We start from the raw sequence: 50,749 nt of genomic DNA on the forward strand, positions 1-50,749 counted from the left end.
GTCTAAATTTGGCGCAGCTGCGTTAAATTTATCATTCTTGCGCAGCTACTTTCTTGAATTGCGTTTAAATTTAGAATTCTCCTCAGAGCATAAATTTACACCGCAGCTCTATTTAGTAGGAGCTTTGTCTGCAGCGTATCTGCACCTAAACAGTAAGTGTGTCCTCGTTATTAGTTTTAGAATTTTTTTTCTTCATTATGTAGAGTTTTAATCTCACAATAATACCACTTTTTGCACCCAATTATAACACATCAATTATACCAATGTCCTTATTCTTCATTTAACATCTGTGACACCCCTGTGCAAATCACCTCAAATGTACATGGTGCACTCTACCTTATGGGCCTTGTTGTGCGCCCACAGAGCACTTTGCGCCCACATATGTGGTATCTCCGTACTCTGGCTAAATTGTGTCCCAAAAAATGGGGATCTTTTTTCCCATTTACCTCTTGTGAAAATGTAAAGTATGCGGCAACACCAGCATGTCAGTGTAAATAATTTAATTTTTATACACTAGCATACTGGTGTAGACTCCAACTGTTCCTTTTCATAATGGGTAAAAGGAGAAAAAGCCCCCCAAAATCTGTAAGGCAATTTCTCCCGAGTACGGCGATAACCCATATGTGACCCTAAACTGTTGCCTTGAAATACGACAGGGCTCCAAAGTGAGAGCGCCATGCGCATTTGAGGCCTAAATTAGGGTTTTGCATAGGGGTGGACATAGGGGTATTCTATGCCAGTGTTTCCCAAACAGGGTGCCTCCAGCTGTTGCAAAACTCCCAACATGCCTGGACAGTCAATGGCTGTCCGGCAATACTGGGAGTTGTTGTTTTGCAACAGCTGGAGGCTCCATTTTGGAAACAGTAGGCACACGGGTTGGGAAAAAGAGTTAGGAAACGAACAATGTTTCCCAACTAGTGTGCCTCCAGCTGTTGCAAAACTATCATTCCCAGCATGGCCAGACATGCTGAAAGTTGTATTTCGGCAATATCTGAAGGGTCAGATGTTGACGAACTACAACTCCCAGCATGCTTGGGCAGTCTGGGCATGCTGGGAGTTGTAGTTTTGCAACAGCTTGAGGTCCACAGTTTGTAGACCACTGTATAATGGTCTCCAATCTATGGTCTTCCAGATGTTACAGAACTGGGCATGCAGAGTGGGCATGCTGAGATTTGTAATTTTGGAACATCTGGAAGAGCACAGATTGGAGACCATTATACAGTGGTCTCCAAACTGTGGCCCTCCAGATGTTGCAAAACTACAACTCCCAGCATGCCCAGAAAGCCAAAGGCTGTCTGGGCATGCTGGGAGTTGCAATTTTGAAACTCCCAGAGGCAGCAGTGAGATCGCTTTAAGGCGATCTCACTGCTGCCAATAAAGATGCCGCCCTGCTGCAAACTCACCGCGGGGAAGCACCACCCCCGGGACCGGCTGGAGGACGCCGCTCGCACCGGGACCGCTCATGACACCGCATGGCCGGGTAAGTGACGCTGGGGGACGGGTAAGGGACACTTAGCAGAGCGGTGTGTGTCCCGATCCCTGTGATCCGGACTCACACACCGCGCTGCTAAGTATTCTCATAGCGAAACGCTGCTATCAGCTAGTCAGATTTGACTAGCTGATAGCAGCGATCGCTGGGGGGGGGGGGGGGGGGGGGGAGGATGAAACCCCCCGTGGTCTTACCGGGCGCTGGGGAAAAGTATAACGTAAAGCAGTAAATTGTAAAAATAAAAGGAGAATGATCTACAGTGTTAAGTGGATTACAAAGCTATTTTAATGTGACGGATCTTGTTCAATGATAAGTTATCAAACATTTCCTAAGTAAATGTATTAAATTGTTGGATCATAAAATAACAATATCAATATACAAGTGATCTAATGAATAACTGAACTGGAAACAAATTCTATATGCAAATTATTTTAAAAGTGCTTTGGAATAACCAAGGAGTAAAAAGCAATATAAAGCAAACCAAATGAGGAATTGAGATAGAAAAGTAAAAACATTCTGGTGGTTCCTTAGTAGTTTCCTTCAGAAATAGAAAGGATTGCTACGTGCAGTTAAAGTTGGCTTATATTTGCTGGGAAAAAGACGCACTTGCGTCAAAATTTTTGGTGCAAAGGAAAAGAACGCAGGTAATAAATCCATGTGTACTATAGATGTCACTCCAAGGTACCCTGATTCAGCCACATCTGGAGGACATGCTCTACCAAAACGTGCGCAAAAAAATGCGCAAAAAAGAGGGCTTGCGCAAAATTTTGCGCAAAAAAATACACACAAAACAGGGGTAAAATCTTTGATACATGTCCCCTATTGGGTATTTCCATACTCAGAAGAGATGGGGGTCATTTTCTCTTATTACCCCTTCTAAAAATGTAAAATTTGGGGGAAAACCATCATTTTAGTGAAATTTTCTTCCCCCCTCATTTACACATCCGACTTTAACAAAAAGTCGTCAAACACCTGTGAGGTGTTAAGGCTCACTGTACCCCTTGTTAGGTTCCTTGAGGGGTGTAGTTTCCAAAATAGTAAGCCATGTGTTTTTTTTTTGCTGTCCTGGCACCATAGGGGCTTCGTAAATGCGACATGCCCCCCAAAAACCATTTTAGCAAAATTTGCTTTTCAAAAGCCAAATGTGACTCCTTCTCTTCTGAGCATTGTAGTGCGCCAGCAGAGCACTTGACGTCCACATATGGGGTATTTCCATACTCAGAAGAGATGGGGTTACAAATTTTGGGGGGCATTTTGTCCTATTATCCCTTGTAAAAATTAAAAATTTGGAGGAAAACTAACATTTTAGTGAAAAATAAACCAACATTTACACATCCAACTTTAAAGAAAAGTTGTCAAACACCTGTGGGGTGTTAAGGCTCACTGTACTCCTTGTTACGTTCCTTGAGGGGCTTAGTTTCCAAAATAGTATGCCATGTGGGTTTTTTTTTTTTGCTGTTCTGGCACCATAGGGGCTTCCTAAATGTGACATGCCCCCCAAAAACCATTTCAGAAAAACTCACTCTCCAAAATCCCACTGTTGCTCCTTCCCTTCTGAGCCCTCTACTGCGCCCGCCGAACACTTGACATACACATATGAGGAATTTTCTTGAGAGAAATTGGGTTACACATTTTAGGAAGATTTCTCTCCTCTTACCCCTTGTAAAAATTCAAAAACTGGGTCTACAAGAACATGCGAGTGTAAAAAAATGAAGATTTTGAATTTTCCCTTTCAATTTGCTACTATTCCTGTGAAACACCTAAAAGGTTAACAAACCTTTTTGAATGTCATTTTGAATTCTTTGAGGGGTGCAGTTTTTATAATGGGGTCATTTATGGGGTATTTCTAATAAGAAGTCCCTTCAAATCCACTTCAAAACAGAACTGGTCCCTGAAAAATCTCGATTTTGAAATTTTTTTGAAAAATTTGTAAATTGCTGCTATACTTTGAAGCCCTCTGATGTCTTCCAAAAGTAAAAACATATCAACTTTATGATGCAAATATAAAGTAGACATATTGGGGGAGATTTATCAAAGGATTTAGACTGGTTTTTCTTGTCTAAATTTGTCGAACAGAAAGTCGCAGTCTAAATATGTGCGACTTTTCTGCGACTTTTGCTGTAGAGGATTTTTAGAACATGATGCATGCAATTCTATTTTAGACTGAAATGCATTGAAAAATGCATTGGTGCTGAATTTATCAAAAGCGACTTTTCAGCGACAAATCGCATCGGCTGAAAGTACGCCGAAATGTCAGACCATGTTGGAGCAGGTTTAAATACAGACTAAACCATAGATCATGCAGTCTGTGCACAGAATTTATCAAGAGCTGTGCGCCATTTGATAAATTAGGCGCGCAATAGACACACTAACCCTCTGTAGTTTGGTCTATATTGATGAGGGACATAGACAACTTTGATAAATATCCCCCATTGTATGTGTGAATCAATATATAATTTATTTGGTATGTCTATTTTCCTTATAAGCAGAGAGCTTCAAAGTAAAAAAAAAAAATTGCAAAATTTTCTATTTTTTCATCAAATTTTGGAATTTTTCACCAAGATAAGATGCAAGTATCGACAGAATTTTACCACTAACAAAGTAGAATATGTCACGAAAAAACTCTCTCGGAATCAGAATGAAAGGTAAAAGCATCCCAGAGTTATTAATGCTTAAAGTGACAGTGGTCAGATGTGCAAAAAATGGCCGGGTCCTACAGTGAAAATTGGCTGGGTCCTTAAGGGGTTAAAAAAATAGCAAACATAGCAGAACAGGCGTAAATTTACGGGGGCAGACGGCTGTGTGAATAGATTTCTGCCTTGTATTTGCAGCAACTTCACACTGTGTTTGGTGACATACACAAGTATACTGTGTACCCTATACAGCAGTGTTTCCCAATCAGAGTGCCTCCAGCTGTTGCAAAACTACAACTCCCAGCATGCCCGGACAGCCAACGGCTGTCCGGGCATGCTAGGAGTTGTAGTTTTGCAACAGCTGGAGGCACCCTGGTTGGGAAACACCGCTATACAGTAAGAAAAGCCATGCCAATGCATACCACCCCATCAAAGGCCAAAAAACACAACAGGCGCGGTTAGAAGGTAAAATACGCGGCAGTCACCATTTCCTCATGGTAATGCCCGTACAGATTCGTTATCCTGGAATTCTGTACAGAACCAAGCGGCTCCGCATTCCCCACAGGCCGAGGTGTGAGAGCCGACCACCTCCCGTGCGGTAATGTCGGTACACCCCGTTATCACCGCTGGAGCCAGGATGGGGGCGCTTGGCGGGCTAGGTGTGGAGGGCGGAGATCTCGCGAGTGTTGGAGCGGAGGACGCGGAAGCGGCTACTAAGGGAGGAGGGGTGCAGGGTGCGCCCAAATAGAGTGGTCGCTCCGGGTAAGGAGCCAGGAAGGCTGGGCGCTAGGGACAAAGTGACCGGTGCATGGACCGGGAAAGAAACGGCGCTACGCGGTGCAGGAGGGTGAGTACCGGCAGCTTTAGTCACTTGTACTCCAGCCTCGCCTCTGTTAGGATAGCGCTGCCCTTAAAGGGGACTCTCATCTGAAATCCACTAGCGCCCAGAATACAGCTGTTGGGAGCTGTACGAGTCTCCACAGCGACTGGAGGTTCGGGGTGTACAGCAGGTGGGGACAGTGGGTAAAATCCCTGTGTATGTATATGTTCAGGAAATAGTCCTATTCATCACCAGCAAAACATGAGGCCAAAAGGGCGATAGTAGGGTAACCCCAAGATTAAAATGGATCACCTCTGCACAGGATTGGTTACATGTATCCAGTCTAGGGTGGTCACCTGGCTGGTATTTTAGCGATCCTGTCGTTATTCTTATATTAAAATGACCGGCAATGCAATGACCGGTATTTATCCAACCAATCCTCCAACTCCCGGAATGTTGCACCAGTGTTTCCCAACCAGAGTACATTCAGCTGTTGCAAAACTACAACTCCCAGCATGCCTGGACTGCCAACGTCTTCAGCTGTTGCAAAACTACAACTCCCAGCATGCCCGGACAGCCGTTGGTGCTGGCATCATAAAATGGACATATTTTTACTTTTGGAAAAAATTAGAGGGCTTCAAAGTAGAGCAGCAATTTTCAAAAATGTCACAAAAATTGCAAAATATGAAGGGACAGATGTTACAGAACTACAACTCCCAGCCTGGGCAGTCTAGGCATGCTGAGTTGTAGTTTGGCAACATCTGGAGGGCTACCGTTTTGGCACCACTGTAACAGTGGTCTCCAAACTGTGACCCTCCAGATGTTGCAAAACTACAACTCCCAGCATGCCCAGACAGCCTTTGGCTGTCTGGGCATGCTGGGAGTTGCAGTTTGGCACTCACTAGGAAGGACAGCAGTAAATATAGCTTACTGCCCCCTTCCTTCCCATTCCCCCCCCCCCCCCCCGCCACCGCCGTCGATTCCCTACCTGCGCCTGTCTCCAGTGACGATCTGCGGTCCCCACGCATCTTCTCCTCCAGGTACCGGCCTCCATCTTCTCCACACGTTCCCCACGACATCCAGGGGTGGGCAGGACGGGGTTGCCATAGCAACCCACTGTCCTGCGCTGCCATTGGTCAGAATCAGTTCTGACCAATGGCAGGGGATAGGAGGAGATCGCAGCACTGCAACATCCCTCAGGATGATCGGGGTGTCACTGACAGCTCCGATCATCCCTATTTTCCGGGTGATTAGGTCACCAGAAACCCGATCAGCACGGAATAGCAGAAAATCGCATGTCTGAATTGACATGCGATTTTCTGCGATCGCCGACATGGGGGGGGGGGGGGGGGTCTCAGGACAGGACAGAATGATTTCAGCAGGCATCCCGGTCCCCAACCAGCTAACGGCGGGGACCAGAATTCCCACGGGCGTATGCATACGCCCCACGTCCTTAAGGACTCGGGATGCAGGGTGTATGCATACGCCCGGCTTCCTGAAGAAGTTAAAGAGGTTTTCTTAACTCTGACCATGTTCATACGGTGTAAAATGTGCAGTAAGAATGTCTGCACGGAAAACAGACTTTCCACCGTATGAACATACCCTTTAACATTGATAGCACATTGGTAGGGTAGACCATCAGTGTTTATTGTAAGGGACTAACTTGTAGGACCCCTCACTGAACAGCATAATGGAAGGTCACTATGGTTTCTTCACTGAAGTGCCTGACACAGAAAGGGCCCTAAAACCCAGGGCGATTATTGGAATTGTATCTGAAGAGGCCGATAACGCCCTCTGAAATGGGATCATGGATCAGCCAGAAAATGAGCAAATGCTTGTTCTTCAGCTGATCGGGTCTTTGGTGCATGTCCCTCTGTAATAGGGGACATGCAGGGGATGAGATACGACAGCAAAGGGCTGCACAAACCATCTAGGGATTGTTTATGTCCCTCCCCTCCAGTCTGCAAGATCAATTCTTATTTACAGCTCAGGCAATCTAATAGGGCCAGAATAAACCTGACCAAGCAGTCCTATGACCTGTGTCTGTTAAGTGGGGACCCGTATGGTTGGATTGCTTTAAGCATGGGACATCGATATGAAAACCTATAATTGCATATCTCAGACATATATGGATTTGTTGAAACAGCCTTCTTTTTAAAAGTGATACATTCTAGAAATAAAGCCAAGCGGCTGCGGGGAATATGTGTTTTCTTTACAGCTTTTGTCATCTTAGCTGCTGCTGCGTAGAAGGGAAAAAAGGCTCCCGGGAAGAAAAATAAAACATACTCTTCTATAGGCATGGGCTTGTTTATTGCTATAGGTTTAGATTCTCCTATGTGTACTATAAACCTGGAGAAGGTGGGAAACACAAAAAAGTGCACCTCTTTGCAGAAGTTTTTCTCCAGCTCTCTACCACTCCTGATTTTGACCAAAATGAAAGCAACAATTATGTGTATGTAGCCTTCAGGTATTTCCTCCTGGAATACAAAATCCATGTTACAGCCACCATACTCAGAAATCCTGTGGTGCCAGTAGGCTGGATACACACTGCATTTGTGTTCTCGATTTAACATATTAGTTAATAATATGACTAAAATAATAAATGGCGGAGGGGCAGTAGACATCGCATATCTAGATTTTAGTAAGGCTTTTGACACTGTCCCACATAGACTTATCAATAAACTACAGTCATTGAGCTTGGACTCCCATATTGTTGAGTGGATTAGGCAGTGGCTGAGTAACAGACAACAGAGGATTGTAGTCAATGGAGAATATTCAGAGCAAGGTCTTGTTACCAGTGGGGTACCTCAGGGATCTCTACTGGGACCAATATTGTTTTAATATCTTCATTAGCGATATTACAGAAGGTCTCGATGGTAAGGTGTGTCTTTTTGCTGATGACACAAAGATATGTAACAGGGTTGATGTTCCTGGAGAGATCCGCCAAATGGAAAAGGATTTAGGCAAACTAGAAGAATGGTCAGAACTCTGGCAACTGAAATTTAATGTGAATAAGTGCAAGATAATACACCTGGGGCGTAAAAACCCTCAGGCAGAATATAGATTATTTGACACAGCCCTGACCTCAGTATCTGAGGAGAGGGATTTAGGAGTAATCATTACAGAAGACTTAAAGGTAGGAAGACAATGTAATAGAGCATCAGGAAACGCTAGAAGAATGCTTGTATAGGGGGAGGTATAAGCAGTAGAAAGAGAGAAGTGCTCATGCCGCTGTACAGAACACTGATGAGACCTCACTTGGAGTATTGTGCGCAGTACTGGAGGCCGTATCTCCAAAAGGATATAGATTCTCTAGAGAGAATTCAGAGAAGAGCTACTAAACTAGTACATTGATTGCAGGATAAAACTTACCAGGAAAGGTTAAAGGACCTTAACATGTATAGCTTGGAAGAAAGAAGAGACAGAGGTGATACAATAGAAACCTTTAAATACATAAAGGGAATCAACACGGTAAAGGAGGAGAGCATATTTAAAAGAAACAAAACTACCGCAAGAGGACATAGTTTTAAATTAGAGGGGCAAAGGTTTAAAAGTAATATCAGGAAGTATTATTTTACTGAGAGAGTAGTGGATGCATGGAATAGCCTTCCTGCAGAAGTGGTCGCTGCAAATACAGTGAAGGAGTTTAAACATGCATGGGATAAGCATAAGGCTATCCTCCATATAAGATAGAGATATGCATAAGGCTATCCTTCACATAAGATAGGGCCAGGGACTATTCATAGTATTCATATTATTGGGCAGACTAGATGGGCCAAATGGTTCTTATCTGCCGACACATTCTATGTTTCTTTGTTATACATGAAATGTATACGGTAATAAATGCTAAAAATGGTTCCTGTACTCAATTGTGCCTGCCAAAGCTTGCCTCAGGCCAATTTGACGGTTCACTGTTGCGCAAATGATTGTGTGGGAAACTAAAAAGTTTTTTATAAAATTATAATTATATGACCCCCTATTACCATTTTTAAAATAAGAACGTAAACCAAAGAAAATAAACATGTTTAGTGCTGAGCAAGTGGAAGTGTCCAAGTTATTAAAGGGGTTGTCCTGTGAAAATGATCTAATCTCCTATTACAGTGTCCGTATTATGACATCATCGGGCGTCAGCCAAATAGCCATCATTCCTCCTCCATAATCCTCAAAATCTGTCCTCCATCAGAGTAATCTCTCCTCCTTCAGACTTAAACAAAATCCTCCCACATTCTTACACCCTCAGCTTAACCTCTGTCACACCCCAGACAAACCTCGGTAACACCCCAGACGAACAGCCATTGATGTAAAGTTTTCCTCGATTTGTAGAAAACTGAGAGCGCATACATAGCACTCCGCTGACAGCGTAGGGTTAAAAGAGGCAGCATTAGGAGTGTAGCCCTGCGCATGTGCATTTATCCGTACCGCTCAGAGTGCATGCGCTGCTTTCCTCCGCTACGCAGTTAGTGTTGGGAGGCTGGAAAACTTTAACGGCTGATGTCTGAGGCATGACGGAGGTTTTTCTGAGGTTTGAAGGATGAGGGAGGTTAAGCTGAGGGTGTAAGAATGTAGGAGGATTTGGTTTATGTCTGAAGGAGGAGAGAGATTTGGGATGACAAGGTTAAAGGGGTTATCCACCATAAGGTGATTTTAGTATGTACCTGGCAGACAGTAATGGACATGCTTAGGAGGATCTGCGCTTGTCTTGGGGCTAAATGGCTATGTTGTGAGATTACTATAATACTGTGGCTAGCTTTTTGTGAACTGGTATTTCCTGTTTTTTTTTTTTTTTTTTTTTGTTTGCCTATGAATTCCATTTTCCTCACTCCCACAAATCAGCCACCCCACCCATTGAAACATAAATGAGCTGCATCCATTCAAAAGACCTGTGGATTTCAATCAGGGTGCCTACAGCTGTTGCATTAGTTACAGATTAATCTCTCTCCCACCAAGCAATCCCTCCACCCATTGAAGCAGACAGGCTCCCTGTCATCAGCTGACTAGTGAGTCAGGTCTTGGCCGCATTGCAACCTGGGAAAAATCTGAGACAATTCATTTTGTATGCTGCTTATAATAAATATTGGGGTGGAAGTCGCATAAGAATTGTGAGAAAACCGTCACACACAGGTACGGACTCTATATTATGAACTACACTAACTTTACAGCCCCTGTAGCATAGTCAAATAAAAAAAAATTCCTGGAATACCCCTTTAACATGATGTATGACGGAGGAGGCGAGATTACTCTGATGGAGGACGGATTTTTAGGATGAGGGAGGCAGAATGATGGCTATTTGGCTGACGCCTGATTATGTCCTAATATGGACACCGTACCCTATCTATAGGATAGGGGATAGGCTTTAGATTGCGGGGAGTCTCAGCAGTAAGACCCCTCGCGATCAGATACTTATCCCCTATCCTGTGTAATAACAAAATATAAAAATATTGATTGTGCACAGCAAATGACATAAACTAGAATAAGTAATAGAAATACTAATTTTTGTTCATATCATAGCTGAGAAATATGTAATAAAAAGTAATCATAGAAAAATCCCATAGACCCCAAAATGGTTCAGGTAAAAAAAAAATACAAATCAGTGCCAAAAATGAGCCATCGTACTGCTCTATAGACAAAATAAATGTATTTAAAAAAAAAAAAGTAGTAAAACATAACAAATTATAAAATTTGGGTGTCACTGTAATCATACTGACCTGCAGAGGTTAATGGGAAATTTAGTATTTTTCCTATTTATACCTAGGCTGCCTGAATAAAAATATTTAACTTTGACTTACCTTTTTCCGACCTCTGGGCCCAGTCTTCTTGCTTTTGGTACCCAACCCGACACACAGGTCAGCTAATCACAGGCTAAAGTGATGTCCCGCTTTGGCAGTGGGATATAATGGACCCAGGCCCCACCTTCTTCCTGATACACTGGCCTGTTACATCACTTTAGCCTGACTCCTCGTGCTATTTTTTTAAATTTTTTATTGCAAAGCATTTTTTTTGTTTTTCTGTAGAAAAACCTATAAGAAAATGTCATACTCAGAATATGCTACATATTAATAAAAATTCCACTAAAACACCCCAGTGCATTGTTTTATTCCACAAATTAATGGGAAACTGTCAGGTCCCTGGAGCCTCATGCCCCAGCAACTGACAGGTGAGGAGAACAGCATGCTAATGCTTTTCTCCGCAGTTCTGCCGTAGTTCTTACAGAATCTATGCAACACGTGCAGATTTGGTGGAAATGTAGACTTTGCCACAGATTTCAGTTTTTGCCTTAGACTGGCTAAAACATGAATATGTGTAATGATGTTAAGGGTAAAGTTACACACAACGTATACGTAGCATATTTCACACTGTCCAAATTTTGATGTGCAGCGGGAAATACGCTGTGTATGCTTCTGTTAGCCAACTCGCGCGGCTACCCGGCGGCAGCCCTGTGTGTTCAGTGAGGTTTGAAGGCACGGCCGCATGTCACAGTAACGTTGCCACTAGGCCCCGTCTCAAGACTTCACTGAACACACAGAGCTGCCACCAGGTAACCGCGTGTGTCAGCTAACAGAAGCATACACAGCGTTTTTCCCACTGCACAGTAGATTTTGCGCAGCGTAAAAGATGCTGTTTATACATTGTGTGTAACCCTACCCTAAAGGCGTCATAGAATGCTGATGTCATCACTCTGCGGAGAATAGGCCCTTCCCAGAAAAGTCATGCTTGAGGGCAGAGTTAAAGAAGCTCTCTGTTGTTACTTGGACTCAGCAGGGAGGATGAGTAACGACAAGTAAATGTACAGGGAGGTTGTCATATGAGATCCTGGAAGAAACTGTAGTCTGATCCCTGCACTTACCAGCCTAATGCTGCAGTTGTCACACAGAAATGATTTATTGCTCTGTTTTGTGAAGGTATAGATATAAGTAAAGAAGCTTGGTGGATGTCAGCAGTAACGGTAAAACCTCTCCAAAAAAGGACCAATAAGAAAGAGTCCAGAAGAGATTGCACTCACCATCCACAGACTTTATTCACTGGAGTACAGGCATATAAAGGCGGAGGCAGGAGCACATCGGTGTGCCCCTGCCTCCGCCTTTATATGTCTTTACTACAGTGAATAAAGTCAGTGGATGGTGAGTGCAATCTCTTTATGACTCTTTCTTATTGGATGTGACGTTACTAACATTGAGGTGCACCACCGATGTCCACACCTGTGCCTTACCTGCAGCGACACCAGTCCGCACTCCTACACAATACCCTTGTCCTGCATGTGCCGGATCCACACAGCTCTTTGAAAATCTTTATAGGGGGTGGTCTTCTCAGTCCACTATACAATATGCAGAGTGGAACTTTTCAATGTAATTTTGGGTGACATATATATATGTGTGTGTGTGTGTGTGTGTGTTTGCAGTAGGGATCGACCGATTATCGGTATAGCCGATGTTATCGGCCGATAATCACTATTTTGGGCATTATCGGTATCGGCAATTATCTTGCCGATAATGCCCCCACCGCACCGCGACCGCCACCCCCTCGACCCGCCGCACGGCACCTCCGACCCACCGCATCACGTCGCACCCCCCACCGTGATGCTAGGCGGTATACCGGTATGGATTTTTTCCCATACCGCTATACCGGTCAGGCCCCTCCCCCACCCTCCGAGTGAATAAAAAAATTTAACTTACCCGTAATGGGGGTGGTCCAGGCCATCCTTCCTTCATGTAGTGTCCGGGGGCGTTCCGGGTGGAGGGTGGTCCGGTCCGGGCTGTCCTTCTTCTCCCACGGTCTTCTTCTCCACTCCGGGCAGGCTCCGGCCTAGTACGCTGCATAGACGCCGCTACACGGTGACGTCAGGTGCGTCGCTGCGCACGGGCGTCACTGCGCAGCGACGTCTATGCAGCGTACTAGGCCGGAGCCTGCCCGGAGTGGAGAAGAGGCCCGCCGGAGAAGGACAGCCCGGACCGGACCACCCTCCACCCGGAACGCCCCCGGACACTACAGGAACGATGAATGGATGGCCCGGAGCACCCTGGCAGGTAGGGGAGAGAAGCGGGTGGTGGCAGCGGCGGCCTATGGCCCCGCAAAAGCCACTGCAGATCATTGATTTAAAGCGCCCACTTTAAATCAATGATCTGCAGCGGTGTCGCAGGGGGTTAAATAGCCGATAACTTATACCGGAATATCGGTATAAGTTATCGGCTATCGGCCCTAACCTGCACCGATTATCTGTATCGGCCCTAAAAAACCGATATCGGTCGATCCCTAGTTTGCAGTAGGTTTGTGCATAATCATAAAGCCTAACTGAATAGAGACAGCTGTACTGTTTAAATGGGCACTGTCATTTCAAACTACTTCCCTCCATGTGATAGTGTATATTCCTAACATATTAGTAGATAACTTAATTTACAAAAAAAAATTTCTTACTACAGAAAAAAGCCCTCAAATCTTGGCCAGTAGGAAGTGGAAGGGAGTGGGGCTAGGCAGTGTACTGGTTCATACCGAATACCGAAATTTTTGTGCTGCACGATATGAATTTTAACCCATGCCGCAATACCGGTTTGGCCCCTCCCCCTCGGGAATGAATGAATCAGCCTAGTGCTGGGCTGTCCCCATCGGGGAACTAATCCTATGTGACCTGCGAGCGCTGTCCCCATCAGGGTACTACTCAAATGTCCCCTGCATGTGCTGCCCTCCTCGTCCTGTTTGTTGCGGCCGCCGGCGCTAACACTCTATACCAGTGGTCTCCAACCTGCGTCAGACGTCGGCCTATAACCGGCCGCAGCGATGTTCCGCCTTGGCCAGTGATAGGCTGAGCCCACTGTCATGTAAGAAGCCGGCTTCTTACATGACAGTGGGCTCGGCCTATCACCGGCCGAGGCAGAACATCGCTGCGGCTGGTGATAGGCTGACAGATGTCTGACTTTCCCGTCCCCAGCTTAAGGCCGACGTAGGTGCGTTAAAGTTTATTTTGTTTACCTTTTGCAGCCCAGGCATAGGGATACCGCACTGTATAGAGTGCCAGCTACGGCGGCCAAAACAAACAGGATGAGGAGGGCAGCGCTTGCGGGTGATATGTGAGTATTTACCCCGATGGGGATGTGGGCTGATTAATATGGGGGGGGGGGGGGGGGTCTAGGAAATATAGTTATATACAGTGGAACCGCCAAAAGTAAAAAAAATACGGTGATACACACATTTGGTCATACTGCCCAGCCCTAGCAGGGAGGTTTGGCTAGCTTTATGTAGGGGAGAGTGCCTAGTAGGGATCGACCGATTATCGGTATGGCCGATATTATCGGCCGATAATCACGATTTTGGGCATTATCAGTATCGGCAATTACCTTGCCGATAAGCAGATAATGCACCGCCCGCACCGCGACTGCACTTTAAAAGGCAAATGCATCAATAATTCCCTTCTCCTATGCCATTTATACTGCTGTACTGTAAATCACTTCCCAGCACAGTGATAGCCTGTGCTTTTCAGTACACTTTCACCAGCACAAAGGCATAGCATAGCAGCAAGGAATAGGTGCTGTCCTTTGTCTGGCTAGACAAGTAGGGGAAGGATGTTCAAGTGTGAATACTGCTGGCAAGCAGCACAGCTCTGGCCCCACCCCCTTTAAAAAGAGAGAATGAGCAATACAGTAACCCCCCGACCTACGATGGTCCCAACATATGATAAAATTGACATACGATGGCCTCTCAGAGGCCATCGCATGTCGATGTCAGCATCGACATACGATGCCTTTATATGTTGGGGCCATCGCATTAACTGCTATCCGACAGCGCAAAATGCTAAAGCTGCTGTCGGATAGCAGTTTAAGCATCCCTGGCAGGTTCGCTTACCTATTCCCGCTGCTCCGGGTCCACTTCGCGATCCTCCGGTGTCTTGCGCATCTTCTCCAGGGTCCGGGCCTCGCTTTCTGGCGTTGTTATTACGTCACTACGCACGCCACCCCAGCGGAGCAGTGTAATAACGTCACCAGAAAGCGAGGCCCGGACCCTGCAGAAGATGCGGAAGAAGCCGGAGGATCGTGAAGAAGACACCGGAGCAGCGGGACAGCATCGGGAGCGGTGAGGACCTGGTCCGGAGCGACGGGGACAGGTGAGTACAGCTTCCTATACTTTACATTGCACGGATCCCTCAACATACGATGGATTCGACAAACGATGGGTCGTTTGGAACGAATTACCATCGTATGTTGAGGGACCACTGTAGTTTTAAACCATGGAGAGAACTTCCTGGCTCAATAAGGGTATGTTCCCATGTATTTCACTCTGTGCAAAATCTGCTTCTGCAACTGGAAATACGATGCGTAATCTCTGATCACCATACACACAGGGCTTTCTGGTGGCAGCCCTGTGTGTGCAGTGAGTTTTGGAGGCGGGGACGCACACCGGCGTAACTGTGACACACAGCCCCACCTCCAGATCTCACTGCACACGTAAGGCTGCTGCCGAATAGCCCTGTGTGGATGGTAATCCAGGATTATGCAGCATATTTCCCGCTGCAGCAGCAGATTTAGTGGTACATGGGATTGTACCCTTAACCCCTTAAGGACCTAGACATTTTGGCCTTAAGGACTCAGACTATTTTATTTTTACGTTTTTGTTTTTTTTTCCTCCTCGCCTTCAAAAAATCATAACTCTTCTACATTTTCATCCACACACTAGTATGAGGGCTTGTTTTTTGTGCAACCAGTTGTCCATTGTAAAGCCATCACTCACTCTACCCAAAAAATACTATTTGTGTGAGGAAATTAAAAAGAGATCTGCAATTTTGCTAATCTTGGAAATTTTCGTATTCACGCCGTACAATTTACGGTAAAAATGACTTGTTCTTTATTCTTTGGGTCAATATGATTAAAATGATACCCATGATTACATTTCTATTACTGTTGCGCTTTTTTTAAATTATAAAATGTTATAAAATTTTGGACTTTATAAAAAAAATGTTCACGTTCACGCCGTTCACCATACGGTATCATTGACATTACATTTTAATAGTTCAGATATTTACGCATGCGGCGATAACACATATGTTCTAGGGATTGACCGATTATCGGCACGGCCGATATTCACGTTTTTTGCCGTTATCGGTATCTGCTTCTAACCTGCCGATAATGCACAAAACAAGGCGTGCGTACGAATCGTGGGACTTCAGTCCCAGCCCTGAACTTCAGGCCGAATTTGTGCGCACGCTCTGTTTTGCCGTGCGGAGCAATCTAGTTTAGATTAACCCTTTGCAAATACGACACCCAACGGGGCAATTGCCTGACAGCTGACAGCATGGTGGAGCGGGAGCGGTCAGCTGTCCCGCTCCTCCACTCCCTCACCTTTCTCACGCTGCTTCATTCTTGCAGTGGGAGTGAGAGCCGCGGGGACGCCATCCACGGCAGGCCGGCGTGAGGACATCACATCATCACACCGGCTCTCACTCACAGTACAAGAACGTAGCAGCGTGTGGGAAAGGTGAGCGCTGTATGGATGGACGGGCAAATTATAAGTGACGGGGGGCAAATATAAGTGAGGGTGCACAACTAATGCACTTCCAGCCTCAGTTGTAGCAATTTTCACCCAGTTTCACCGGAGCTGGATATATGTAACTCTAGCCTTAGACAATAAGCTGTAATATGTAGGGAAACCTGGTCGTAAATTGCTTAAAGGGACTCAAGACCATGCTTTTAAGGTCTGCAAAAGAGCAGTATATGCTAACAAAAGTAGTCACTTAAACACGAAGTACGAAATCAATGGATCCAGCAGAGGCATGCACAAAATTTGCTTCATATTGAGTTGAACAGTATGACATGGAGATTTGGTCACACTAGAATTAAATTTTTTGGCTTGAGTTCCCATTCCCTTTTTACTTCTATTTAAATATCGTATTCCTTCCAGTACTTATCAGCTGCTGTATGATATAGAGGAAGTTCTTTTCTTTTTGAATTTCTTTTCTGCCTGACCACCATGCTCTCTGCTGACACCTCTGTCCATGTCAGGAACTGTCCAGAGCAGGAGAAAAGCCCCATAGCAAACCTATCCTGCTCTGGACAGTTCCTGACATGGACAGAGGTGTCAGCAGAGAGCACTGTGGTCAGACAGAAAAGAAATTCAAAAAGAAAAGAACTTTCTCTGTAGCGTACAGCAGCTGATAAGTACTCGAAGGATTAAAATTTTTAAATAGAAGTAATTTAAACATCTGTTTAAGTTTCTGACACCAGTTGATTAAAAAAAAAGTTTTCCACCGGAGTACCCCTTTTAAATGTTACATAATGAGGCGCAGAGGTAGCAGTCTCATTGGGTCTCTGGTGCCTAAGGGGGCCAAAAGGCACCTCTGCCCCATAAGACAACACCAGTATTATAAATGGTGCACAGTAGACACAGGGCCCTGAAACTACAAATTACATCTCTGGTTACATATCAATATACATGATGGTTGGTGAGTAGGATACTGAGCATAAATTTTGAATGAGATGTTCAGTTTCCTGTTTTTTTTTTTTTTTTGCTATTGGAATCACTTTTGGGATGCCTTTTATGTAAAATTGGACAAGTTCTTAGATAGGAAATGTTACAAGGGTGTGCCCCACTGCAGTGACATCAGTACAATACAATGATGGATAGAATATTGTGCCTGGCTTCTGTAAAACTACTTACAGCTATATAAGTAAGCACTTCTGTCTCCACATTGGATACAAGTACAGTGATCTGTCGGTCCTTTGATTCTTTTTTCATACAGTGAATTCTATAGAAACATATTCTATACAGTTGAAGAAGTCATCATAATCCGGCCCTCATAAGGTCTTCAAAGCTTTATTGTGGACAGGCACAGTATAACAACTGTGCAATATTCACATAAAAAACAGTAGCTGGAAAAAACATGATGTAGTTTACGAGTTCCAGACCAACTGATCCTTTAACGAAACCTAAGGTTTTGTTAAGGGATCAGCTGATCTGAAACACGTTAACTACATTGTTTTTCCAGCTACTGGTTTTTATGTGAATTTTACACAGTTATGTTTTACCTGTCAGTAATAAAGCTATGAAGATCTTATGAGTGCCAGCTTATCATGACTTATGAGTTCTGAAAGAGCACCAGTGCACCGCGCCCAGTGGGAGCTGACTCTACCTGCATTCCATCTTCACAGCGGGTGTCAGGAGTGACATCCACTGTAATCTTTCCTTCGCTGCAGGTACTACTACTCCCAACATGGAGCACACTCTGCTCTATGCTGGGAGCTGTAGTACCTGCATTAATAGACAGATCTTAAAGGAGAACTCCAGAATACAAAAATTGTCCCCCATACTGCCGGCAGTAAAAAAAAAAATAGATACATACCTTCCTTCGCTCCCCCGGTGCCTCCGGTGACCCGCTCCAGTCTCCGCTGCAATCCTCTTCCTGGTTGTCAGTGGTCGGCGAGTCATACCTAACTCAGCCAATCACTGGCTGCAGTAAAGTCCCTATTCGGCCGGTGATGGGCTGAGCTGCAGTGTGACGTTTTCGGCCCCGGCAGCAGGTGACGGTGTAGTGAAGAATTGTGTGTCTTGAAGCGTTCTCACACTGCCGCTCAGCCTATCGCCGGCTGAGTCGGGACTTCACTGCAGCCGTCACCTCAATTTTAACTTTTTACATTTATTATTTTTTTTTTTTAATTATTTTTATTTATTTATTTTATTTTTTACTCCTTGGCCTATAATAACTAACTACTATAATGATACCTTTTTAATTTTTCAAAACATATGCTCCGAAACAAAAACAAAAATTGGTGAAATTGAAATAGTAAAAGATAATTTAGCAAATTTGGTGGTTTTCTTTTCTACACCTTTTGCCTTGTGGCTGAGCTAACAGGTTATTTTCATACTTTAGGCCGGCCTGGTTACAGCATTACCAGATTTGTATAGTTTCCGTCATGTTTCACTAATTTAAACAAAAAATTCAGAACTTTTATTGCCATTTTCTGACCCCTGTAGATAGAGCTATATATTATACATATAATTTTTTCTTTCTTTTTTTCTTTCGCACCATAATCTGTTTTCTGTATCGGTACCATTTTGGTATTGATCTGACTTTTTAATCACTTTTAACTTCTTTTTTTTTTCTGGGATCTAAAAGAAAAATAGCAATTCAGTTTTTTTTTTTGTTTTTTTTTTACATTTACATCATTTACCGTACGGGATACATAATGTTATATTTTAATAGTTTAATAGTTCATACAATTACGCAGGCAGCGATACCAAATATGTTTATTTTTTATTATGTTTACATGTACTTGTACGCCCTTTTTACATTACCTGTATGCCCTGCGCCCGATCCCGGTATATAACGTGGGGTCACACCGTTGACAGTCAGGATTCTAGGCTAATAGCTTTCGGCATCGATCATTTTGCCACGTGCTATTAACCCATTAGATGTGGCGTTCAAAGTTGATCGCTGCATTTTAAAATGAAAGTACGGTAAAAGCTTCCCAACAGCTCAGTCGGGCTGATTGGGACCATCGCGGTGAAATCGCAATTTCCCGATCAGCTAGAACGCGAGCGGAGGTCCCCTTACCTGCCTCCGTCGTGTCCGATCGGCGATTGATTGCTTCAAGCCTGAAATCCAGACTTGAGCAATCAACCGCCGATAACACTGATCTTTGCCGTGTCAATGCACAGCAATGATCTGTGTATGAGATCGGTATGTGCAGTGTAATAGCCACTAGGGGGGCTATTACACTGCAAAAAAAAAGTGTAAAAAAAAAAATAATAATAAATAAATAAAAGTTAATAAAGATCATTTAACCCCTTTCCCCATAAAAAAAAAAACTGTGTAAATAAACATATGGTATCGCCATGTGCAGAAATGTTCGACCTATAAAAATATATTATTCATTAAACCACACGGTCAATGGCGTACGCGCAAAAAAATTCCAAAGTCCAAAATAGCTTATTTTTGGGTCACTTTTTACATCATGAAAAAATGAATAAAAAGCGATCAAAAAGTCTGATCAATATAAATATGATACAGATGAAAACTTCAGATCACGGTGCAAAAAATGAGCCCTCATACCGGCCGGTACGCGGAAAAATAAGAGTTATAGGGGTCAGAAGATGACAATTTTAAACGTATACATTTTCCTGCATGTAGTGTTTTTTTTTTTATTTTTTTTTTTCAGAAGTAATACAAAATCAAACCCATATAAGTAGGGTATCATTTTAACCGTATGGACCTACAGTATAAAGATAAGATGTCATTTTTACCGATAAATGCACTGCGTAGAAACGGGAGCCCCCAAAAGTTACAAAATTGCATTTTGTCTTCAATTCTGTTGCACAATTAAATTTTTTTTTTTTACGCTTCGCCGTGAATTTTGATAAAATGACTGTCACTGCAAAGTAGAATTGGTGTCGCAAAAAATAAGCCATAATATGGAATTTTAGGTGCAGAATTTAAAGCGCTATGATTTTTAGAAGGTGATGAGGAAAAAATGAAAATGCTGAGAAAGTTAATATGGAAGGGGTTAATGTGTGTCTTTCAAACTTTTACTAAACCTTTTTATTTTTTTTTTTACACTTTATTAGTCCCTTAGGGGACTTTTAGGAGGAATCATTAGATTCATCATACAGATCAATAGACTTCTATTGAACTCCATTGATCTGTGTGCTCTGCGTTCCATTGATAGAGCCTGGTTGGACTAGGCTCTATCAATGACAGAGCCACGGACACCAGGGAAGCAGAGGTAAGCCCTCCGGCCATCTCTATATTGGATCCCCCACTAGCCCACCAGGGAGCATTCACATGTCCCTTTAGACGTCGTTGTCAGCTTTGACAGCAGCTATCTAAAGGGTTAATAGCCACCCGCGGCGATCTCCACATGCTGGCTATTAGCGGCGGCCCCCAGCTACAGGAATCAGCTGGGGGCTGCAGAGCATGGTGCGGGCACAAGTCCAGAGCCCACTCCTTACATCCCTGTGAGCACCAACGTGCTTGTTGGGGGCTTTCAGGTCTAGCCCTGCTTGCCCGAAGCAGGGCTAAGAGCCTGAAAAATTCACCTGCCCGGTGCCTGGAACTGCATGTCCCGGGCATCGGGCGATACGAATTCCACATCCTTGAGTCCTATTGTTGGACTAAAAATGCTGCATTGTACACTGATGGGTGAATAAACAGCGTTTTTTGAATCGCAGAACGGAGTGCCATATCTCTACTTATCTGGATATTGTTGACCCATTTAATGGCTAATTCCTGCGCTTCAGTTTATGTTGATGCTTGTACTTCATCTTGTTACAGGGGTTACCGGCAGATTATAACTTGTAATTTTTCCAGAGGATAGGTCATAAGTATCTTATTAGTTGGGGTCCATCATGAGAATGGAGTGGCAGCATGCATACTTGACTGCCACTCCATTAGCTCGATGTGGGACGGCTGAAGATTGCCGAGTACGATGCTGTCCTGTGAAATGGTAATAAGTGATAATTTTGGGATTAGCCCTTTTAAATAAGCTTGCAATTTGCAGTAAATGCTCTATAGTCAGGCAACATTATGACTTATGTACAGTATAGTAATAAGTTCTTATCCTGGTGTTACTATTTCACTGACCTAGATGTACTTCATGAAAAAGTTGGTATGTTGACTTGCAGAAGGTTGTACTTGGTGAATATTAGCCAGACAAAAATGTTTCTTTGTTCCTCAGCACATCCCTTTGAACCTCTGTTCCCTCCATGCTGCTTCCTTCCTTTAGTTCAGGTGCTTTCCCAGGCCCCCAGTTAACTGTTGCTCCTATTTTTATGGAGAAGGTCCTTAAGCCGCTCCAGTAATCTCCCTTTTATGTGTGACTTGAGGAGTTCATGTTCATGTCAAACGGAAAAGGAAGCCTGCAGACTTAATCATTTCTGTGGTTTCATTTTACTGGTTGTTACATTTTCTCCATGACTACAATTGTGTTTTCATAAACAGATGGATGGACAAATAATGGGAACTATTTGGCACTGGTTGTATTTTGCTGTGCTATGAAACCACTAGGCATGTACATTCTCTATTAGGCTGCGTTCACATCACGTTTTAGGCAATACGGACCGCATACGGCTGGGGGAGCTAAAATCGGGCGCTCCCATAGGCGGCCCGTATGTAATATATTTCTATGAGTAGACTGGAGTGAAACACTGACTACGGTCGGCTCATTTTTGCCCCGTATGCGGTTTTCCCACCGGACTTAAAATCGTGGTAGACCACGGTTTTAGGTCCGGTGGGAAAACCGCATACGGGGCAAAAATGAGCCGACAGGAGTCAGGGTTTCACTCCAGTTGACTCATAGAAATACATTATATACCGGCCGCATATGGCAGGGATACGGGAGCGCAAGGTTTTAGCTCCCCCCAGCTGTATGTGGTCCGTATTGCCTAAAACGTCATGTGAACCCAGCCTCACACTGATTTCTTTTGGTATCTCTCATAGGAAAAATGAGTTGCAGAGGGTCAAGGGGGTAAATTATTGCCCTTGCTAACAAAAATGTTTTACATGTACTGTTTCCCCAAAAATAAGACATACTCTTTTATATATATATTTTTCCTCAAGAAGACACACTATGGCTTATTTTCAGGGGATGTCTTATTTTTAATAAGTATGGTACAACAATCTACATTTATTCAAATACAGTTAAGTCATTTTCTTCTGGAAACATTTATTCAATGATTTCTCTGGGCTCTCTAGCAGACTGCTTGCTGAAGCCTTTCCCCTATCCCCTGGTATTTGTGTGGGGTGAGAGAGACCCACAGACTGTTGCTGGTTGGTGCTGGGTGAGAGAGACCCACAGCGCGGAGTAAAATGGCAGCCACAGCTTTATTCTTCCCCCTGAGAACCCACAAAGCAAAACTTTCTGTTCCACTGAGGAAACTTTTTTTACTTTCACTTTCTGTCATCCTCTGTGCTGCGGGAGCCGACCTTGTTGAAGGGGGTGCCGACACCTCTCTGGTCACCTCCGAGATAGCAGCTGTCCCGATGGGGCAGATGAGAAGGGCTGTCCGTCTTTACCGCTCCCCGCCGTTACACTTAGCCATGCCTACCACTGTCTTATTTTAGGGTTATGGCTTATATTACGGCAATGCTTAGAAATTCTGCTACGGCTTATTTTATGGGTGTGTCTTATTTTCGGGGGAAACAGGTTATGGTAACTTTCCAGAGCCCATGAAAGTGCCTTCATCATGTAGACTTGTGACAGTGTGTCACTGTATTAAAGGGGTTATCCACCATAAGGTGATTTTAGTACGTACCTGCCAGACAGTAATGGATTTGCTTAGAAAGGATCTGTGCTTGTCTTGGGGCTAAATGGCTATGCTATGAGATTACAAAAAAAGATAACCTCAGCTTTATAGTAAACTGGGTATTTCTTGTTGGAGTTTGTTCACTTTAAACTACAAATCCCATAATTCCTTGCTTGCAAGTGTGAGGTCATTTTTCTCCCTCCCACACATCAGCCACCCCACCCATTGAAACACACTTGTGATCTCTTCAATGCAATAGACCAGTGTTTTCTGACCAGGGTGCCTCCAGCTGTTGCAAAAACAGAATGATCTTCCTACCACCCAGCAGTTGCTCCACCCATTGAAGCAAAGATAGGCTCCTTCTGAACACCTGACTTCTGATGGAATGCTGTTGAAGATAAACAACTGGGCAAAAATCATTATATTATGAACTACACTAACTTTACAGCCCGTGTAGCATAGTCAAATTATCACCTTAAGGACTCAGGGTTTTTCCATTTTGCTAAATTATTTGTAGGACAAAATAAAAAAAGTAATTTTTAGCAGTTTCTGTTTCAACGCAGTGCACTTTTCGGTAAAAATGACACCTTTTATCTTCTGTAGGTCCATATGGTTACAAGGATACACAATTTATGTAGGTATGCACGGGCCCCCTGCTCTCCCCAGGAACAGGGCGTGTTGCCAACCCATGCACGAAGTGGCGGCAAACATGCCCCCTCCACATATCTCTAATGGAGAGCCAGAGACATATGACTAAGGACTGACTAGTCCGAGCGGTGTCGGGGGGGGGTTTAAATCAATGATCTGCAGCGGTGTCGCGGGGGGATAAATAGCCGATAACTTATACTGGAATATCGGCTATCGGCCCCAACCTCCACCGATTATCGGTATCGGCCCTAAAAAAACGATATCGGTCGATCCCTAGTAGCAACAGTGTCAGACAGCTGCTGCCAAGGCGAATAAAATCATGGGGTGCGTCTAAGGGGCCATAGATGCCCACAACAAAGAAATAGTTTTATAACTGTGCAAATCACCAGTCAGACCACACATGGAATACTGTGTACAGTCCTTGGCACCAATGTACAAAAAAAAAAAAAAAAATTATATATATATATATATATATATATAGTTAGTGGAGCTGGAGAGGGTTCAGAGATGGACAGCCAGCATAATAAGGGGAAGTTAGAGTTGCTCTGTGGGGGGAACTATGTATAAATATATCAGGGGGCAGTCCAAAGATCTCTCCCATGATCTATTTATACTCAGTACTGTATCTATTACAAGGGAGCATCCTCTACAACTAGATAAAAAAAAGCACAGGATACCCGGCATTGTCCTTCTAGTATTATCTCTGCGCTGCCCCTCTCTCCCCACCCCCCCACCCCCATTTCCCATCCGTTTTTTTTCTTTTTTACCCCCCTGTTGATAGTTATGATGCATTTGTAGAGTTGACTATTGATGGCATTTCCAATCCAATCGCAGAAGATGTCATAGTGCCTAAACATTGTTTACATTTTTCCCTCTCAGTATGACTTATTTCATTTTACTGGACACTTCCGTTCTACTGACACTGTCACTGTATGCCTAATGGTTGTGGAAGATGATCCTTTGCTGTATTATTGTGCTTTAATAAAAGCCTGAGTTTGAATATGAAAAAAAAATAAAATAAAAAAAAGCACAGGAGGGGGTTCTTTACCATAAAACAGTGAGACTATGGAACTCTAATAGAGGAATGGAGAACTCAATAAGACTTTAAAAGGGGTCTGGAGGCATTTTTAGAGAGCAATAATATGACCGTTTGTAGTCAGTAGATTCTGGACTAGGATTGTTAATCTAGGGCAGTGGTCTTCAACCTGCGGACCTCCAGATGTTGCAAAACTACAACTCCTAGCATGCCCGGACAGCCAACGGCTGTCCGGGCATGCTGGGAGTTGTAGGTTTGCAACATCTGGAGGTCCGCAGGTTGGAGACCACTGATCTAGGGATTTGTTCTGATTGTAGAGACCAGAATAAAATTTTTCCCCTAAAATTGTTCTCCACCTTATGGGATGGCGTGCCTTCCTCTGGCTTAAATATATATTGTAATATGTGAACTGGAAGGACATATGTATTTTCTCAGCCTTATAAACTGTAACTCTGAAGCTGCATTTCCTTGCAATACAGAGAGATTCTGTGGTACGAATTAGGGGTCAAAAATTCTATGTTATTGATCTATCCCTTCTATGTTATTGATCATCATTAGATATGAGCGAACTTACAGTAAATTCGATTAGTCACGAACTTCTCGGCTCGGCAGTTGATGACTTTTCCTGCATAAATTAGTTCAGCCTTCAGGTGCTCCGGTGGGCTGGAAAAGGTGGATACATTCCTAGGAAAGAGTCTTCTAGGACTGTATCCACCTTTTCCAGCCCACCGGAGCACCTGAAGGCTGAACTAATTTATGCAGGAAAAGTCATCAACTGCCGAGCCGAGAAGTTCGCGACGAATCAAATTTACTGTAAGTTCGCTCATCTCTAATCATCATGGGAAATGTAGGTTGTATTAGGAGAGCCGGAAGGAAGGAAGGGAGGAATGAAGATGGCAGACAATCCATAAACTCGTACTCCTACGACTAAATATTATTCTCTGCCACTTTTTTTTTATTGCATTGCACTTATGTGCTAGAAAATGGTTTTTCTCATATGTCCAATTTTTTTCAGTTTCTATTTTGCAGCCTGCATGTTTTCACATATGATGCCAGCTGCTCTGTCTGGATCTTCTAAAATGATTTATGACCAAGTCAAAGTTAGCCTTCATCTTTTCATAGAGCAGCATAAAAGATCCCTTAGTAAAGCAGAGAGGTTAGAGGCCAAGCTTTCGGGCAGCTTTTCTGAAGGACTTTGCTTTTATATTATTTTAATATTCATTTTACACTAATTCTTCTGAATGACTTTTTTTATATACATTTTTGTAACGTGTTACTTTCTGCCATATAGTTTTCACTTCACACGAACTGTTGTTTTTTATTTCTCTCCAGGGAGCCACTCTACAGAAATGACTGAATACAAACTGGTTGTGGTGGGAGCTGGAGGTGTCGGAAAAAGTGCCTTAACTATACAACTTATACAGAACCATTTTGTAGATGAATATGATCCTACAATTGAGGTATAGTCTACATCCAGCCTAGTTCACTACATTACACTATAGTGCTGCTAATACTTTTATCATACGTTTCAGCCAATTGTTGTCTTGGCTGGGCTTAGGACATGAAGTGATATTTATACAAGCGTGGCCACTACTTTTACTCTCAACTGGAACTATGCTAAACAAGTTAAAATGAGTTCTCTTTGCACTTGGCAAAGAATCTGTCAGCTGTAAATGTGATAATATAAAGGGGGGGAAAAAAGCCAAAACTCACTGTTGGTCTTTGTCTATTTGCTAAAGAGATAGAGTGCCGGCCATTCTTGGGCCACAGCAATCATGTGATGTACAGCCTGACATAACCGTGGTTGCACATCATTGCTTCAGGTTAGGGAAGTCACTGGCTTATTTTTTTTTTTCTTATCACATTTCTTCCTGTCAAATTATGTGACTTCGAAGGTTATAAAAACAGCTTTATCCCCCTTTTAAAGGGGTTTTCCGGTAAAAAAAAAAAAAATTTTTCCCTTTTGTCCCCAGCCTGCTTAAAAAAAAATTAACAAACTCTTTAACTCCCCTTCCTCCACTCACCTGTTGCTCCGGTATCAGGGCGCCTCTTCTCCGGACAGTCTTCACGTCTACGGCTCCGGTGAAGCAGACTGTCAGTGATGTCACGGCGTCTCTCAGCCAAACACTAGCCGCAGCAGTGTCCTGCCTTGGCCAGTGATTGGAGAGCTGTCGGTTCCCTACTGGATGTAGACACTATGCTCTGCAGCTTGGCGAAAAGCAGAGGAATGTGAGCTAAAGTTTTTATTTTATTAGTCAAGCTGGGGAAATTTTACACATTTTACCGGACAACCCCTTTAATAACCCAGCCAAATCGATTTCGTTTTTAATTCTTACTTTTCAAGAGCTGTAACTTATAGTTTCTTCCCCCTGTGGTATAATTGTATGTAAGATCTATTTCTTCAAATAGAAATTCTTTGGTTCTTTGTAGGATTCTTACCGTAAGCAGGTGGTAATAGATGGGGAGACATGTTTGCTTGATATCTTGGACACTGCAGGCCAAGAAGAATACAGTGCAATGCGCGACCAGTATATGCGCACAGGGGAAGGCTTCCTTTGCGTGTTTGCAATCAACAATAGCAAATCGTTTGCAGATATAAATTCTTATAGGTAAGTTTTTGCATTAATTACTAATAAAATATAGTCAGATTGTTATCCAAGTCACATCTATAGATAAGCTAGATGTATCAATCGGCCTGAAAGCCTAAATGTCTGGCTTTTCCTATAACTACCAATCACAGCTCAACTTTCACTTTACCAGAGCTAGTTAAGATATAAAAGGTGAGCTGTGATTAGTTGCTGTGGGAAAAACCATACAATTTGGGTTTCAGGCTGATTGATAAATCTCCCCATATGTAATTGAAGGGGAATTCCAGGCAAAAACTTTTTTTATATTTATCAACTGGCTCCAGAAAGTTAAACAGATTTGTAAATTACTTCTATTAAAAAATCTTAATCCTTTCAGTACTTATGAGCTTCTGAAGTTAAGGTTGTTCTTTTCTGTCTAAATCCTCTCTGATGACACCTGTCTCGGGAATCGGCCAGTTTAGAAGAGGTTTGCTATGGGGATTTGCTTCTAAACTGGGCGTTTCCCGAGACAGGTGTCATCAGAGAGGAATTAGACAGAAAAGAACAACCTTAACTTCAGAAGCTCATAAGTACTGAAAGGATTAAGATTTTTTAATAGAAGTAATTTACAAATCTGTTTAACTTTATGGAGCCAGTTGAGATATATATATATATATATATATATATATATATATATTATATATTATATATTATATATTATATATTATATATTATATATTATATATTATATATTATATATTATATATTATATAATATATATATATATATATATATATATATATATATATATATATATAAAAAAGTTTTTGCCTGGAATACCCCTTTAATAATACACAGACAGCTGTACTATGGAAGGAAACATCCACAGTGCACAGAGAAAAAAAGTTAATTTTAAGGGTTATTCTGGCACAACAATTTTTTTAAATAGACTTGTGGTTTACTAAACATACTAATGATATCAAAATCAATCCCCTACTGCTGTCGTTTTGACTGCTTTTGACCCCCCCACTGCTCTCTGCTTTTTCGTGTTTCCTGTGATGTTTTTTTTTTTTCCAGGAACAACCCGCTTAGCCAATCATTGGCCACAGTGGTGACCCACCTCAGCCAGTGATTGGCTGAGCATGCAAAACCCCTGTAAAAGCCACACCTTCAGTCTTTTTAACATACTTTTTGTCAGTTTTCGGTCATTAACATGAAAGTTCACTTAGGGCATGTTCACAGAAGATGTCTGTGCGGACATTCCGCAAACTACAGGTGTCTGTTTATATCGGCGCTAGGTACCGCTCAGGAATGCACCGTCTCATAGATGATAATGCTTTCCTCACGGAGTCCACAGATAAAATTAATGTGTTCACATTTTCTGCGGACACGGAAAACTGAATTTCTGTGTTGGAAACATCTGGCACAGAAATTCCGCTGTGTACACAGCGCAGCAGAATCCAGTTGCATTCAAAGTGACTCTGCTTCAGAGGAATCTCCATGCTGAATTCCAATGCGGAATTCAGCACGGAAATGCCGACATGTGAACATGGCCTTACTCTTTCTTCCAAAGTCGTGGATATGTACTTAGTGTGCTGTACAACTGTTAGTTATTAGTTTAGTTATATTGTGTTGGTCTCTAATTGTATAACCTGCAACCAGTTGTCTTCCTCATTGCTGTGGCAGAATTTTGGCCTCTTCTTCTTTGTAAAATTGCTGTAACCCTTTAACAACTCCATAACATAAATGTCATGGGGAGTTAAAGAGCTTCGGAAAGGGCTCGGGATTGAAACCTCTTCATTCTTGGTGGCTCCCCGGGCTAATAGCAGACCCAGAGCAATCTCCTGTGGATAGGGGATAAGTTGTATTTCCCTGGTGTACCCCTTTAAACCTTACCATTGTAAGGAGCCAATGTGTTGTCATGGCAGCCTCAGGCCTGTACTGTGTTTGTGTAAAGTGTTTGTGTCTGCCATTTCAGCAGTCTGATTGTAGCAGAGTATGCTTAGGATCAGGGTCAAAACATGCAGTTATTGGACATGAAATATCCTGCCCTTCAACCATATGTTACAGATGCTTTTTGACTCATTTTTAGAGAGCAGATAAAAAGAGTAAAAGACTCAGATGACGTTCCTATGGTACTCGTTGGTAACAAATGTGATCTGCCGACAAGGACTGTGGACACCAAGCAAGCCCAAGAATTAGCCAGGAGTTATGGAATCCCATTTGTTGAGACATCAGCAAAAACAAGACAAGTATGAGCGTAACCTTGTGTATCCTGCATGTCCAGTGTGGGAACTCCTGTGCTTGACATTTCTGTAATCTAGTTCTTTTGGACTTTGATTTAACAGTTTTCTATTTAATCTTTCCCTTCAGGGTGTTGAAGATGCATTTTATACTTTGGTTCGTGAAATCCATCAGTACAGGATGAAAAAACTAGATAGCAATGAAGATAGTAGCCAGGGCTGCATCAGAATGCATTGTTCCCTGATGTAATCCAGTAAGTGATAATGCGGAATTATGTTTGGTAAACAATGACTTGTACCATGATCTTGTATTAAAAGTTTTTCATGGTTCATACATCTTTTTGTCAATTCTATTTATAGCCTTTCTGGCCGAAGCACTGGAGGTCTTCTCCGCAACTCGCATTCCACCTGCACAAAACTGTTGTAACAGAAAATCCACTAAGTCCGCTCATTTACCTCGTTCATGGATGGTCTTCTCACTGTGTGTGCACTTTCCACACATCTGCAGCCGTGTGGGCCAACATGTACACTGCACAGATTGTGAAGCTCTAATCCCAAAGGAAATCAATCACCTTGATGTTTGTACTTCAAGTGGTTATACAAAGAGTATGATGTGAAGATGTTTGCTTTTTTTTATTGCTGCACTTCATCTCAAGGATTTATGTTCTGTAGTGACCACATGCTGTGCTGTGTGAATAACCTTGGGTCTATACCACTATAATTCAGTATAGTATGTATAATTAACAGGGGAGAGATGTCCCTTTTTCTTTGAACTGACAATGATGTCCAATGCGCTGTTTTCAGCTACTTGTTCTATTTGACTGTGTAATTTCTTTAGAATACTTACCTTCTTCAGAAAATAACTCCCAGGTTCAAGAAGGACATGTTGGCCTTTGCAACACTTGATGGCTTGGTCACATGACTTTCTGACCTGTTGTTTTTGTTTGCTTGAGTTCTCGTCAAATGCACAAAATGGTTATAGGACCAAATGTTCATGTCTGTGCAAGCTGTTGTAAATAAAGACTATTGCCCAGATTTTTATTCTTTCTGAGACGTGTAAGGTTTTTGTTTCGGACACATCCTGATCAATCACAGCTCAGCTTTCATTTCTCAAAATGAGCTGTAATTGGCTGCTATCTGTCTGGGACAAAAACAGATAAAAAAAAAAAAAAATTCTCAGCCCCAGATATATAAATGTGTCTGTTTTGTAGTTGTTCACCACCTGCCTTACTCTGTATCAGCACTGAAGTGTCATTATTAATAGTAGCACATTACAGAATGTTAGGGCCTGCAAGGAAGCCTTCACATCCTGGCTTATGGTAAACTAAGCATTTTTTTTTAACAGTATTTTACAACAATGAAATTTACAATGTATTATCCTTGTGTATTTGTACATACTTTATCTGGTTATTTTCCTGTGAAAAAAAAATAACATTAAATTCAAATATTAGATTATGTAAGTCAAGCAACACAGAGTGACGCTTTTTGTGATTATATTAAAGGAATTCAGATCCTTAGCTTTGATAGTGAAATAAAAATGTACCTTTTTCACGTTTGTTTATTTATTTATTTTTTTCCTTTTTACCATGAAATGTACAACTTTGGCTGAAGAAACAATCAAAAAATTATTTTATTATTGTAAAGATATTTAAATATTATGTCTACATTAAGTTATTGTCTTTTTCAAATTTTTTTCATGTAAGGCATACATCCTATTTAGTTTAAGTTTCCTTCAGGAATACTGCAATGCTCCCTGCTAGAGACTGATTGGCTTCTAAAAGCCATTTGAACTCAGTGAACCTAGGACCCTTACAGGAAACTCTGAAAAGTGTTGGAACGTAGTCTAAGTATGTAAACATTTTCATAATTGCTTCAGTCCTTGACAGGGTATTAGAGTATGAAGTGAGAGGCCTGATGCAGCCCGCTTCTCTGTTCCCTCTTAAAAACATGTCTGTCATGTATTCTGGCATTTAAAGAGTACCTGTCATCAAACCATAATTTCTAAACTAACTCAGGAGTAGTTAAGGAATATAATCTAACACCCCTCCTGCCCTTAAACATTTTTTCCAAGCTTTAAAAATCTCGGTTATCATACATTTCCCCTTGCTCACATTGTGTGAGCTCCCGGCAGGAGAAAGTGGGCGTTCCCTAGCAGGCACAAAGTCACTGAAGCCTGCGAGAACTGTGCCTCGCCATGCCCCACATGCACTTCCTGAGTTTGGTCTCCTGCCAGGCCCAGGAGGAGATCAAACTAATTGTTTGACTTGTGCAGGGAACAGAACAGAGGCACCTAGTGGCTGTTTTTTCAATCACTTACAAAAACATATAAAGGTTGACAGCAAGACTTTTAACAGCAAGTAAATAGCAAAGTGTCATATAATTACATAAGGAACGATTATATATATATATATATATATATATATATATATATATATATATATATAATATTATATATATATATATAATATTATATATATAAAAAGTTTTTCGTTTGGTGACAGGTACTCTTTAAAGGGAATCTGTCAGCTCTAGAGCATGCCCTAGATCAGGCATAGGCAACCTTCGGCACCGTAGATGTTTTGAACTACATCTTCCATGATGCTTTTGCAGCATTTTGGCTGTAAGAGCATCATGGGCGATGTAGTCCAAAACATCTGCAGTGCCAAAGGTTGCCTATGCCTGCCCTAGATCATGTGTACAGCTCAGTGCTGGAACCTGTGGCTCAGCGCAGCCTCTTTGACTCTAGAGCTCTGGGCATGATCTAGAGCTGACAGATTCCTTTAGTTGTTGACATTGTGATGCACATTTTAATAAAGTTAATATTGTATCTAGGTACAACATTCTTTGCTGATTTAATTTTATAATATAAACAAGATATAAAGACTTTGAATGACATAATGTTGGGGTAGTCTTGAGGAGGGTGGTTGAAGCTGACAGTGGCGGCATCTGGAACACGGAAGCTTGGAGCATCTGCGTTCGTGATTCCACGCCCCCTCCATTCATACCTATGGGAGGGGGCATGAGCCGCCACTCATCCGACACGGAGCAGAGTTAGCTCGGTAGCAAGAATGACTGGGGTGCTGCACCAGAGATTGCAGGGGTCCCCAGCGGCCAGACCCCCTGCGATCAAACTTTTTTTTTTCCAACTATTCTTTGGATAAAGGATAGGATGTTTTTGGGTGGTGTACCCCTTTTGAGTCCTCTGTGTGGGCTTTCTTAAAAAAAAAAAAAATAAATAAAAAAAAAAAAATTATAATAATTATTCACTGTTTGCTTGTCAGAAACCTGGTAAGAGAAGACAATGTTTTGCCCACAGTGGCTCTATGGAAACAGATGTTAGTTCATATCAGATGGTAGTCCTACAGCAAAAGACTGATAGATGAGGCATACAAAATAATTTTACAGTCTGCAGTATGCTTTCCAAAGAACCTGTGTCTCAAACTCATTTTACTTTGATTTATATTTATATCAACCCTTGTAGGCCCCAAATAGTTTGCAGCAGAGACCATTGTTTTGGGTGAAGGCTTCTTTCAAATGTAAAAAGGCAATGGGGGAAATTTCTCAAAAATTGTGTAAAGGAAAAGTGGTGGTGCAGTTGTCCATAGCAACCAATCAGATTCCTTGTTTTTTTTAAAGAGGCCTGTGAAAAATGAAAGAAGCGTTCTGATTGGTTGCTATGGGCAACTGCACCACTCTTCCATTACACATGTTTTGATAAATCTCCCCCAATGTTCCGTGTAAGGAGATTACATGAGGAGTGGGTTTGTTACAGTGTGTCACCCCAGGACTAAGGTAATTAAATACAGAGGAGGTTTGTTACAGTTTGTCACCTCAGTAGTAAGGTGGACATAATGCACCTCATCCAAATAGTAAGGCATCTCACAGGCGTTTGAGACCAAGGTTCCAAATCTCTCACTACACCTGTAGGTAGGTTTAAGAGGGAGTTTCGGGGAAATCCTTGTCTTAGGAGAAATCTGGTGGCATTTGTCAAATCTTGTATGGTAATAGAGATGAGCAAATCAAATCTGACGAATCCGAATTCGTTACGAGTTTCATGAATAATTTGATTCGTAACTAATGCAAATATCGCTACGATTCTATAGCACGAATCACTTAAACTTCATTTAGTGTGTTACAGGCTCCAGGGCATCTAAAATGGCGGCTCCACATGTGAGGAGGGCAAGGAAGTGGGATGACCCTGAATCGCATGCAGGATGCAGCCTATCAGCAGCCAGTCACCCCTGTGATGTCACAGCCCTATATAATCGACAGCCATATTGCGGCCAGTCACTTCATCCTTACACTGTAGAAAGATAGATACAGATAGGGACAGACAGCCCTCTGTGTTACACAGAATAGCTTTTTCCAGCAGAGAATTACCTCCTAGTCAAGTCAGCATTCTGTTGGACAGAGAGCAGTTTGTTTGTCACAGAAAAGCATGCTTACTGCTGCGGTCTACCTCCCAGTCACTATCTACAGTGTTCTATTATAGAGAGGATCAGAGAGTAGTGTGTTGCACAGAAGAACAGTAGCATTTCAGCTCAAGCACAAATCCTGCCTAGAAGCACTGCTAAGGAATGGAGTGAGATTGAGAGTGCAATTTTGGCTGTAATACACAGCGACTGTGTGCTGCAGCACTGGTGTCTACCGCTGGTGTTGTGCACAAAAACTTTTTTAAGCGTACTGTAGCACATTTTTCTGCTCTCATGAGTGCATGCCACATACATACATCTGTGTGGTACAATTTTTTTCCTGATAAAGTCTCAAGGGCCTAGATACTGTGAAAGTACAGCAAAAAGTACTCATCGGCTGATGTTATACACAATTTTTTTTTTTAAATGTACTGTAGCGCATTTTTCTGCCCTCATAAGTGCATACCACATACGTACATCTAAGTATTGTACCATTTTGTTCCTGATAAAGTCTCAAGGGCCTAGATACTGTGAAAGGACAGCCAAAAGTACACACCTGCTGCTGTTCTAGACAAATTCTGTTTTAAGTGTAGTGAAGCGTATCGTACTCCCTCATATATGCACTAAGTATGTCAGGCAGAGAAGTGCCAAGAAATGCACAGAGGAGTGGCAGAGTCCTAAATTCATCAGGCACAGGCAGAGGTCACAGCAGACTAGAGGAGAGTGGCAGCAGGAGCTGATCTCTTGGTATCAGCTAGCGGTCGTGTCTCGACCAGCAACCCATCTCCGATAGGTTAACAAGGTCATCCACTTTATCACAAGTGACATCTGATACCCCCAGTCAACAGTCAGTGGGTTCCTCAGACACAACCCTCAGTTGGCATGGCCTGGGAGCAGTCCCTGTCCTTCCATTGCCTCTGTCCTATGCTGTTCCCTTCCCTAAAGAAGTATCTTATGCTGTGGGTTCAGCTCCACTATTCAGTGAGGAAGATCTTATAGAGGACAGTCAGCAGCTAGTGTCAGTCAGCAGCAAGAAGTGGAGGTGACATCCGCCACTTCCTCCACTAGGTGGGCAAGTAGTGATGAGGACAGTGACGTGGGAGGTGGTGTTGCCAGCATTCAGGGTCCTGAAGCAGACACTGTTGAGGAACCTGAGGAGGACATCAGTGACGTGCAGACACTTGTTGATGTTGATGAAGCCGATCGCAATTGGGAGCCGGGTGCAGAAGGGGCTTCATCATCAGGAGAAAAGAGTTGCAGGTTGCCTGTGAGGCAGCAGCTGAGCCAGCAAGGTGGTAGCATGGTTGGCAGTCAGAATGGTGGCAGAAGTGGAAATTCTGGACCCAAACGTCCCCTGGGGAGACCACCAGTTTTTCATCCAGCACCCAGAGGAGGTTAACATAGCCACATGCAAGATGTGTTGGTCGAAGGTGAAGAGTGGCCAGGGTCCCTATGTTGACACCATGCCCTGCGTCAACATATGTTGCACCACCATAAAGCAGCCTGGGAGAAGTGTGGCTCCGATGTGGTGGTCCAGCCTGCTGCCTCACCCAGTGGCACGCCACTCCCTCTTTCAGCCAGCCAAAGCTCCACCACCTCAGCCGAATGAAGCTGTGTGTCATACCCTCCTTCTGTCGCTCCAGATGCTCCTGCTCCTCCTACTTTTAGTCACTCATTCTGCCATCAATCCATCGGCGAAGCCATGTCCAAGCGACAACAGTATGCTCCCACTCATCCAATGGCACAGAAGCTGAATGTGCTCCTTTGAAGTTGCTGGTGCTGCAGTCCTTCCCTTTTCAAGTGCAGCACCAGCACCTTTCAGAGAACTGATGGCTTGTGCCGGGCCGAGGTGGAGAATCCCAAGCCAAAATTTCTTTGCAAAGAAGGCAGTAACAGCCCTGCACAATTTTGTGGAAGAGAAGGTGGGCCAGTCCTTGAGCCTGTCGGTGTGTACCAAAGTCCATGGCGGCGCCAATGTCTGGAGCTGTAACTATCGTGGACAATACATGTCCTTTACGGCCCACTGTGTGAATGTGGTTTCTGCACAGCCATGATACCAACTTGGACAGGTCATGCCACTTCCTCCTCCATGCTCTCAGGCCGTTGGTCCTGTGACATTGTGCGACTCCGCCTCCTCATTCTCCACCGTGTCATCAGCCTCCACTGCATGGACAAGTCTCAATGCCCCTTCAGCATACCATGTGTGCAGGGCATGGCGGTGTCACGCTGTTCCTGACATGGTTTGCCTTGGCGAAAGGAGTCACACAGTGGAGGAACTGCTAAATGTCATTCGTAAAGAAATTGGAGCATGGCTTACTCCATGAAAAATGGAAATGGGAACCATGGTGACTGACAACGGGAAGAAGATCTTGTCTGCGCTGAAACAAGGAAGCCTGAGCCATGCGCCGTGCATGGCACACGTGTTTAATCTGTTTGTCAAGCAGTTCCTGAAGTGTTCTCCCCATTTGCAAGACATCCTAACAAGGGGAATGAAACTTTGCATGCACTTCAGCCACGTACACTGCAAAGCACACTCTCCTTGAGCTCCAGCATCAGAATGGTATCTATCCCCCAACATAGTCTGATTTGCAACATTGCCACACGTTGGAATTCCACCCTCCATATGCTGGACCGACTATATGAACAGAGAAAAGCCATCACCGATTTCTTGATGATCCAAGCGGATAGGGTTACTCCCCTGTGTAACTTCAATGTCAACCAGTGGAAGCTCATACATGACACCTGCCGTTTTTCTTAGGCCCTTTGAGGAAGCCACATTATTAGTCAGTCGCCAGGAATACGGGAGGATCGACGTCATTCCACTGCTTCATTTCCTACAACATGTGTTGGAAACGATGGCTGGTCAGGGCACTGGAGACGTGGCGCCTACATCTCACGGCCACATAAGCCCTGTGGGGGCCAAACTGAAGGAGGGGGAGGGGCGCAGTGGAGCACAGTTTAGGTTTTGTGAAATGGGTGGTTTTTATAGTCATTTGACAGGAGAGAAGGAGCAGGAGCAGCCAGAGGAGCTAGAGGGTTATGTGGAAGGCGAGACAGAGGACCCAGACACATGTGGCAGTATGCAGTGGAGATGGAGGCAGGGAGTCCCTCCGAATCACTTGCACAAATGACAAGATGCATGCTCTGTTGTATGCGTAGTGACCACCGAATTGTCACCATTCCGCAGCAGGATGACTTCTGGCTCTCCACCTTATTGGACCCTCGCTACCGGCACAAAATGGGAGCCCTTTTTACACCCACTGAGAGGGAGGACAAACTGACCTACTACAGATACATCCTACGTAGTCAGTTGGCCAATGCCTATCGGCGCCATCGTCCATCCTTTCGCAGGTCTGACTCGGGGGGGCCCTCTGTGCTCACCTTCCACTACCATGGCTGCTGGGGAGGGGTGGGGTTGCAAGAGCAGTACCAGCTCCATCAGCAGCAGCTTGAGTCTACAGTCACTGATGAGTACCTTTCTTCACCCGCATAGTGAAGCAACTCATCAGCAGCAGGTAGACCTGGAGCAGGACCTGAACCAGTAGGTGATGCCATACCTTGGCATGCCCATGCCAACACACCTTGAAGATCCGCTGGACTTCTGGGCAGCCTAATTTGTGGCCGCAACTAGCAGAGTTTGCCCTGGAAAATCTGTCCTGCCCGGCCAGTAGTGTGCCATCCGAGTGGGTGTTTAGTGCGGCGGAGGGCTAGTCACCCCAAGGAGAATTCGTCTGTTCACGAAAAATGTGGAGAGACTGTCCTTTCTGAAGGTGAATCAGGCATAGATCAGCCAGGATTTTCACCGACCAATGCCTGATGCATCAGTAGATTGACCATGGTGCCACACCAACACTTCACAAATATGGATAGTGCCAAACAGATTTAAGGTGCTGCTCCCCAGTTACAAACATTCCTCCACATCAGACCTTTTTTCACCCACCTTTGTCACCGGGTACTGGTATTGCCACCCACTGCACCACTCTTTCACCGGGTCACTTTCAGGACTCCTGATGCTGCTGCTGCCACCTCCAGGCTGTCTCATTCTGCCACCATATGTTCTCATACTGCCGCCTCCTCCAGGCTGTACCATTCAGCCACTACATGGTCTCCTCATGCTGCTGCCACCTCCATGCTGTGTCATTCAGCCACTATAAGTTCTCATGCCGCGCCAATTCCAGGCTGTGCCATTCAGCCACTATATGGTCTCCTCATGCTTCCGCCACCTCCAGGCTGTGTCATTCAGCCACTATATGGTCTCCTCTTGCTGCCGCCACCTCCATGCTGTGTCATTCAGCCACTATATGTTCTACTCATGCTGCCGCCAACTCTAGGCTGTGCCATTCAGCCACTATATGGTCTCCTCATGCTTCCGCCACCTCCAGGCTGTGTCATTCAGCCACTATAAGGTCTCTTGCTGCTGCAAACTCCAGGCTGTGTCATTCAGCCACTATATGTCCTCCTCATGCTTCTGCCAACTCCAGGCTGTGTAATTCAGCCATTGTATGGTCTCCTCTTGCTGCCGCCAACTCCAGGCTGTGTCATTCAGCCACTATATGGTCTCCTCTTGCTGCCGCCAACTCCAGGCTGTGTCATTCAGCCACTATATGGTCTCCTCTTGCTGCCGCCAACTCCAGGCTGGGTCATTCAGCCACTATATTTTCTCCTCATGCCGCGCCAATTCCAGGCTGTGCCATTCAGCCACTATATGTTCTCTTCATGCTGCCTCCAACTCCAGGCTGTACCATTCAGCCGCTATATGGTCTCCTCATGCTTCCGCCACCTCCAGGCTGTGTCTTTCAGCCACTATAAGGTCTCCTCTTGCTGCTGAAAACTCCAGGCTGTGTCATTCAGCCACTATATGTCCTCCTCATGCTGCCGCCAACTCCAGGCTGTGTCATTCAGCCACTATATGGTCTCCTCTTGCTGCCACAAACTCCAGGCTGTCATTCAGCCACTATATGGTCTCATCATTTTGCCGCTAACTTAAGGCTGTGTCATTCAGCCACTATAAGGTCTCCTCTTGCTGCTGAAAACTCCAGACTGTGTCATTCAGCCACTATATGTTCTCATCATTCTGCCGCCAACTACAGGCTGTGTCATTCAGCCACTATATGTTCTCCTCATGCTTCCGCCACCTCCAGGCTTTGTCATTCAGCCACTATATGTTCTACTCATGCTGCCGCCAACTCTAGGCTGTGCCATTCAGCCACTTTATGGTCTCCTCATGCTTCTGCCACCTCCAGGCTGTGTCATTCAGCCACTATATGTTTACTCATGCTGCTGGGCCTGGGACATTACCTAAAAAATGTTTATGGTAGCACTAGCTACCATAAATCTTAAATTTACATTTGAAAATTCATCTTTTAATCTTAGGGATTGTGAAGTCCTATTGTCTCCTCATGCTGCTGGGACATTACCTAAACATTTTTCACTCATGCTGCTGGGCCTGGGACATTACCTATAAAATTTTATGGTAGCACTAGCTACCATAAATCTTCAATTTAAATGTAAAAAAAATTATCTTTTTATCTTAGGGATTGTGAGGCCCTATGGTCTCATGCTGCTGGGACATTACCTAAACATTTTTATGATGAGAACATGAACACACACAGAACGGAAGGTGATGATCGCGCTGCCAGGTAAAAGGACCGGAGATACAGGTATGCAGAACTAGTTTATTTTCACACAACGCGTTTCTGGATCAGGTTGATCCTTTCGTCAGGTGTGTCTGGCGAAAGGATCAACCCGATTCAAAAACCCGTTGTGTGAAAATAAACTAGTTCTGCATACCTGTATCTCCGGTCCTTTTACCTGGCAGCGTGATCATCACCTTCCGTTCTGTGTGTGTTCCTGTTCTCATCCTGATTGTTCACGCTGTGCCTGGCATCGGAGGGATCGCTGCAGCTGTGTTCCTTGGATTCTTTTATGCTTATCTGAGTGTTGTGCCTGCCTTGCACAACTACCGAGGTTAGCGCATATTGATCCAATATATTGTATATGTTTTAAACCTTCTACACATTGGACTACCACAAACTACAAAAATCAAAAATCTTGTTTGGAGTTTACCATAAGCTATGTGGGAGACACAGCAAACATGGAAGATGGTGCTCTAGTCAGAGGAAACCAAAATTTTTGGCCTCAGTGCAAAACGCTATGGAGAAGATTTATCATCGTGTGGCTGTTTGCAGTCATTCCTCCTGTCCATCTTTTTAGAGCACATACTTTGATAAATTTTGCACAAATGAAAAATCACCTCAGAACTTACTGTCACTTTTCTAAGGCAATGCAGATGTGGTATGAATTTGCATTCTTTAACGTTTGCACACTTTTTTTGTGCCTTTTTCAAAAAAGCACACATAGTAAATATCTTCCACTGCAATGTCAATAATGATTCACTGCATTTCACAGTCAGTTTTGCAGAAAGTGTCTATTTTAAAATTAGGCAAAATGTTTGTGCAAAAACTAACTGAGCAACTGCACCAAATTACAGGCAAAAAATGTCCAGAAGGCAATGATAAATCCTCTTATGTGTGGTGGAAACCCAACAACGCTCTTCACCCTGATCATACCATTCCCGCAGTGAAACATGATGGTGGTAGCATCATCCTGTGGGAATGTTTCTCCTCAAAAGGTACAGGAAAACCGATTAAAATAAATGTAAAAATGGATGGAGCCAAAAGCAGGGCAATCCTTGAAGAAAATCTGACGCAGTCTGCATGAGACTGGGAAAACAAATGCATCCAACAGATTGTTCCAGTAGGGAAATGGGCAAAAAGTCCAAGGGGGGTAATTAATTATGCCAAGGGGGGTAATTAATTTAAATCAACTGGTGCCAGAAAGTTAAACAGATTTGTAAATCATTTCTATAAAAAAATCTTAATCCTTCCAGTACTTTTTAGGGGCTGTATACTAAAGAGAAATCCAAAAAAGAAAAGCATTTCCTCTGATGTCATGACCACAGTGCTCTCTGCTGACCTCTGCTGTCCATCTTACGAACTGTCCAGAGCAGGAGAAAATCTGCATAGCAAACATATGCTGCTCTCCACAGTTCCTAAAATGGACAGCAGAGAGCACTGTGGTCATGGCATCAGAGGAAATGCATTTCTTTTTTGTATTTCTCTTTAGTATACAGCCCCTAAAAAGTACTGGAAGGATTAAGATTTTTTAATAGAAGGGATTTATAAATCTGTTTAACTTTCTGGCACCAGTTGATTTAAAAAAAAAAAGTTTTCCACAGGAGTACCCCTTTAAAGGGTTTTTTTCTTTCAAACTGGAATTTAAAGGGGTAATTGCACTAGAAAATTAAGGCTAATTTAACTGCACCACATTTGATTACAGATTGGGTATGGCTTTGCAGCTCAGTATCATTTAACCCCTTAAGGACTCAGCCCATTTGGGCCTTAAGGACTCAAATTTTATTTTAGCATTTTCATTTTTTCTCCTCGCCTTCTAAAAATCATAACTTTTTTATATTTTTATCCACAGACAAGTATGAGGGCTTGTTTTTTATGCGACCAGCTGTCCTTTGTAATGAAATCACTCATTTTACCATAAAATGTATGGTGCAACCAAAACAATACTATTTGTGTGGGGTAATTTATAAGAAAAACTAAATTTTACTAATTTTGGAAGGTTTTGTTTTCACACTGTAAAATTTACGATAAAAATGACATGTGTTCTTTATTCTGTGGGTCAATACAATTAAAATGAAACCCATGATTACATACTTTTCTATTATTGTATGGCTTTAAAAAATCTCAAACTTTTTAACCAAATTAGTACATTTAAAATCCCTTTATTTTGACAACCTATAACTTTTCCATTTTTCCATATAAGTGGCGGTATGAGGGCTAATTTTTTCCTCCGTGATCTGTAGTTTTTATTTGCATATATAAAACTTATAGTAAATTTTTTATAATTTTTTTGGGAATATGATGTGAAAAAAAGCTGTGTTTTTGGACTTATTTTTTTTTTACTTTTACGCAGTTCACCGTATGGGATAATTAACATAATATTTTGATAGTTCAGGCATTTACGCATGCGGCGATACCAAATATGTTTATTAATTATTTTTTTTACACTTTTTGGGGGTAAAATGGGAAAAAGGGACAATATACATTTTTATTGGGGGAGAAGATTTTTAAAACAATTTCCGTTAATTTTTAACTTTTTATGTCCCCATAAGCGACTATTTATTGCAATCACTTTATTGCAGATACTGAACAGTGCTATGCATAGGGCATAGCACTGATCAAGATTATCGGCCATCTTCTTCTCTGGTCTGCTCGATTGCAGACCAGAGGAAGGCGGCGGAGGCAGGTGAGGGGACCTCCGTCCGCCGTTCTGGATGATTGGATTGCGCTGCGGGCGATCCGATCATTCATTTTAGTGACCGCACAGTCGCAGATGCCGTGATCTGTATTGATCACGGCATCTGAGGGGTTAATGACACACATCAGCACGATCGATGATGTGCGCCATTACCTGCGGGTCCCTGGCTGCTGATATGTCCTGCGTTGTTAAGGGGTTAAATAAATTGAGCCAAGTTGTAATAGCAGGCACAATCTTCAGACAGGTGTGCTGCTGTTTTTGGAAGAAATCAGCTTTGTTTTTTTTTATTGCTATCCATCTTTACACTCTTATCTGGCAATTGTCTTTTTGAACCATGTCCGAATTCTGACATTCCATTGAATGAGTTGGCATTCCCCAAGAAATCTCATCTGGTGTGTCCCTGTGAATCTCTGGTCTGTCCGTGGGACCTAAAAGAGCAACCCTTGGATGGCTTTTTGTGTAGCTTTTTATGGTCTATGAAAGATGTCCTAGACTTTTATCTGCCTCTCGCTTCTTGAATTGGATCAGGGACAAATAAGTTCTAGGATTTTAGCGACATCGAGCATCTTAATATTAGTCATGTAAATTAAAGATTGGGCCTTTTAAGTACTGCTTTGCTGGATGCCTTAAATAGGGCTTATTTGGTTGATAATTGGGCTTTCATATTCTGGGGAAAGCAAATGTTCCCTCATGTTCTGCTTTATTGAGTATGAGCAGATGTGCTTTGACCACATCCCCAATCTTGAACTGTATATTTTTCAAGGTCTGGTCAACCATATCTCTGTGTACCGAGGCCCCAGTGATGGATATAAGGATAGGATCAATGTCTGGGGCAAGTAACTACTGGATGTCTGGGATGCCTATAAGATTCCTAAGCACTCTATCATTCTCTTTTACTAAAGTGGACTGAAGGGCTAGATAAGCTAATTCTCTAACCTCCGCCTATTCAGAAATTGCTCCCATTTGAAAGAAAATGTTATTTGGTGGGGTACGGCCACCGTCGGAGGGGAGTCTAATGCTGCGTTCATTTCAGGATAAGAAAGCCAGGGGAGGGTTGTCTCATTCTCTTGAAGGAGGCAGGCTTATTTACTGGTGATGACACCATGGCGAGCAATGCTGCTGCACAAGTGTCCTACATGTCGCCGTTGAAAAATTCTGAGGCAACTTACACACACAGAGGAAGAGTTGCCTCGGAGGGAAATCATGTGACGGCTGATGCAGTGCAGCCATGTGATACTCAGCTTCACTTTTCAGGATTTCACAGGATAGCAACCTGCAGAAACTGGTCTGAAATTAGCACCCTCACAGACAAGAATCCCTGGGAATAGTGCAGGTCAGAAGCATCTTCCCCTCCATGCTTACTGTATACTGTGATCCCTCAACTTACAATGGCCTCAACATACAATAGTTTCAACATACAATGGTCTTTTCTGGACCATTGTAAGTTGAAACCAGACTCAACATAATGTACGGACAGTCCAGATCTGTGAAACGTGTCAATGGCCGGAAGAACCAACCAATTAGAATGGGCAATTTACTGGTAAAACCCCTGTATTACTGAAGTGTATGCACTGGCTGGTGTCTGGTAGCGCCCCCTACAGTACTGGGAGGTATTGCATGTTCTGTACTCTTTACCTGTATTACTGAAGTGTATGCACTGACTGGTGTCTGGTAGCGCCCCCTACAGTACAGGGAGGTATTACATGTTCTGTACTCTTTACCTGTATTACTGAAGTTTATGCACTGACTGGTGTCTGGTAGCTCCCCCTACAGTACAGGGAGGTATTACATGTTCTGTATACTTTACCTGTACCAGGGTTACCTGCTCCTTTGGACACCAGGTGCAACTCCATTTTACTTTTTTAGGACATTGTGTTCTGTACAGGACCCTGAAGAAGCTCCTGTCCTCTACATAGACCAGTGTTTCCCAAGCAGGGAGTCTCCAGCTGTTGCAAAACTACAACTCCCAGCATGCCCGGACAGCCTTTGGAAACTCCCAGCATGCCCTCCCAGCTTGGGAAACACTGACATAGACAGTGATTTACAGCTCCCAGCAGATCTTTCTAACTTTTATATGTAAGGATTTGCTTTATCTATATTAGTTATCTACTTATTTTTCTTTAATCCTCACTTTTTCCTATTTTTGGATGACATTTTTGGTGCCTTTAGAACCAATTACCAGGTTTCCATAGAGTTCTGGTCTCAACATACAATGGTTTCAACATACAATGGCCGTCCTGGAACCGATTAATATTGTAACTTGAGGGACCACTGTACTGTGCTACAGCTCTGATGGGAGGTGGTGGTTACACTAGACTGAAGACTGACCAGGGGCAGCTGCAGACAGATCCGGGGTTGGCTGTGTTGGTACATGCTGCAGACATGGGACAGCTGGACAGCATAATATGATAGTATTTACATAATATTTACAAGTTGATTCTGCTTCTCGTTTGCTCATTGTGCCTGCTGTCATCTGCTTGGTCTTCCGGCACCTGCAGCCATAGAGTGTGCTGTCTCACTGCTCACTCCTGCCCTACGTCACTTCCATCTCCTTATCTTCGCAGGGCAGCAGTGACCGTCACTACAGAATCTCTGCACGCAATTCTGCTCAGTAATTTTGCTCAGAGATTCCGCTGCACTAATCTAACTTTTATCTGAATGGGTGTTCCATTGAGCCATTCACACCAATTTCAGCAGCAAAAAAAATCTTCAAACGAAATTTGCCCACCAGAAGAATAAATATGTTCATTTTTGGGGGCAAAATTACTCTCAGACTATTGTCCCGAATGGTGTCGGTGCAGATCCACACGGTCCTAGAAGGTTGCTCAGATGGAATCTACTACCTGCAATATCTCCAGGCGGAGAATACGTAGTGTGAACATACCATAAAGCAGCCTTTTACTGTAGTTGGCATTTAGGATTGTACTTGGTTTACTTCACATAGCATGCAGCTGCTAACTTATTTGCTGTTTCTTCTTGCCCTTCATGTAACAGAAACTTGAGCAATCTTAGGATTCTCTCCGTCACCTACCATATGACCTCCATGATCTTATGGCACGTATCCCACCCTCCAATAGGCTGTTACAGCCCTTCTACTTAGTTGAGAATAACCAGATTAGAATGTACAACTGGGAGTCATTTTACATGTTTTATTTACATATTTTACAATCCTGACTGGTGTATATATGTGTGTAACTGGAAGAAAGAAAAATTGGATTGTGAGTCCCTATGAAGGACAGGGAGAAATGCAAGTTCAATTTAAGTTATAGCTTTTCTTTAATATTTTACTAGTAATTCTCAACCTCACGAGCCTCACATATGGGGTCATTGTTTTATGAGCCATTTTAATTTTGATGCCCTTTGTTGTGAAATAATATTTGTTTACAGTCCAGGGAATTACATTACGGCGTTGTACATGTTTCCCAAAGCCGTGGTTGGGAGTTAGTTTCATTGCATTTGCTTCTCTGGCAACTACTTTATACCCCGGTGCTGGAAATAGCTTTCTATCCTTTTAAAGCGTATAGATCACATTACTGCAAAGGGAGACTGCACACACTAGCACTTTGACTCTCCTAGCAAGTACCAGCTACTGCCTTGTCCATTTATCCTCCTGCTGAGCTGTGAAGACCTGGCACCAAAATGTCAAAAGCAGCTAGTAAGTTTCTGTGTGCTTTTAGTGATATTTGGTGCATGTTTAACACAAAGAAGTAGCCAACTGCGAGCACAAACCACCAATGTGGGTCTTCCTAGTATTACTACATATACAACAGGGGTAGAACTCCAAGGTGTAGACAGGATAAAAGGGGACTGGAAAACCAGGAAGCTAGACCAAACGTTTATTCACCCATAATACAACGCGTTTCACAGCACAGCTGCTTCATCAGGCATGTATTACTACATAGAGACTGACAAAGTATGTAAGGAATTATCACAACAGAGCAGGTGGAGACCCATGAATAGTAAGGTGATCTATGGTAGATAAATACTGAAGATGCCTAGGGATATACCACTTATAGTTAATGTTGTCTATGTAACCAGAAAATGCTGAGTCATCATTGTATTTCTTTGTTATTTTCACATGTTTTATTCCATTTTAAGCTGTAAGGAGGGTTTCACACACAGCTTTTAGTGGCAGTTTTTTGAACCAAAGCCAGAAGTAGGTCTGGCAGTACCTTTATATTTTACATACTTTCTAAATCCACATCTGGCTGTGACTCAAAAACTGAATGAAGAACTGGCACAAAAATACTAGATTTTTACATCAACTTCCAAATATCTTAACCAGTAAATGGTTACAAGCTAATGGTGTTGTGCCATCTTGTGAAGTTGAACCCCTCGGGCCCCCCGCGATCTCGAAAATAGGGACCCTGATCTCCTTTAAAAATGGAGCAGTGACCCGTGTATGTGTGTTGCTGCTCCATTAATTCTGTATGGGCGCAGCGGAAACAGCCAGAGACAGTGTTTGGCTGTTTCCGTCATTTTCCATAGAAAATGAATAGAGCGGCAGCATGCATATGTGACCCACCACTCCTTTCTAATAGGAGACTGAAGTCCCCATTCCTTAGATCGTGGGGGGCACAGACGGTTACGCTCCCTGTGGATAGGGAATAATTTTACAAGTTGACACAACCTCTTTACACTAACATACATTGAAGGGGTACTCCGCTGCTCAGCATGTGGAACAAACTGTTCCGAACGCTGGAGCCGGCGCCGGGAGCACGTGACGTCATGGCCCCGCCCCCTCATGATGTGATGCCCCCTCAATACAAGTCTATGGGGGGGGGCGTGATGGCTGTCACGCCCCCTCCCACAGACTTGCATTAAGGGGGCGGGGCTTTTACGTCACAAGCTTCCGGCGCCGACTCCAGCAGCGGAGTACCCCTTTAAGGATATCTGTGATAATGAACTGAAAATAAGAGGTGCTAAGGTGTTACTATAATCTGCTGATTCACAGTAGTATTACACAGTACACTAAAAATATTCTTATCAGAGTAACGGACTCATCAGATTGTTAATGGTTTCCAATGGCACCTGGAGTTTTTTCTGTATTACACAAAAGGGAAAAAAATAAGTAAACAATAAAGTATAAATATATGAGTAGAAATACAAAATCTTTATTAGGCTGTGTGCACAGATGCTGCACCCCCATATGCTTTTCTGCCATATTTTCATAGATTAGGAAAATGCATCCTAACTCCCTTACCATAATGTTATTCATCCCAGTCATTCACTAAAAACAGGGAATGGGAATATATAGAGCTATTTTAAAGCTTGTCATATTGGAAAATAATAAACCCTTTTAAATAGGTTACATACAACTATAAGCGCACTAGATGCGCACACATATAACCCCGCACGAGGCAAATGTAAGTAAATAAATAACATATATAAAATATCATTTTTATTGAATCAGTTTATCATAACAGAAATATGATACACAGAATAAAGAATAGAATAAAAATGCATGAATATGGTTAAAATTGGTTATAAAATATGTATGTATATAAATATAAAATTATTTATGAACTAAATCTATAGGAGACAGGAGGGGAGTCCAAAAAATGCCAGATAAAGCATATGTAGAGATAAATCTATATGAATGAAACAAAACACTGCTGCATTAAACAAGGGAGGAGGTGGAAGGGAGTGAAATCCAAAAAAGTGATAAATAACACTGGCCAAAAACACCTAGAACATGTGCCAAACACACAATTGGGGATAAAAATTATAATAAAGTGAATACGTGCAAAAACTACATTCAATGGGATGTATAAAAAAAAATGACGCTGCAAAAAATAGCAGCAGCAGTAAATGAAGCAATGATACATACAAGGCAGGACTCCACTGCTCCGCTCCAGTACTCCGAGGAGTCCTTGACAAAAAGCCCCTAGCGAATTCAGGAGCTGGAGCTGGAGCCCATACTCAGGTGTCATCTGATCCTGCTTCAGCTTCTGTGGAGCCACAAGTTAGTCTCTCTGACCAATTTTCTGGTAACTGCAAAATGTTTAAAACCTTTTGTGAGAGCTGCAAATTGTACTTCAGGTTAAGGCCTTACACATCTGGTACTGAGGCCCAAAAAGTGGGTATCATTATGTCTCTTTTGCAAGGGGGTCACTAGGAATGGGTATTTTCCCTTGGTCCCAATGCTCCGGAGTTGTCCTCAGTCGACTCCTTATTTGGGGGATTGGGTCTCTTGTACGCTGAACTGAACCGTGCTGCACACGCTGAGAGTCAACTGCATACATTAAAGCAAGGTCGCAGACCAGTAGATGAGTACTAGATTTTAGAAAGTGGTGCATGGCCTCCAACTGGAATACTCCAGCCTTGATTTGTCAGTTCAGACTAGGGTTATCTTAAAGGACATGCTTGTTAGGTATCCCTCTCCTGACAGCCTTGACCAAGCCATGACTTTAGCTGTAGGTTTGGACAGATGTTTGCGAGAACGTAAACGGGAGTGCTCTTCAGCCTCTGTCTCTCCTGTCCTGCTTGATTCCTCTCCTGTCTCTAAATCTGTCCCTGAGGATGAACCTATGCAGATAGGGTCCATTCGTACCCCGGAAGAACGCAAGAGGTTTCCTCAACTCTATGGTCTGTGTTTTTACTGTGGAGAGGACCACTCATTTCATCACCTCCTGTGTCAAGCGTCCGCATCTAAGTGGCGATCCTGGTGGCCACTTGGGCGCACAGGTATGTCATGTCTCTCAGAGAGCTACGCCTGGCAGAGTTCTTCTGGGGGGCATTGTTCCTAATAGTGTACAATCTGATTTTACATCAAAGAGTATTATGAAGCCTGTTTTGCATCAGCCTCTGGTTAAACTGGCGTCTTGTGCCATCATGGGCAATAAGAGTATGGAGAGAACTCCATTTGATTTTTGCGGTCAGAGGGTAGTAATGAGGATCTGGAGGATGACTGTGAGGACACCAATGAGTGGTGTGATTTGGAGGATGAGGATTCAGATGAGGACATTGATGGTCCATCTTTATCCAAGTCAAGACCTTTATACTTTCAGGTGCTTAAGGGTCCAGTGGCCTGTCTTAAAAGGGGGGTACTGTAAGGAACCAAAGGGTTAACTTGCACTGATAGCTTTTGTTTGGTCTTTTCGCTTTGGTTATGACTGTCTGCTGAGACTGGTCAGCTGACTTTGATTGAACACCTGGTTTGATTGAACACCGTCTGGACCTATTTAACCCCTTAAGGACTGGGCCCTTTTTTACCTTAAGGACGGAGCCCTTTTTTGCAATTCTGACCACTGTCACTTTATGCAATAATAACTCTGGGATGCTTTTACCGATTATTCTGATTCCGAGATTGTTTTTTCGTGACATATTCTACTTTAACATAGGGGTAAATTTTCATCGTTACTTGCATCCTTTCTTGGTAAAAAATCACAAAATTTAGCATTTTTCTAAATTTTAAACTCTCTGCTTATAAGGATAATGGATATTCCAAATAAATTATATATTGATTCACATATACAATATGTATACTTTATATTTGCATCATAAAGTTGACATGTTTTTACTTTTGGACGACATCAGAGGGCTTCAAAGTTCAGCATCAATTTTCACATTTTTCACAAAATTTTCAAAATCTGAATTTTTCAGGGACCGGTTCAGTTTTGAAGTGCATTTGAGAGGTCTTCATATTAGAAATACCCCATAAATGACCCCATTATAAAAACTGCACCCCTCAAAGTATTCAAAATGACATTCAGAAAGTGTGTTAACCATTTAGGTGTTTCACAGGAATAGCAGCAAGGTAAAGGAGAAAATTAAAAATCTTCATTTTTTACACTCGCATGTTCTTGTAGACCCAGGTTTTTAAATTTTACAAGGGGTAAAAGGAGAAAAAGCCCCCCAAAATTTGTAACCCAATTTCTCTCAAGTAAGGAAATACCTCATATGTGTATGTCAAGTGCTCTGTGGGTGCACTAGAGGCCTCAGAAGGGAAGGAGCGACAATGGGATTTTGGAGAGTGAGTTTTTCTGAAATGTCTCATTTAGGAAGCCCCTATGGTGCCAGAACAGCAAAAAAAAAAAAACAACATGGCTTAACATTTTGGAAACTACAGCCCTCAAGGAATGTAACAAGGGGTCCGCTGAGCCTTAACACCCCACAGATGTTTGACGACTTTTCGTTAAAGTTGGATGTGTAAATACATTTTTTTTTCCCTAAAATGCACGTTTTCCCCAAATTTTACATTTTTACAAGGGGTTATAGGAGAAAATGCCCCCCAAAATTTGTAACCTCATCTCTTCTGAGTATGAAAATACCCCATATGTGGACGTCAAGCGAACTGCGGGCACACTACAATGCTCAGAAGAGAAGAAGTCACATTTGGCTTTTGGAAAGCA

General features: G+C 43.0%; 1 protein-coding gene across 1 annotated transcript; it reads left to right on the plus strand.

Annotated features, from left to right (window-relative positions):
• The first annotated feature begins 4,954 nt into the window (after positions 1-4,954).
• On the plus strand, positions 4,955-31,271 carry NRAS (NRAS proto-oncogene, GTPase). The gene is made up of 6 exons (XM_056558375.1): positions 4,955-4,969; positions 26,175-26,302; positions 27,273-27,451; positions 29,502-29,661; positions 29,783-29,906; positions 30,013-31,271. Exons 2-5 carry the CDS (start codon positions 26,192-26,194, stop codon positions 29,900-29,902), a joined length of 570 nt encoding a protein of 189 aa, XP_056414350.1. The 5' UTR covers positions 4,955-4,969; positions 26,175-26,191; the 3' UTR covers positions 29,903-29,906; positions 30,013-31,271.
• The last annotated feature ends 19,478 nt before the right edge of the window (positions 31,272-50,749 follow it).

Source organism: Hyla sarda, chromosome 2 (assembly GCF_029499605.1).
Source record: "Hyla sarda isolate aHylSar1 chromosome 2, aHylSar1.hap1, whole genome shotgun sequence".
NCBI lineage: Eukaryota > Metazoa > Chordata > Amphibia > Anura > Hylidae > Hyla > Hyla sarda.

Excerpts from the sequence above, each read along its gene's own strand:
- NRAS (XM_056558375.1), top strand. The coding sequence starts at position 26,192 with ATGACTGAATACAAACTGGTTGTGGTGGGAGCTGGAGGTGTCGGAAAA. Across the intron at positions 26,303-27,272 it reads AATATGATCCTACAATTGAG|GATTCTTACCGTAAGCAGGT; the intron begins GTATAGTCTACA and ends GGTTCTTTGTAG. Across the intron at positions 29,662-29,782 it reads CATCAGCAAAAACAAGACAA|GGTGTTGAAGATGCATTTTA; the intron begins GTATGAGCGTAA and ends CTTTCCCTTCAG.